Below are 72,089 nucleotides of genomic sequence, written 5' to 3' on the forward strand. Positions count from 1 at the left end.
AACCGACTATCTAAATGTTTCGATCACTTGTCTAAAATTTTCAACTAGATGTCTAACTTGTCAAATATCATTTTACAAAAAGTTATCAAAACTAGGCTATAGCATAAAATGACTTTAAAAAATAAATAATTTTACCTTTATTTTTAATTGTATTATGTGTATTTAGGTAATGTGTCAATTTAGGAAATCTTACATGAAAAATATATCAATATCTTTGATTGCATTCTAGTGTTGCACTGTTAGGTATTTGTCTCTTTCCGACAGCTAATATAGATAAATTAGAAATAGAACTTTAGTTAAATTAAGATTCTTCAATTTTCCCAAGTGTAATTAATGGTGTATAATTGTAATGAGTTTGTATTAATAATGTTAGAATAGGATTTACCTATGTTGAAGTTGTTTTTTGTCAACTTAATTATGTAGAGCAATTAAACAATTAATCAGGAAGAAAAGAAAGGAAATAGATTTTTACGTGGTTCAACAGTTAAAATCTATCTACGTCTACGAGTCACTTTTATTATGGTTTGTGTTAAAGCTTCAAGAAAGAGCAATTCCACATAGTGTTTCTCAATACAAAATTGTGTGTAAGTACAAATGACCAGATCCATGCTACTTATAGACATGGTTACAAGAATATATGTCCATAAGTTTAGAGAAGTTACAACATGTACTCGAATTTAAATTCAAATGAATACTCGAATGATAATAATAATACAACTAATAGGCATTATTTAAATAAAGATCCCATAAAAATAAAGATTTAATACACAGTTTTAACCAATCTCAAAGAAGTAGGGATTTCCAAACAGCTTCTCCGTATATGTATTTAACGCGTCTTCGAGCTTGATCACTGCCTTAACGCGTTTTTGAAATCACTCAAAGCCTCGAGCTCACCATTCCAGGTATCACCACCTCCTTGCTTAATCAGTATGTCGAACTCATCCTTGGAGAAGACTGACACTTTTGAGCCTGCAACTCATGCCAGAGCGCGGATGACGTAACTATGAATCTTCGTGACAATTTGTACAAGTGTAACGCCCTGGTAACCCCAGGACAGTTACTGTGAACGGTGAACCAGAAATTTAACTCGCTACCCGAGTCCTTTGGTTAAAAATGTGCTTCTAAGTGTTATTAACAGGCTAAGGAGGAAAATCAATAAAAAGGAAAGGATATAATTTATTAAGTATATAAAACAGTTCATGAGCTCATCAAAACATTTACAAGTTATTTATAACTCAAAATGGTCACTACTGTTTCAAATTTACAAACCCGCCGACCTAAGCGGCAAAAATAGGGTAAACCCCCTAGTTCCTCTAAGAACTCCTTGGCCGTGGTGGTCAAGCGGCCACATATGTACACATCACCACTTAAGCTCTCCACTCAAGGCTAGGTGAGCTTCTCTTTCCCTTTACCTGCACCACATAGCACCCATGAGCCAAGGCCCAGGAAGAAAACATAATATAGCATGATATAATATCAACAATGATCATAATAATCATTCAGGACTTTCAGTCCAAAACAAGTAAGTGACAGTCACAAAAGTCACGAATGTGGGTATAGCTCCCTTAAGCCATGTGACAATAGGGTCACCGGGCTTAACATAAGTGAACCTTTCACTATCTTAAACAGGTTAGGTGCATGATGACTAGTCATCAACATAACCAACCTTATGATCGTAGAGTCATAACCATGGAACTTCGTTCCCTAGCCATGTGACAAACGGTCACCTAGGCCTTAGGCCCTAGCTCTGAGTAACTAGCTTAGACTAGTCAAGCACTTATAAGTTTCATCGACCTTAGGGTCGGTCCAGCGTTAATACCTTAGAGTCATTCAACGCTGATATCAATTAGATCTAATCTTCATTCGGCCCTACGTTCAAGACGCTATGTTGTTTCTGACTCTTAGGTCAGTGTCGTATACAAGTAAACAATATTCGCTAGCATTTAATATGCAATTAATGTCCACATTTATCAACCAACATGCCTCAACAATAATCATGCATGTCATATACACAGGGTGCAGTTTTCTTACCTCTGGTTCGAGCGAGAAATATAATAAGAACGACTCTTGAGAACAATCAACCTTTTGGCCCCTTAGCAGTTACCTAATCATAACCAATTATAATCCATTAATAAAGTAAATCAATAAATGGTTCACAATCTAAAACCACTCTCCCGGGATCAATCCCGCACTCTCGGGAATCTTAATATACTCAAACGGGGCAAAGGAACCAAACCCCGAGCCTTAAAGGTCATTCCGAGCCCTAAAATAGGCTTGCTGGAAAATGGACCAGCGATGTAGCCCTATTAAATGGCGTTGAGGCGCTATTTCCAAGTCAGAGAGGCCCAACTCTATGCCCTGCCTAGCGTTGCTGCGCTGGGAATGGCGCTGCTGCGCCAACTTCAGACCAACAACACCTCTGTTTTCCCTCCTTGCGATTCCCCTTGAAACCAACCTTCCAAACCAATCCAAAACCTTACCAAAACACCCAATTCAACCCCTAAACTTCATCTACATCATACCCTCATCAAAACCCAATCAATCTTACACAAAAACACCCATTGATTCCAACTATCCACATCAAAACTATAAGCTGAAAACTATAAAGAAAACAGAGTATAGCTTAAAATTCATGGACAATTTCTTACCTCAAGCTGGTTTGAATCCTCCTCAATAGATGAACTAAGTCTATAACCCCCAAGCTTTGATTTCCTAGCTTGATTCTTCAATTTGGGACCAAAAACTTCAAAGGAAGATAGAGAGAAGGTGATGTACGTGAAGAAGAAGTGAGGGCTCTGTTTTGTTCAATATGTTTCTACAGCCAACCAAAAACATATATAACCCAAGCCAAATGACCTTAATGCCCCTAGGTCATTTAAAGCTTCTAAAGTCTCCCCAAGGGTAAAATCGCCATTTCCAACCTATTTCGTTAATCATAATTAATGCTCTCCAATTCTCGCTATTCTCGATATTCTCAAATACCAATAATTCAAATCCCGTTACCCTTATACTCCTGACAACGTTCTAATCATTTAATCATCCCGAGACTCACTCCGAGCCTCGAACTTAATCCCATTATGACTAAACCGTTAATTAATATTCAAAGATCGTCTCATGCCGAATAGCTCGAACAAATCCACATTATAATGTGGCATCAACAATATATCACCAACATGCATACAAATATACAATTACACCCTCAACGGGTCAAATTACCAAAATACCCCTGTCATGAAATGTGGACCCACATGCATGCATTTAACATCATATTATAATATAATTCACATAATTAAACATGCATATAACAGTTTAATGGCATAATAAATCAATTATGGCCCTCCTGGCCTACTAATCCAACCATTAAACCACATTAGGGATTTTGGGGCATTACAACAAGTATAGTGCTAACACTTGTTAATCCTAAACTTACACTTTATGAACCTACATTTTCGAGGCTGTTTATTTATTCTCGAAATTTGGGTGTGACATTTTTCCCCCTCAAAAGTGTTGGTTCGAATCCTATGAGATGGAAACTTTTGAACTTCTCTTTTGAGAAACGTGCCCACCTACCACACTCGAATGCGGACATGTGTCATTATAGGATTGCATATTGAGAGTACTCAAGAACTCTCTTTCTGCACACGTCTTTTCTCATTCTACTTTTTTCTGCCAATCTTCAAGATTAAATGCGGTCCATCAGATCTCTTTTAATTTCCTTTTCATGGTTCAAATTTATTTGAAGTTCACCACCTTATGAGCCTATATAAACCCTCTCTTCCATCTCAATTCATCACTTTTGCCCTGATTTTCAAAAAGCATGCATGTTTTGTGAGAAGAAACGAAAGAAAATTTCAAGAATCCCTCAATATCCCACTTATTCCCCTTTCAAAAATGAGTTTCTGAGGATCTCTTTGCATCGATACCACCAGTCGACTCTTCGATTCTCCCATCAACTTCCAACATGTAAGTTTTTTATCTTTTCTTATTGTGGTTTATAGAAAAACCTTTTCTTTTTTCCGGCTGGTGCTTGATTTGGTTCTTGAAAATTTATAGAATAGATTGTATTTTGATCCAACATACTAGTATACAAATGGTAAAAAAATGAGTGTTTTAGGCAACTTTGCATAATAAATGGTATTTTTTTTCCTTTTGGGATTTGAAAAGGTTACGTGAGGGTATCATATAGAGCAAGGAATAGGATTTTGAAATAGAGTTTGTATGCATACTTTTCAACAAGAATCCCTATTTGGGTAACTACCCACTTTCCCTTGAAAATCAAGATTTTTAAGAATTAACTTCCCACTTCGTGCGTGGGGACACTCTCGACGCCCCGAAATTCTATTAGCTCGGTTAGGTCATTTGAGTTTTCTTGTTTATTTCGAGCCTTCAGTTTCAAATTCTTCAATTTTTCTAATTTTTTCTAACCTTACTCAATCCCTTTGTCTCAAGCCTTCGAGCTCATGTCTTAAAAAAATTTCTTATCTCCATTCTTTCTAAGTCATGGGCTCTTACCTTTTTCTTTCTTGTTAGATGCCACAGTTTTCAGAGAATTGGTGGGGGCCCGAACTTGTAATCCCTTACCAACAACCATCTCCTCGAGTTGAATCTCTGTTCACCCGAAATCAGCAGTTGATCCGGGAGCACGAGAAGTGTCTCAATCATGAAGAAATTCGAGCACACTTCTGACATCAGATTGACGAGGTCGAAGAAGGAAAAATAAAGAGACTACAGTTTTCTATGTATCCTGACCCAGACCCCGAGGCTCGTCCGATCCCCTCGAATCCTAAGTAGGAATACCGTGGCATTTATGGAGGGTACCTCAGCCCAACCAACCAATCAAATATTCCCTGAGGCCCCTTCTGCCCCGGTCTCAGAGAGTTCTTACTTCGAGGTCGAAGACTACTGGAGTTCTGTCACCTCCATGAGATAGAGTTCGGACATTTTGTCTTGTCATGGATTAAAGTTGTTTGGAAAATTGGTGTGCCGGCCTACCAGATCCGACAAAAGGAGTTGCTTTGCTCCAGGTGAAGACGACTTGGAGAGAAAAGTTAAGCTCGCGACCTGGAGTCGTGAGCATATGCGAGTTGGGGAACTACTGCCCTTGAAGGAATACTTTAGGAAGTTCACCAACTATGTCGGTATCGCCCCCTTCCAACTTCAGTCCAACTCTTACGTAAGTCTCGCGTCATTGAAGACGCTTTACCATGAGAAGAAATAGTTATTTTCATGCTATATATATTAGTAGTTTAGTTATTAGTTTAAGACTTACTGGTTTTAAATTTTAATAGTTGTGGTGTAAGCTTAATATTTCACTTGTAAATACATCATGTTAAGGACTTAATGTGATAATTTTAAGGTCTTAATGTAGGATACTAAATATCGTTAGTTTTTTGTATGATATTTTTTATACTTTTTTACTTGTTAATCTTTTTAATATTAAAATTTAAGTTAAGAGATAAAAAAAACATGATTAAAAAAACCAATTATAATTGGATTAGATTGGATTGGATTTTGAAGCCAAACTGGATTGGATTGGATGCTTATTTTCAACATCCAACCTTTAATTAGATTATATTGGTTAGAGGCAAAAATGTTGGTTCAGATCGAATGAGCACCCCTAGCCACGCTCACCATGACCGAACTAGTATAGCTTCTTAAAATGGTTTCGAATGGATTGTCTTCATTTAAAATCAAATAAAGAAGGCTAGCAAATATATTATGTAATTGATTTTTTAATTGAAAACTATATAACGTACCAAATCTTTATATTTTAATGAAACAAATATAAATAAAATCATTTTAATACTTGTCTTATATTACTATAATAAAACGTGGATTTTTAAGAATTTTATTTAACAATACCTTGTAAAGGCTTCTACACATGGATCACTTAGGGTGTTTGGTATGAGGTTTGAGTTTGTGAGAGTAAAGTTAGAAGGAATTTAGATTAAGAGAAGTGTTGAAAGGGGTTAAGATTACCCTTAAATCAAGCTAAAAAATGAAACTCACTTGAAAACACAAATACACAAGCCATTAAAAATAAATTTATCAAACATGAGTTAGATTTGACATTTTCATTTCCATCAAACCAAACCCGCATACCAAACACCCCCTAAAGGAATTGGTCGGGTTTTCTTAAAGTTGATACTAGTGAAAGTTTTAATATACGTTTGAGATTTTTTTTTAATTTATTATTATTATTAATCTTTTGAAGGTCTATGGAACTTGATCATTTTGTTGCAAAATTATTGATGATATGGTATGGGAGTCGTTTTAAACCTTTTGAATTTTGTCAAAGCTATCTATTTGTGTGGTGTATCAAAAAATATTTATATATATTTAGATAGATAGATGGATATTAATCACTTTTTATTACTAATAAAAAGGGACACCACTAATCTGCGCCTAGCTATTGACTTGGTGAGCTCATCTGCTGGGCTAACGAAAATCCAAGACTGTATATGCTACTTCCCATTCTACATAGGCCTGACAATTCGTGTTAACGTGTCATAATCGTGTCGACACGATTATGATACGGCACGATTAGAGTAAACCCGTACACGACACGATTATTATTCATGTTAGAAATCCAAATCCGTACACGACACGACACGATAACACGTTTAATAAATTTGTCATTTGACACAAATATAAAACTGACACAATTAATACACAATTAAATATGTAATGACACGACACGAAATTGACACGATTAACATAATATAAATAAATTAAAATGTTTATATCATCTTAAACGTGTTTTAAGCGTGTCATTTTCAAGTTAAGCATGTTGACCCGAAAATGACACGTTTAATAAATATGTTGACACGAAAATTAAATGTGTCACTCAAACCCATTTATTTTGTGTCGTTTTCGAGTCGTGTCATGGTATCGTATAAAAAATTGTCACCCTAATTCTACGCAACATAAATGGCCTACCCCCGGCTGGTAAAAGTCAAAGTATACACGAATGCAGCTATTGATAAGGCTAGAACCAGAACTGGTCTAGGTGTGATCATAGGGGATGAAACAGGACACGTGATGGCGTCGGCGTTTCAGCACGTTGAAGCTGCGCTGCTCTGGATCCCTTAACTGCCGAGACATAAAGGCTATTCTTCATGGACCTTTGCTAAGGTCATCTTTGAGTCCGGCTGTCTCAACGCAACCGACCACGTCAGTAACAAAATTGATTAGGCTTCTGCTTGTGGTATTCTAGACTATGTCCATGACCACAATAATTAAAAAATACATATTTAAAGATAGAAAATTAATTTGGAAATAATGATTGTAATATATAATTATTTTTATAATTCTAACTATATACAAAAAATATATATTTATTATTGTGGTGGTATTAATAGTACTACAAAAAGGAAATAACTAAATGACACAGGATCAATGACATTAGATCATGAAAATAACACCAATAAGTAAATTGTATTATTCCTCAAGATTAAAGTAAAAAAGAATAGTAATAAATTATGAAGGATGTACAAAACAAATACATATACGAATAGTAATTAAACATATCAAGCATCGAATTAATCAGGCTAGCTAACTTAATTAAACAGCACAATTACAATACATGCATATAGTAACAAAACCTTTACTTGCATTCTAAAGATCGGAGCTTCTTTTCATTGACATCAATAATAACAGTGCAATTCATGTTGGCCGACTTCTTCTTCTTCATGATCCACATCAGTTCAACTTTTCCGTTCATCCTCGCCGCGCCACTGAAAGTCAACATCCCGGCGGCCAACTCTCTACTAAGATCATCAGAAGCACTGTTTGGCAACTGTGATGAATTCAGACTCACAATCACGTTGATCTTTTTAGTGGACTTTATTCCAGCCTTGCTCTTTGGAATAGTAACTTGTCCTACGGTGGCGCCGCCGTAGGTGAAGACGGCGGTGGTGTTGTCGAAATTGTAGGGCCCAAAGTTAGAATTCTTGACCCTCACTTGGGTTGCAAAGGTTATGTCAAAAGAAGGTGATGAGACATTGAATTTTTGGAACTCAATACTATTGCTTAGCCTTAGCTTAGGAGACTTAGCACGCATAATAACAGCTCCAAAAACAGTAATAACGATTATCTGAAACACAGCAAAGATAGCAATATATATTGCCAATTTGATCCTCTTCTTGCGTTTCAGCTCTTTGGATTGTGAAGTGCCCGATTCTTCGTCACTTCTTGTGTACCCGTTTGCCTGCTGCTGGTTTATCTTCTCGGCCATATTCTCTCTTTTTCTAATTTTCTTTGTTGAAAAGTTTACAATATTCTCAAGCTTTTTCTTGATGTCTTTTCTTGATAATTTATTTCTCTAAGATGAGATATAAGCTTGGTTTGTGGAAATTGAAGAAGAGAATGCAAGTATATATAATACTAATGTCTTGAGTGGTAATACTATTTATTTGATTTAACGTACGATGAGTTGGAAGGAATGGAATGGGAAATTACACAACACGCGTATATGTTTTATTTTTTCACTTTTATTTGGACTTCTAGATGGTCAGCCCTTGACAGTCTCTATTTAATTATTTTATTTTGATTTGATTGGTATAAAATAAATAGATAGATAGATATTTATATGCATATACAGAACCATCGAATTCACACGTTAATTAGATTGGATCGAGCCTATATTTTATTACAATTGAAAAAATGTATTACATTAATTAACATGTAAGACATAATGATCATGACCTTGTGGAAGTATATTGACAATCTAGAAGGGAAGAAAGAGTGTGGCGTAGAAAAATGGTCATTATTATGGTATATATAAAACGGAGCATATAAAGTCCAATTTAGAAAAGCTACAAATAAATTAGAGGCGATGTTTTTGTATTATACTCTCAAATTTCAATATATACATGACTAAATTCTATTTTTGTTTGCTACATATATATTAGTGTAATCCACTAGAAATAGATAATTAATTTATGCTCGTATTGATTTGACACCTCATAATTATTTACGTAACTTGCCCCCCCATGTATCATGAATTTCATCTATTTATTTATTTATTAAACAAATGTACCTGATTAAAAAAAAGTGTATAATTCAAAATCAAAATAACATGATCTTAAACTATTCAGATAGACTTAAAAAAGATAATAAGAATACGTTTGGTTCTCTCCAAGTATTCTAAAGCATTGTCTTAATTAGCATATATCACAGTTCAATTTCTTTTACTGTATAACCAATCATGTGCACATGTATCGCGGGGAAATAATTTAATACAAATGTCAAATTAAAATAACAAATATGTATTATTTTTTGTGGCAACAATTAGGTAGTTTTTTAATTAGACTAAAATATTACAAATTAATGATGTATAACTGGAGTAGTTTCACAATTTTTTATTTTGCTACTCATAATATTTATATATAAATATTCAAAAGTTACATGCTATAGTAATTAATAATGTTGCATGCGTAAATAATTTGTGGTGTAGATGAGCTCAGAAATTCACTTTTAACTTATTTTATCTTTCTTATTATGTAATTCGCATTTTGTTTTGAACTAAAAATAATTACAATCATACAAACTACGTACATTTAGTAATAAAATTACTTTTCTCTTTTCATTACATTTAAAAAAATTTAACTAATGATGAATATTTCCAACAAAAAAATACAATTAATTATATAAATATATTACTATATGTAAGTCAACTAATTTTATTATTTTTCGTCTAAAAATAAAACAATCGCAAGATATTCCTCAAATTTTTACATAAATTAGTAGGTTAAAGTAACTTTTTGACAAAAAGGAGGTTAATATGGACTTACATGAAAACGGTACGCGATATCAATTAATAATATTCCGTGAATATTTATTTAAGAAAAAATTAAAAATTAAAGATCCAATTTTTTAATTAATTTGATAAAGTCTAATACAGATTAAAAAATAAACATGATGATAAATCTCTCTTAAAACGTGAAAGTGTAACAAACAAATAAATCAAATGTACAAAAAACGACGAACATTAACCAAAAAACGACATCATTGACAGTGAAGATCACGAACAGACATAGTGGCTATGTCAACTCAGCAACACTCGTCAGGGTCAGGTTCCCGGACCGAATATCGCCGCTCAGCTTCGGCGTACTCTGCGGCACTGCTCGCTCATTCGAGCTCACTTCGATGGTGACGTTCATTCTCTTAGTACTCCTTGCCCTTGCGCGCCCCTTAACGATTTCTCCGTCTCCAACCCTAACACCGCCGAAGGTGACGTTGGCGGTGGCGTTATCGAATCCAAAGTGGCCGAAGTCTTGTTCCGAACAGCGATTTCGGCGATGAGAGTCATGTCAAAGTGGGGATTGGTTGTGTTGTCGTTGAAGTAGTTGAGGCTGTGGACATGTACGGATCTCAGCCTCAGGTCAGGTTGGAGTTTTCACTCGCATAACGGTTAGTGAGAATATGAGAATGACTGCCACTTGAAAAACTATAAAGGCCAAGAAGTATACGTAGCATTTTGCGTTTTGAGATGTCTTAAATCTCTCCGATTCCAACATGGCTTGATGAGTTTGATCGTATGCGTAGTATTAATTCTTGTCTTAATATATATGAGACCTTTTAATTTATTGATCACTTTCTTATAATTTGATAAAGAGAGAGATGTTATTAATGATGATAAGTGATGTTTTTGGTGATATTTCTTTAGGAGTTGTTTCGGTACGTATGTATAACAGTATGTGTATATAGAGATTGATGGGGAACATCTTTGGGGTGTAAAAGTTATAAAGTTAAAATAAAATAATGTGTTCGTGTGGAAAAATATATTTTTGGGGTCGCTGTGATATTTGTCAATGTAGGCGTTTTGGACGATATTGGCGTGGGGTTATATAATAATAATAATAATAATAATAATAATAATAATGATGTAGACTCAAGTTAAAGAGATGATTCGAATGGTGAAATTAAGACCCTTGAAAATTATGGGTGTTTTGATCACTTTCTAATTTGTTTGAAAATTTATTCCCAAGACTAGCTAGGTCGTGGAACGAGAAAAGTTGTAACTTTGAGTTTTCATCGGTTATTGAACTTTGGATTGATTGTCAAAATCTCCAATAAGTAACTAGTTACAGTAGGGTGAAAATATATTATTCGCCAAAAAAAACTTTATATATATTAATTAAACAATTTGTGACTAAATTTCCATTAATTTTGATTAGAAAATACTGTATATAACTTCTTTTGTAGTGATTATTCACATTTCTTTTATATAGATATTTTGGTCCTATATATAAAAGTCATAATTAGCTAGGGGTACGATGGCATGCATTTGGGTAAATTTGACGTTAATTAAGAAAGTTATACCATATAGTTAAACTACTTAGAATGCTGCACAAAAAGTATAAAGAAATAATTAGCTAGTGGATGTTTTGCTTTTGCCTAGTTTGCATTTATGACTCATAATGAGATTATTTCGCCTTGTATTTTTACTAATGTACTTAACCATTTTTATGAATCAACAATGCTCTTTAAGTAAAAAAAAAAACTTTAATCTTCAGTGGAGGAACCTGCTTAGTACTTTGGGATAAATAAAATATCAAGGGTGGTGCATGTGTTGGATCTTTATCATATATATTGCATTCACACATATTAAAATAAAATAGATTAGTGGTTTGAAATATTGATAATTTTATGTTTTTCACGTTTTATTAAAGAAATTCGGGATGATATTTTTGAGTTTAATTTTAAATAGGTGCATATCCAGGGTCCCAATAAATTAACAAACATATATACATTTTGACTTATTGACTTTTTCTACGTCGATTTCCACCCCGAAATTCGAATATAGTATATATAGACACAAAAGACGTACGTGGCATAGTATTACAAAATTAGTTTATTATAGTTGCCAAAGTTGTATTAATTCATTTGTGTTACATAAAGACAAATTAATTTATTATAGTTGTTGTACCTCAAAATAAACACGCACTTAATCATTCAGTTTTGGGGTATAATTGACAGATAAGTGCATGAAAAGAACGAGCAAGTAGAACATCTAGCTGACTCTGGTGTGAGTAGTTCGAGTCAAACTTGGCAGTACGACAACCAGATCATCACAAGGTCGCCTCTTAAGCTAATAACCTAGTTCGAGATGCGTGATGGCTAGATCGCCTTCTAGATGCTCTGAACTTGGCACGTAGGAAGTTCTGTTAGCTCTTTGACACTCAGCTCGAGGGAAGTGTTCAGCTCGTGGAAGCCTGAATATGACGCACAATGAAGGATCCCAAAAGACTCGGAGATTCCTTATACCACTGCAAGAAAAAGGCTCTACAACAACGATAATAGATCAAGAAGTCATCGTTGTAGGTATATAGGGACGACATGTCGTCGCAACAATGGCGTCATTGTAGGTCCGTATGTGTAGCAATCTACGACGATGACAAAATGTAGTCATCGCAGTAGTGTTTTACTACAGCGACGACATGTCAGTCGCAGTAGGAAATCTTTTTTTTCGGTTAGACTGGGATATTGCGACGACATGTCGTCGCTGTTGGTAGTGCAAGATTTGAAAATTTGAATTTAAAAAAACTTCTACAGCGACAACATGTGGTCGCTATAGGTCCATCGACCACTCCATTTACAGCGACGCCATGTCGTCGCTAAAGAGTGTGTGGGTTTATATGCCTTCAGCGACGACATGGCATTGTTGTAGTGTCACGAAAACTAAGATTTTCATGTTCAGCGTTCACCCTACGACGACGACATGTCATCGCTGTAGGTATACAATTTAAAATATATATATTTAATTATAATTTATTTAATAAAATATTAAATATTAATTAAATAAATAAATAAAACCAACTTATTTAATTAAATAATAAAACCAATTTATTAATTAAATAATAAAACAAATTTAACAATATTCATAGTCTTCCAAATGTAAGATAATAAAACATAACACTACAACAAAAACTCATTTCCATAACACAAAAATTTAACACTTTTAAAAAAGTATTATAATATATATAAGTGTATATGTATATAGGCGGGACTTATTGCAATTTGGCGCCTAATTTTCCCCAGCCCCCCAAAATTTTTCACACGGTCCCAATTGACCAAAAAAAAGAAGAAGAAAAAAACCCATTTTCACACGGTCCCAATCGGTCCCCGATTCCTCTCTCTCTCTCTCTTGTTTCTCTGTGTTTACCCCCTCTCTCTCTCTCTTCGTTTCTCGACCAATCGGCCCAAGAGGAGGACGATTAAGCTTACCCAGGTACGTTTTCCTCTCTTCGTGTAAATGTGTATGAATACCCATTTTCAAGTTCGACATTTTCAAGTTCAATATCGTTAGAGGTTGCTTCTACTCTCTCAACAATATATACGACCCTTTTTCTTTTCCAAGCTGAGATGTTTGAGTAGATTTTCATGCACTTAAATACTTATCTGGGATTTTGATTTTGATTTTTGGGTTTTTTATTATTATTATTATTAACTTTTTATATTAACATGCATAATTTGGGAATTGATTTATGAAATTCGGGTTAGAAATCTTCATATTAATTTTCCCCGAAATCAAATCCATCTCACGACCCTCACCAGCCTTCTTTGTCCCCTCGTTCGTCATTTGTCAGCGTCCATCTCGACGCTGCTCTACTCAGAATTTTTTTCTTCTCCCCTTTGCAAATCAGGTTGGCTATGGATTTTTCTTTCTCTTAGTTTATTTTCATTTTTCTGTAATTTGTCCCATTTTTGTGTCAAAATTGGCTTTAGGGAAAGCTTAGTTTCTTTCTCTCCCTCAAATCAATTCATGATCAAAGATATCCATAAAATTTGGGTTTATTGCTCTCTTCATTTTGGGAAGGCTCAAAATTTTTATTATTGCCAGCTCCATTTTGGGAGCTCGCGTTTATAGTTAAGTTTTCCTTATATGAGTTTATGTACTGATACCTCAATAAATATGTGAGCTACTTTCATACCTCATCGTTGATCTTTCTTGTATGGCCGAGAAGAGATTTCAATATGAAGTCGTAAGAGTTTCGAAAAATTGTGGGATGGTCAAATTTGAGAAATGATGGTGTTGCTTGGATAGTAGCTTATGGGATTTTAGATTTTCCATTTTGCTTTGTGCTCTTTAATTTTTTATTTTTTTAAATATACTTGATGTTATTTTCTGGGACTTTATTTGAGGTGTTTGGGAAAGTAAATTTTGATTTGTGATGATTCGGAATTTTGTGGTCAACTTTTGAGATAAATTTTGTCATTTTTCTTTTGCTTTACTTTGGCATGTGGAGTAGTTATGTATGCAGTCATATTACAGCTCTTAGGAGCTTAATTTGGTATTTAGAGGATCGTGACTCATTCTCGTTTGGGCAGCTATCAGAAAAATATAATTTTTTTACATCTGCATTGGTAGGGATGTAATAGGGGAACATAAATGCTCATTATTTCAAATTATACTTAATGAAAGTTTTGCTTGGACAGGATCTGTTGTCATGCCACCTCAAGTACACAATCAAGGGAAATCACTTATAATGCCATTGTCATCTAATCAGGGCCAAACTCGACAACAACTACTATCTCAGAATGTTCAGAATTTTGCTGTAGTTATATCAACCACAGAGACCTTCTCTAGAGACATCATCAAGTATGTTGTTGCCTTGTATAGTTTTGCATTGTTTTAAAGGTTTCTATAATTAGCAATTTTGCATTTCTCATATGATACTATGTGAACATCCTTTTGTAGCATCTGTCGATTCAGCTGCAACTGGACATGCGAGTGGAGTTTATTGGCAAGAAGAGGTTTACCAGAAGGTAATATGACTTGTTCATCAAACTAATTCCACCTATCAAGCTAGGATTTTGTAGCTGTTATGGAAGTAATTAAGATAATTGTGGATGACCAAGAATGTGAAACACACATGTAGTAATAAACTATAAATATCTGATTGGGAGGATAAAAAAACAATGAAGACATTATGTGAATGACAGAAATTATGGTTGTTATTATATTTCATAAAAGCATATACTATGTAGCTGACTGATCCATTTGTCGGCATATCAAAACAATGAAGGAATTGTACTTACCTGAACTTCATGAATTGTATCAAAAAATTGCTGGCAAATTACAGCAGGTACATTCTCATTTTTACTTACAAGGATCTGTTAAAAAATATATGAAATTTAATTAAAATAAACAAATAAATGAAAACCCATAGTATAAAAGAAGAATTGGGAAAGAAATTGGCACCCCAGGAATATCAGCCTCCCCTTTGCTTGCAGAGTTTATTGGTCCTGATGGCACTCAAGGAAACACTTCAATATCTGTTTTTGGCAAGTCAAGTATTACAGAACAGCCACTCGATCGTTTAATGAAAGCAGTTAGTCATTGCTTTTTCCTTTCACTTGATAATGTATTCATTTTTTGTGGTTCCTCATTTGTTGTTGGTAATGATTTATAATAATCTCTGGTTTCTAGGTAAAATCTATGTCACCTAAGGCATTGAGTGCTTCTGTCAGGGACATTGGCTCTGTTGTCAACATGGTTGATAGGTTTGCAGGATCAGCTCCTGGTAATGGATCTAGAGCTGCAGTTGGTGAGGATTTAGTTGCTATGACAAACTGTCATTTACAGGTAAGAAATTTCACGAGCCACGATGGAACTAACGGGACAAGGAAAATGAAGCGCTACACTAGTGCCATGCCCTTAAATGTCATATCATCAACCAGTAGTATTAATGATTCAGAAATATCAGAACTAGAGTCAACTGCAACATCTGGTATCAAGAGGTGTAAGTTAGAGGTATTTGTCTTTCGCTGAAATGGATGTTTGTATGAATAGGACCTATTTTGAACATGGTTCTAGCTTCAAAGATCCATGTTTGACATTCAGCTCAATCTTAGATCTGATTTAGTCACTTGACTGATAGTGGAAGTGATTTTGGTGACTTTCTAATAGCATATAATGAGACACATAAAGATATGCTTATTATGAGTGTGCTGTGCTGAGAGTTCATTTTATCATATCCATTCAGAAACGTATACCTGTGAAGTGACTATGGTGGTCTTGTTGTAGGCAATTCATGCTCTTAAAGATGAAATTAGGGAAATAAATCAGTGTCTTATTGACACTGTTATTGATATTAGTGAGGAATCAAGTGTTGTAGCAGTTGCTGCTGAAGGAGATGAAGGGACCATTGTCAAGTGCTCTTTCAGCGCCGTGGCACTCAGTCCAAACATGAAATTGCAATATGCTTCAGCACAGATGGTGGGTTCTCAAGAATTATGAAGGGATTTTATCCCCCATATGTAGTATTTTATGCGTTGACTGTTCTTTTAATGTTTTGCAGTCTCCAATACAACCATTAAGGTTGCTTGTCCCCACAAATTATCCCAACTGTTCCCCAATACTATTGGACGTATTTCCAGTGGAAGTCAGGTAAGGGAAAAATCACACCAAATCCTCTCAAATAACACGGAAAAGTTTTCAGTTGATGTTGTGATAGTTGATGTGTATCTCTTGGAGAACTTTTTGTTCAGAAAAATGTAGTTTGAAAAGCTATTTGTGACATAAGAACTTTCATATTCCAATTTGGCTGAATATAAATGAAAATGAAACTTCTCAAAGCTCAATTCTTTGAATATAAATGAAAATAGTATGCCTCTTTTTTCGTTTTTCTTTTTGGCTATGTAAGGTTTAGTTATGATTGTTAAATTGATTTATGAAGGTAGGCTGTCAATCTCATTGTAACTTTGTCTTGAACAGGAAAAACATACCGTCTACGGGTGCATAATGTCGGTATCTCAACTAATTTTGACAGGAATTCGCCACAGTAGTTAGTTGTGTGAGCGAAAAGCAATAATTTGATTCAAAGTTTCGATTTTGAATTTTTCTTGGAAACGTTTCATCTGGGTATCAATATAATTTCGGTTTTAGTCACCATAATTGCTTAATATGGTTTTTTTTTCTAGGTTATTGATCTCTTATGTAATTGAAGTTAATTTTATTACCTCTGAACTTATATTTATGTGAATTTCCATTTATTAATGCAGTATTTGATTCATATCTTGTTAATGAATTTTCATAATTTAATCCGATAAAAATCAATTTCTTAGCTGGAGTTTATACTGCTTTTATTCATATTGTTTCTGATAGTTTTTAGTTAATTCTCTTACATGGTTAAATTGTGTCTACTGACTGCATAGTCAATGCATTACTTCATAAGACCACTCAAGATAGTTTTATATGTAGTTAAGGAGTCTAATTAGTTAGCATCAGGATTAGGACTCCTAGTGAGACTAATTAGGCTCTTGGGCTTTCATTAAAATTTTCAACCTTTATTTTTAATACTTGTGCTCTGTAACTGTAAATTTTCTATATATAGGGAGCTTTGGAAGACGAACTATCCGCAGCAGAGAGCCAGCAAAAACCTTAGACACATTATTAAGATGGTAAGCTAAAGCTTTACTACATAATCATGAGGTGGTTATCCTAACTTTTCTATTGAATATGATGGTTGATTTAGTCACCATATTTCAGAACAGGAAGATGAGAATCTACAATAATATCTATTACTGATGTATTATTGGTAGAGAATTGTAAAATATAATAGGACAGAAATAATACATCAGTAATAGATATTATTGTATTATTGGTAGAGAATTTTGCAGAGATTTGAGCTTTAACAAGTTAAATGGACAGATTCCAGACTCTCTTTTCAACATTAGCTCACTCTCTTATCTGTAATACATCTTTAGTTTTCTCTCTTGGGTTAACATGCTTGTACCATTTGGTTAACTCTTTCTGTCTAAAAAAAACTGTCATTTTTTTTTGCAGTAACTTGGTTGGCAACAACTTTACAATGAATGGCTCAAACAACAGGTAATTTTCCTCAGTATTTTAGAATAGCTTCCTTCATTTTTGCTCTTATTTGTACTGCACTTAATAAATATGTTTCAAGTGTCTACTGCTTAAAACTTTTTTCTTGGATTTGTTGTTCAATATTATATAACCTCCTTCTTTTGTCTAAATTTATTTCTTTGTTCCTTTCAGTCTTCTTCTTGTAACAAAAGCCACTTTTAACAACAGATGAACATAAGACTAATGGAAAAGTATTATAATAGATATGAATATATATATACTCAACTTTTTCTTGCTTGCTTTTATTTAATATCTAAAACTTATAAACCCATATAAATTAGAGTGACAGAGAGATATGGAGAAAGAAAAAAAGAGAAATCAGTATTCTTTCTTCTGTTGTTTTATTTTAGAGAGCTTGATTTGGTTAATTTTACAATCAAATCTCAATATCTTTGTTTTTTATATATTAGCTTTATTTGATAAGAATAAATATGTATGTTTTAATCAACAGAAAATTGGTATTCATTTTCTTATTATTTTTTTGTTTCATAGTTGGATGAATGATTGAGATATAGTTACTTCATTTGCTTCAAGAATCAGAAACTTATATGTATGGTATTTACAACACTGAATCTTTTTTTGTTTGTCCCTTTAAAAATCATAAGATTTGTGCATTGATATGGGATAAAACGCTAGAAAGATTAATAAATAATTAATGTTTTCTAATTTAAAAATCATAATTCTTTTTATAATCTGCTTTGTGGGTCAGTCATAATTATTTTTCAGAAAATTTTGGTGAGAGTTTACGAATTCGTTCCATTCTGTGTTAGTTTGGGTGTTAGATTCACTGGTTGTTTACTTAGTTAAGAGATAGTTTTGGAAGGAATTAAATATGTGTATTTCAGATTCTAGAATGCCAAAATAATGGTTGGTTGTTTGGATTGTTGTTATAAAGCTGCAATTTTACACATTATTACAATTTTAATATGTTATTTTGATAAATTGCTTAATGTTGTAATGTGAAAATTAATATTTGGTTTTACCACATACACTGTTATTGATACAGTTGATGCCCTTGTTCTTACTCTCTATTTTCTTGGGTTTTGTTATGCTGCATTTATTTTCTGTATGCCTGCTTAATTTAACTTCTGTTTATTTTCCCTATGCAGATGAAAACGGGATATGTTTCTCTAGTTTTATGTTTAAACATTAGTGTTGATCCTTCTATTTCTTTGAAACTCTTTTATGTGGTTTAATTTAAGGTCAATCCACATAAAACTAATTGGTATTAATTATATATATGGATCAATAATCAAATATCTTAGAAATTGATTCTCATTTGTGTCTATATATTATCTTGTGATTTGTCTTTGTCTTTGTCATAGAAGTGGACACTACTTAGAGACCAAACAAATATATTATATATTTTTTTCATATATGTGTTAGTGTGAAGGTGCCACCTTGATTATGTAAATCTTTTAGGATATCAACGATAGTCTTTCAAAGTACTTTGTTTAATGGTAGAGACAATGGCTTTGACATAGCAATTTTTTATTTATTTTTTAAATATTGCTCTCTTTTTGCTCAATAGATTTGATCCTTTGTCATCTAAGTTCTAACCAAAATTAACTTAAATTAAAAGAATGAGGACTGGTTTTCTTTAGGCTTAGATTTGTGCATTGTGAATTTAAGTAGACCGATTGTATTTCTATGTTTAGGCTATTAGTTTTGGGGTTAGAAGTCTGGAATCTGAATTTAACTAGATGGAGCTTTCGATTATCTCTCTATATTTAGGCTAACAATTTTAGGTGCAACATCTTTAAGCTGTTTAGAATAAGAATTGCATGGTTGGGCTACATTTTGGTGCAACATCTTTGTTAGTAAAAAACAGTTATGAAATTTTGAACATTTGGAGGGCTTATTACATGTGATTATTAAAGATAATTTACTGACGCAGTTATGTAACGGGTGGTTTGTCAATAAACTGAAGTTTATGTTCATTGGTTGGCTCAAACAACTCTAGGTCCTATAGATAATATATGCTTTACTTGCATCAAACATGTCGTTCTTTAGGTGAATCTATTCATGTTATTTTCTTGGATGTAATCATGTAACTGGTGAGAGTGTTCCCCTTTCTGAAACTGAGTTGGATGATTTTACTCCGACTGGAACAGGGGAGCCTCCACTCTCAAAAGCAAAGTCTTGGGTATGCGTAATTCATATGCCCATAGTTTCTTTTTGATGACCTACGGGAGAGACTTGCATTTTGTAACTTTACAAGTTGCATGCAAAAGTTTTGAATTAGTTGTTCAATAACAAGACACGTTAGTTTATTATCATTATTTTAGAAATGATTTTGCATTTATTTTTTTCTGAGTGCCTTCAGAATTCAAATCCCTTGACTTCTATCACTTATTTTCAAGTTAAAACCACAACCCTTTATCTGGAAAACCTGCTCAACGTGAAACAAGCACAATGCCACAGTGGGGTGGTTCTTGCTAGTAGCGTTTTCTTTTCCAATCTATAGTAGCTAGCCTTTTGTTGTTGTTCTCAACTGTAACACATTTAGCCTCAATCACAATTTAGTTGCTTGAAAAAATTATTGCTGCTTTGTTATAGAGTGTTAGTTATAGAGTTTGATATTATTATTACTTGACTTGGTTAGGCCATGCCCTTTTAATATAAATATCTTGGTATATTTGTTGTTTTCAAATATCTGACTATATAGTTTCCTGAGTATATTTTTGGATTTGACATTTGATCTTGTTTGTGATTATGTTTTATGGGTTTGAGATTATTTTAGTTTCAGTTTTTTTATCCTATTTATGGATTTAAACTTTCGGTGTGCTGTGCTATAAAATCTTGAGCTTCTTGCAGTATTATTTGAGGTTAGGGGATGTAAATTTGGAAAAGCGTGTAAATATAACCTCACTAGAGGAAAGACTTATGCAACACCATTAGCACCAGTTCTAGAGTTTAACTTTGTTGATCTTCCAATTTGAGTGGTATAACATCATTTTTCTGTCTATATTTTAACCTTTCAACATATAAAAGCTGCAATAGTTGCTTGTGGTCATCTTATGTGGTTTATATTGCAGGGTGAGAAAGAATGTCCATATTACATGCGATATCCATACATCTGCCATTTTTGTCAAGGTCTGCTGCTATTTTCCGGGTAAGTTATTATTGTACCAGAAATTCTACTCATTTCCATGCTTATTTAAAGGGTAGCGATGATACTAAGTTTTGAAGATTGGGAGTCTATTCAAAGATTTTAGTTTGCATTTGACATTAGTTGCTTCTGCTTGCAAACTCTGGTTTTATTAATGTACTTTATCCTTTATATGACTTCAATCTATTACTTTTTTGTTTGAATGATCCTTTTTTTGAAGAAAAAATTATTTGGTGGTTGCTTTTTGATGGATGCGAAACTATGTGATAAGTTTGTCTAAAATAAGTAGGAGAACTATTAAGAAATAGCTTAAGAATCATGTTTCGGTGATGAAAATAGTTTGTCATATTTATTTTTATCATTTAAGTGATGTTTTTTTATTTTAAATATGTACTGGATACTTTTCTCCTAATGACTGTAAAACTGATTTATATTTCATGTGACACAGTGGGTTCTTCAATAGTACAATTTTTTTACAACATTTAAGAATTATGTTCATGTTATCTTTATGGTGGATGGCTCTTGAGTGCTCTCCACCACATATATAATTATATTTCAAGCTTACACACACACACACATATATTTAAATATATACATATATTGATTGAAAATAGTTTATTAAAAAATAAGATACTGTTTTTTAATTGAATTTGGCAGCAATTTCTGCTTTCTTCTTCTTTTTTTCCTGAATGTTTGTTGGAGTTATCAATTTAAGTGTTAATTAGATGTGTATTTTTTTTGTTTAACTTATCCTTTTTACATATTTACGACATTACCCATTTAGACAGCGGGGATTAATTTTTGGGGGAGAAAAATATGTTGTATGTGTCATGAGTTTCTGTAATTTCCATAGGCTCTCACAAATAGCATCTAATTTTCTGATTTGTAATGCACAGGAGTGTTTTGATCCTATTGTAGCAAGATCTGGTCGTGATTTGATTCCTGTTATGGTGTATGGGTAAGCAAAGTTAGCCTATTAGTTTGTGATTTATGTGATAATGTATTGGCAAGCAAAGAATCTTAATTTATGATGTCTTTTGCTTTGGAAATTTGCAGAAGAAACATTTATGGTCAAGAGTTTGGAGGAATGTACTGTGTAGTTTTAACTGTGAGGTACTACGCCTTTTCTAATATTATATTGGGCAATATGTTATGTTAATGTTCTTTCTTTAATTGGTTATTGATACGAGTATAATACCTTTCTTCTGCAAATGCACCCATCCACACAGGTCTATTGTTGTATTAGCTGGTCTTCTTAGGATATTTGGTCGTGAGGTAGCCAAGCTTCCCATAATGGCGACAACTAGAGAACACCAAGGGAAAGTAGGAACAAATGAAACTTTGATTTTTTTTCTTCTTCTTAGTATTTTAGTTTTATTTTCGTTAATGTTAAGAAGCAGAAGAAGAATAACTACTAAGTTGGTATATTTTGGTTTGTTATAATAGGGCTATTTCCAAGTATTATTTTCATGTATAGAGAAGTTGTTGGTTTCCCTGAATGTGGAAAACATTATGCTTCCTGCTGCTGAGGAAGCAGAGTCAATCTGGACAAACAAGTTTGGATTCACAAAGATGAATGATGATTGAGTAAGTGTATATATATTTCATGACACCATTAAAAGATTTTGTTTGGTTTTTAGGTCTTACAAATAAAAAATGAGTAATGTGGTTTGATTGTAAAATTTTTCAGCTGTCAAAGTATATGAGAGAGGTGCAGTTTACAATTTTCAAGGGAACATCCATGCTGGAAAAGGCAGTGCAGCAACAACAACACATAATAATACCACCAGAATAGCTTAGCATACATTGAAAGATGGGGTTCCTCACTTGGTTGTGTACACTGCATTCTTTTACTTCTCAATATCTTGTTTTATCCTTGCTATAATCCTCACATCACATTCCTTTACTACCCTGTGCTAGACTTACCGAAACCATCATTCAAGGCTTATATGTTGAATATTTAAGACTACTTGAGTACTTTAAGAACATTTTGTTGTTGATGACAGTGTTGAATGTTTTAAACTAATTTGTGGATTGTTAATATAATGTTGAATGTTTTTACTATTTGTTATTTGAAAATCAAGTTCATTTGATGGTGCTAGTATATATTAGAAAGCTAATTTTAATTATATAAAAAAAATTAAAATGTAATAGAATAAATTAGTGTTATATAAATGAATATATAATGAGAATTTAAACTTATCTAAAGTTTAAAATAATACAAAAAATGTGTTATAATATCTATTACAATAACACTTTTGTTGACTGTGAATTTAGCCAACGACGTAAGAACGTCAACTACGACAAACCTTCAAGAGAATTATAACGACAACAAACAGTTTTTATCAAGGGAAGTAAATAACACGAGATTTTATAGTGGTTCAGCCCCGATGATCGGTAATAGCCTAATCCACTTAGAGATTTTATTATGTATTCACACTCAAGATCAGATGAACCGTGTCAACTGAGTTTCTTCAGTGTGAAATATTCCAGAATACAAAAAGGGGTTCTCTCAGAGAAAACACTTTCTCTCTCTAGAACACAAGTTCACTCTTGATTTTTCCAAAAAAAGTCCCCTGACGATCCTCCCAACTCTCTATTTATAGACCTGGGATTCTCAACTGATATCTCCGTTATGATAGGGATATTTTATTATATTTATTACATTTAAACATTCAAATTTCGAAATGTAACAAACCCCCCATTTGTGGGAAGAATGAGAGATTCCCGCGTATGTTGTTGGAGTTGTGTTGACTTAGTCTCCTCTAGCTAGTTGGTCCACCTCCTACTCACTACCCATGCAAGTGCTGGTTGAACATGCATGGTGGTAGGATATGCATGGTGGTAGGACATGTTTTTGTGGGTTGAACGTGCATGGTGGTAGGACATGTTTTTGTGGGTTGAACGTGCATGGTGGTAGGACATGCACTTCTCTCCTCTAACATGGCACTCTCCTCTAGCATGCCATGTTCCTCCTTGAACCAATCTCCTTGGCTTCTCCTTGGACCAAGGTGGTCCGAGGCAACCTCCTTGGCACCTCACCTTGGACAACATTGGGGCAACCTCCTTGGTGCCTTACCTTGGACAACATTGAGGCAACCTCCTCCATAACATCTCACCTTGGACAAGGTCAAGGCATTTTCCTTTAGCATCTCCCAAACATGTCCGATCGAACATTGTATAGGCTCTCCTTATCAAAATCTAAGTCTCCTTCCTCTTGCATGAGACTCCTCCTCCTTAGCTACTTACCTTGGACACGTTCGAGCCAACACTTAGAAAACCTTGGGAGGCTTACCTCCTACACACCCTTGGGGTCTCCTAGGACCACATCCTCCTTGGGGTCTCCTAGGACCACATCCTCCTTGGGGTCTCTTAAGACCACCTTCTTGAGTTCTCCTAGGACCACATCCTCCTTGGGGTCTCCTAGGACCACATCCTCCTTGGGGTCTCCTAGGACCATTCCCCTTAACTCTCCTAGAATGCATTCCCCTTAGTCTCCTAGGATGCATCTTCCTATTTTTTGGGTATAACAACTTTTTATAAGTAAAGAATTTTGTTATGCAAACTTCATTATATAACACAATTAATGTGTTATACTAAAGTGTAGTATAACACAAAAAATGTGTTATACTAAAGTGTAGTATAACACAAATTTATAAGTATTGAAATGTATTATATAATCGACTATAAATAATATAATTAAACACTTATCTATTTATTAAAATAACACAGAAAGTGTGTTATCGTTGACAGTATAATAACACATCTGTATAACAATGATAAAGTGTTATGTAAAGTACCCTGACCTACGATAACATAGTCGGTCTTAACACATCCAAAAGTGTTATGGTATGTTTTAATAACACATTTTTGGTGTTATTAAAAGCTTTTTTTCTTCTAGTGTAAGTAGTATTGTCTCCAAAATAAAAATAAAACAACACAAAATATTAATAATTTAAAAATAGTATCTTAATAAAACTAAATGTCATCAAAATCAATTCCAAAGTCATTATCGTCGGGCTGTTGTGGTGGCTGTGGTGGTGGCTGTTGTGGTTGTTGTGGTTGAAAGCTTGCCATCACGGACTATATCATGTTCATGTCCAAGTTGACAAGCTGAAATTGTGGAGGTTGGATGCTCGGATTTGTTGTTTGCAAATATTGTTGCATTTGCTGGAAGTTGTTATTCTGGGTCATAAAGGCTTGAGTGAATTGTTGAATCATGGACTGGAAAGCCTCAGGTGGTATCGTCGGAGGGCCAACTATGGTGGATGGAAATGTTGATGCCACTGAATGTGAAGAGGATCCGGTGGCGCTTGACGCAAATGACTATAGTGCCCTTCAACTTGCGTCCAATTCCTTGGTTGTGGCCACGACGTTGACCAAGTACCTTTGAGACAACTTGTGTCTCATTGACATTGGCACTTCTTGCTTCATATTCAGATTGAGACTGAGATTGGGATTGTGTTTGGACTTCTTGCTGCAAGGCATCCTGCAATTTAGAAACAAGACAATTAATACATAATATAATTGAATAATATGCATAGATACAAAACTTAGAAAGTTACTTACATATGCATCCTTAGTCACTACAAGAAAAAATGCTTTTAATAACACAAAAAATGTGTTATCAAAACATACCATAACACTTTTTGATGTGTTAAGACCGACTATGTTATCGTAGGTCAGGGTACTTTACATAACACGTTATCATTGTTATACAGATGTGTGATTATACTGTCAACGATAACACACTTTCTGTGTTATTTTAATAAATAGATAAGTGTTTAATTATATTATTTATAGTCGATTATATAACACATTTCAATTCTTATAAATTTGTGTTATACTACACTTTAGTATAACACATTTTTTGTGTTATACTACATTTTAGTATAACACATTTTTTGTGTTATACTACACTTTAGTATAACACATTATTTGTGTTATATAATAAAGTTTGCATAACAAAATTCTTTACATAAAAAGTGTTATTGTAATAAATATTATAACACATTTTTCGTATTATTTTAATATTTAGATAAGTTTAAATTCTCATTATATATTCATTTATATAACACTAATTTATTCTATTATATTTTAACTTTTTTTTATATAATTAAAATTAGCTTTCTAATATATGCTAGCATCATCAAATGAACTTGATTTTCAAATAACAAAAAGTAAAAACATTCAACATTGGATTAACAATCCACAAATTAGTTTAAAACATTCAACACTGTCATCAACAACAAAATGTTCTTTAAGTATTCAAGTAGTCTTAAATATTCAACATATTGAAAAGTTACTACTTTCAGCACAAAATATTGAAGAGTTTAATTTTTTACATAATAACACGTCAAAATTTGAGTAGTTGCACACTCCTACAGTGCTATTTGATAGGAAAAAAACATGCAATTAAAGTTGCTTCATTGTACCAGCCATAATGATCTGATCTTCACTTCCAATTCTAGCAAAACCAACACACTCTGTGTCTTCATTGCAGATTACAATGCAACATAATACAACAACATTCAATGTTAAATTGATAAACTAAGTCTGATTTTGTTCTTTGAAATTCAAAGTTAAGACATGAGTGAGTCATAGAGTAATCGAATAACGCTCGGCCCCTTGACTCCATTCACCATCGATACACATCCTCTAAGCATCACGAATCTTACCGCCTCTAAAGCTATTTTCCTGCACATAAAACAAAAAGGAATGAGCCTAATGCCCAGCAAGGAAAATCTAACACATAGTCATAAACATAAATTTCATAATAAACGTAAAGACATATCGTAACACTTAATACATACACTTATTATAATGGCCATTATTACTTGGGGTCCCATAGACTAAACAAGCTTATGCCCATGAGATTAGTGGGGTCCTACTAGCTAAGTAGGCATATGCCCATAATCTTTTTGGGGTCTTGTTAGTCAAATAGGGCATAAGCCCAAGCCTACAAATATACACATACATAACATATTCATAACATATCATATTTCTAACATAACACATAAGCAATGCACATATAGTATCTACCCTATTTTCCTTACCAAAGTTACCGGGATATGTGGACTGAGTTGGGACTTTTTGGAACACTCCTAAAACCATATGAGAAAGAGTGAGTCTTTTGAAGAAGAAGAAATGAAAAGGATGGAAAGACTAAACCATTGAAAAAACATACTTACCGAAACTTATGTGCTTAAGAACTTGGATTCCCTAACCAAAATAAGAATGAGGTTAGGGGACTGAGTAGAAGGTTATGAAAGAGGAAATAACATAAAGCAAATGAACTAAAGTTTTGGTTTACCTCAAAGACTTGAAAGACCAATCTATACCACAACCGAAATACTATAGAACCTCACTTCCCAAAGTGTTTGATAAGCTTATGATGCTTAAGCTTATGATTTCCCAAACCAGGTGTTTACACTCTCACTAGCAGCTTCTGAACTTAAAGCAAAAGGTGAATAATGGCTGGGTACTAGGTCCTATTTATAGAGTTTGGGAATGAAAGTATCTTGATTTTTCTTGAATAAAAATAATGGCTTTTTAGGTGAAAATCATTTGAATAATCGTTCAGCAGAGGCTGAAGACTCGTTCAAAAGATGCTGGACTTTTGAAGAAGTTTGAATGGCTGAAAGGAAAAGAATTCAAAAATGTTTGAATTTATACTGGAGGAGGCGATATATAGGCGATATATCGCCTGGACCATTGTTCCCGAGGCGACCGTGCATCGATTCGTGTTTTCCGTATCTACGTGCTGCGATATATCGCCCCTATAGCTGCGATATATCGGCACACGTTGAATATATAAATACGAAATTACACATTTTTAGCTAAGTTTGAATGGAGTAAACAGCCTTGACTAAGCCCTCAACGTATTCAAAGCTGCTGACTGACCCTATAACATTCAAACTTTACTCCTTATTAAATTTAATCCTAAAAAATACTTAATCCTTAATCACCATTCATAACATGTGCTTAAAATCCTATTGGTTGATATCTAAACCTTATAGTATAATAAATATAATCCTTAATTATCAGTCATATAATCAAACCTTAGGTTATACTTAATATTCTTAAACTATAGGTTAAACTTAGAAAATCTATAAGTACTACTATGAGTGTCCAAATAATTCCCGGTCTGAACCAAAAATCCACAGTAACAAAGATAATACTAAACATACTATAATACTACTAAATATTAGCTAAGTAAAGTTCTTGGACTCTACAATTCTCCCCTACTAAAAAGAATTTCGTCCTCGAAATTTACTTACCAAATAACTCCGGATACCGGCCTTGCATGTCCTCCTCCAACTCCCACATTGCCTCGCGTTCAGAACTATTACTCCATAGGACTTTGACTATAGGAAAGCTCTTGGACCGTAACTACTTCATCCCTCTATCTAGGATGCTAATCGGTCATTCCTCATAACTCAAGTCCTTCTGGAGCGCTATCGTATCGTACTTGAGGACGTGAGATGGGTCTCACACATATTTGCGTAGCATCGAGATGTGGAAGAAGTTATGGCTATCGGCTAGTGCTGGCGGTAGGGCTAGTCTATATGCAACTGGTCCCACTTTGTCCAATATCTCAAAAGGACCTATAAATCGGGGACTAAGTTTGCCTTTCTTCCCGAACCGCTTGACACCTTTCATAGGAGATATCTTCAGGAAGACTTGATCTCCAACTTGGAACTCCACATCGCGTCGCTTGGTATCCGCATAGCTTTTCTGTCGGCTTTGAGCAGTAAGCATACGCTGTCTAATAAGCGCAACTGCTTCTTGAGCTTGTCTAACAGCTTCAGGCCCTAGAAGCTGCCTTTCTCCTACCTCGTCCCAGTGTAACGGTGATCGGCACCTTCTTCCATATAGAAACTCATAAGGTGCCATTCTGATTGTTGACTGGTAGTTGTTGTTGTACGAGAACTCGATCAGCGGTAAGTAGTTGTTCCACGATCCTCCGACACACGCGTAGCATATCCTCTAAGATCTGAATCGTACGCTCAGACTGCCCATCTGTCTGAGGATGGAAAGCTGTACTAAGACTTAACTTAGTACCCATGGCTTGCTGTAAGCTTCTCCAAAATCGTGACGTAAACACCGATCCTCTATCTGACACTATCGTCTTGGGGATTCCATGCAATCGTACAATCTCTTGGACGTAGATGTCTGCATATTGGTCTGCCGTGTATGAAGTCTTAACAGGCAGGAAATGAGCTGACTTGGTTAGTCTATCTATTACTATCCAAGCGGAATCATGCTGCTTATTCGTCTTTGGCAGACCCGTCACGAAGTCCATGGCTATATCGTCCCACTTCCATTCCGGTATGCTAAGCGGTTGCAATAATCCTGCAGGCCGCTGATGCTCCGCTTTCACTTGCTGGCATACGAGACACTTAGATACATACTCTGCTATCTCCTTCTTCATCCCTGGCCACCAATAGACTGCCTTGATGTCATGAGTCATCTTGGTAGACCCTGGATGAACTGAGTACGGGGTATTGTGCGCTTCTTTTAGGATCGCCTTCTTAATACTTTGATCGTCTGGCACGCATACCCGATCCTTATATCTCAATAAACCTTGACTGGATATTGAGAAATCTGTAGTCTTGCTTTCTCTGACTGCATCCATGTGTGCTGCTAGTGTGTCGTCATGTCCCTGACCAATTCGTATATCTTCTAACAAATTTGATTGGATAGACAAGTTAGCCAGCTTGCCTACAACCATTTCTATTCCAGCACTAATAAGCTCCTGCTGTAGTGGCTTTTCTATTCCGGATAAGGCTGCTAAGTTCCCATAACTTTTCCGGCTAAGTGCATCGGCAACTACATTCGCTTTCCCTGGGTGGTATAGGATTTCGCAGTCGTAATCCTTGACTAACTCTAACCACCTGCGCTGCCTCATGTTGAGCTCCTTCTGCGTAAAGAAGTATTTTAAACTCTTGTGGTCCGTATAAATCTCGCACCGTTCTCCGTAAAGATAATGGCGCCAGATTTTTAACGCAAAGACCACCGCTGCCAACTCCATATCGTGAGTTGGATAGCGTTGCTCATACTCCTTCAACTGACGTGAGGCATAGGCTATCACCTTGTCGTTTTGCATCAGCACGCATCCCAATCCTAGCTTTGATGCATCGCAGTAGACAACGAACTTATCGTTGGGCGTCGGGACACTAAGTACTGGTGTTGAGCAAAGCTTATCCTTAAGCAACTGGAAGCTTTCCTCACACTTATCATTCCAGTTAAACTTTTGTTGCTTCCGGGTCAGGTTGGTAAGTGGAGTGGCTATCTTAGAAAAGCCCTCTACAAACTTTCTATAATAACCTGCTAGCCCTAAGAAGCTTCTTACTTCTGACGCTTTCTTTGGCCTAGGCCAATCCTTCACGGCCTCTACCTTCGATGGATCTACTGCAACTCCGTCTTTTGATATGATGTGCACGAGGAACGCCACTTGCGAAAGCCAAAATTTGCATTTCTTGAACTTGGCGTAGAGTTGATGCTCCTTCAATCGCGTCAAAATCAGCCTTAAGTGTTCCTCGTGCTCTACTTCATCCTTGGCGTAAATTAAAATGTCGTCGATGAACACAACGACGAATTTATCCAAGTAGTCTTTGAAGACCCTATTCATTAAGTCCATAAACGCGGCTGGCGCGTTAGTAAGACCAAAAGACATAACCAAGAACTCGTAATGTCCATAACGAGTCCTAAAGGTTGTCTTAGGAATATCTTCTCCCTTTACCTTGAGCTGATGATACCCGGACCGTAAATCGATCTTAGAAAATACAGTCGCGCCTCGCAGTTGATCAAACAAATCATCAATCCGAGGTAGCGGGTACTTGTTCTTAATCGTTACTTTGTTCAGCTCACGGTAGTCTATGCGCATTCGCATACTTCCGTCCTTCTTTTTCACGAATAGTACCGGAGCTCCCCATGGTGAATGGCTTGGCCTAATGAAACCCAAGTCTAGGAGTTCTTGTAGCTGCGTCTTTAACTCCTTGAGTTCCGTAGGTGCCATCCGGTATGGTGCCTTAGAGATAGGCTCGGTGCCTGGTACTAATTCTATCGTGAAGTCTATTTCTCGATTGGGCGGCAATCCTGGCAAGTCATCGGGAAAAACTTCTGGAAATTCTTGTATAACCCGAACATCTCCAACTTTAAGTGATGTATCCTTCTCCACATTCGTGATGCTGGCTAAGAACGCTTGGCATCCTTTTTCAACCATTCTCTGAGCTTTGAGAGATGACACTAACGGGGTGCGTAGTCCTGAAGCTTGTCCCATGAAGCACAGTTTCTGGCCGTCAGGAATCTCGAACATCACCTTCTTGCGTCTGTGGTCGATCGTAGCGCCATGCCGTGCTAGCCAATCCATGCCTAGTATGACGTCGAAGTCTTTGATTACCAGTTCTATCAGGTCTCCTTCTAGTTCCTTGTCCTCAATCTTGATTGGTACGCCTCGTACAATTCGTGATGATAGAACTACTTTGCCCGAAGGCAACTCGGTTACAAACCTAGTTCTAAATCTTTCACTAGGTTTGTCTAGTTTATCTATCATTCCTAACGAAATATACGAATGAGTGGCACCCGAATCAAATAATACATGACATAAATTATTGAGGATGGAAACCTAACCTGTGACCACCTTGTTACTAGCATCCGCATCTCCTTGGGTTAAAGCAAAAACCCGAGCAGGAACCATCTTCTCGTCCTTCTTTCCTTCTGGCTTTTGCTGAAGACATTCTTTCTTGCGATGCCCCTCTTGACCACAATTGAAACACTCCTTGGTGTTGGCGCGACATTCTCCGGGGTGCTTCTTCTGACATTTGGCACATGGCGGGTATTCCACGTAGCCTGACTTATTTCCCCCATTATTTGGTCGTGCCCTTTTATTGTTGTCAGATTGCTTGTTGTCAGGATGCCTTCTCTTCTGTCTGTTACCGTTGTTGTTGGACTGATTGTTGCCGCTATTGCTAGACTGATTGTTGTTCCGACTGGCCTGAGGTTGGCTCTGCTGTCTGGGTTCAGGCTTACTGGCTTCTTCTTTGCTTACGTTGGCCTGCAACCTTTCTACTTCGATTGCGGTCTCAAGAATGTCGGCATATGAAGTGTTTCCCGGGTTCGCTAGTTTAACCCCCATCTCGATCTTCGGTCGGAGTCCTCTCACGAATTTGTTCACCCTCAGATAATCAGTTGGAACTAACTCTGATGCGAACTTTGCTAAGCGGTCGAACTGACGAGCATATTCTGCCACTGTTAAATTCCCTTGCTTCAGATTGGTGAACTCCTCAACTCTCGTAGCAAGTACCGCTGAATTATAGTACTTCTTGTGGAAGAGCTCCACAAATCGGGTCCACGTCATGGTGGCAGCATCGTGGGATTTCTGGACCAAATCCCACCATATCCTGGCATCCTTCTTGAGCAAGGACGAGACGCAGGATATGCGATCCGCATTACTGAGATTCATGTGGGCTAGAATCGGCTCCACATTCCTTAGCCATTCTTCTGCTTCAAAGGGGTCCGTAGACCCTTCGAAGTTCGGAGCGTGCTGCTTGCGGAACCTTTCATACACTGGCTCCAAGTGCTGTACTGGATACGGCGCGTAATTCATCATAGGCCATCCCCCATACGGACCAACTTGCTGGGGTGCTGGGGCCATTTGCTGTGGCTGTTGTTGTGGCTGTGGCGGAGGCTGAGGCTGAGATTGAGCCTGTTGGCGTTGTTGCTGCAGAAGTTCCTCGACTTGCTGTCACAGTCTGGCAATCTCCGCAGTGTTGTCAGCTGGCGGTGCCGGTGCGTTGCGGCGAGCAGTAGCACGCACTCCCCTTCGACGAACTGTAGGGACCGTATTGGTTGCTGGAACATCGTTGGTGGTGTTTCCGTTGGTGCGTGCAGATCTTCGGAGAGACATCGTAGTAGAGTTCTAACAGTTGAAAGAAACATGTTAGAACTTTTCCTAATAGGCTCTAAGGCAAAACTTATTCTAAAACAAACATATCTCAGACCTATTTATTATGACTTTTTATGAAAAATTATATAGGTCTTTATTTATTATTAGAGTGGGTTTCTATACTTAGAAAAACAAGTCATCTTTATTTTCTAAGTGTGTTTCTAATCATCCTATATGACTTAATTCTCAGGCTCGAAACTTATCTTTGTTCCAAAGTTAACCATATTGAGGGAGGGCTGGGATCAGTAAAATCGTTCCCACTACTATGGCCCCCTAACTCTCAATAAGGAAACCAGGTTCATTGATTTGTATCCACCCTCACCGAACTCAGTCATTATTCATTTTATTTAGTATTTATTATGATTGCAAAAATAAAATCAAACTCACACATGATATTCAAATAGCATGTTATTCATTTGGAAAATATTTTTCACTTATTACAATCATAACATAAAAAGTAAATAAAACATTTGAAAACTACTAATCTAAAAATCGGGATCTTCTACATCCGATCCGTCATCTAGCATATCATCATCTATTTGTTCATAATCATCATTGTCATGTGCATCGAAACGTCCTCTAGGAAGGTTGGTGAGAATCCTATGTTTTTGCTCATTTGTGAATTGAAACTCAAATTTTGCGGTGAACCTAACTAAGAGGAAATAGTATCTCATCGCTAATGGTAATTCATCCTCCTCATGCATCTCTTCCCATATTTCTTCTAAAGCTGCTATTACAGGATGGAAATATTTAAATAACCTAATCACTAGTACATATTGTTCTGTTGATCTTAGCATTATTTGCTTAGCCTCTTGAAGGCCACCTATCTCTTGGTGAAACAAAAGCAACCTTCGTGTGATCCTTTCTAGGGCTCCTACGGTGTTTCTTGGCTCCCTTATTCTTTTTAAGGCCTTAATGGCTCGAATATCTTGGTAGGTTAAAGCTCTGTTCATTCTTAACTGAAACATAAACACTAAAGTTGTTAGCTATACACATAGGCAAAGTAACTTGTAACTTAAACACTTACTTGGCGGTCAGATCCGGAGCTTTAAGCGTGTGTATCGAGGAGAACTTCATGCCAAGGAACCGTTTCTCTGATACCAACTGTAATGACCCACTAATCTAGACTTTTTGGACCATTAACGAAACTATACATAAACTTACATTTTTACGAAAATACCATAATTTTATTAAGTAACTTGTAAAAGAAATTAAGAGTTACTTACAAAATAAAATACTAAGAAGGATATGGGATCCCATTGTCTTTAAAAACAAAACATAATTTAAATGAAAAGAATTACATAAGAAATGCGGAAAATACATATAAAACCATAAAAAGGTAAAATGAGACTACATCCTCGAATCGAATAACGCTCGGCCCCTTGACTCCATTCACCATCGATACACATCCTCTAAGCGTCACGAATCTTACCGCCTCTAAAGCTATTTTCCTGCACATAAAACAAAAAGGAATGAGCCTAATGCCCAGCAAGGAAAATCTAACACATAGTCATAAACATAAATTTCATAATGAACGTAAAGACATATCATAACACTTAATACATACACTTATTATAATGGCCATTATTACTTGGGGTCCCATAGACTAAACAAGCTTATGCCCATGAGATTAGTGGGGTCCTACTAGCTAAGTAGGCATATGCCCATAATCTTTTTGGGGTCTTGTTAGTCAAATAGGGCATAAGCCTAAGCCTACAAACATACACATACATAACATATTCATAACATATCATATTTCATAACATAACACATAAGCAATGCACATATAGATTCTACCCTATTTTCCTTACCAAAGTGACCGGGATATGTGGACTGAGTTGGGACTTTTTGGAACACTCCTAAAACCATATGAGAAAGAGTGAGTCTTTATGAAGAAGAAGAAATGAAAAGGATGGAAAGACTAAACCATTGAAAAAACATACTTACCGAAACTTATGTGCTTAAGAACTTGGATTCCCTAACCAAAATAAGAATGAGGTTAGGGGACTGAGTAGAAGGTTATGAAAGAGGAAATAACATAAAGCAAATGAACTAAAGTTTTGGTTTACCTCAAAGACTTGAAAGACCAATCTATACCACAACCGAAATACTATAGAACCTCACTTCCCAAAGTGTTTGATAAGCTTATGATGCTTAAGCTTATGATTTCCCAAACCAGGTGTTTACACTCTCACTAGCAACTTCTGAACTTAGAGCAAAAGGTGAATAATGGCTGGGTACTAGGTCCTATTTATAGAGTTTGGGAATGAAAGTATCTTGATTTTTCTTGAATAAAAATAATGGCTTTTCAGGTGAAAATGATTTGAATAATCGTTCAGCAGAGGCTGAAGACTCGTTCAAAAGATGCTGGACTTTTGAAGAAGTTTGAATGGCTGAAAGGAAAAGAATTCAAAAATGTTTGAAATTATGCTGGAGGAGGCGATATAACGCCTGGACCATTGTTCCCGAGGCGACCGTGCATCGATTCGTGTTTTCCGTATCTACGTGCTGCGATATATCGCCCCCTATAGCTGCAATATATCGGCACACGCTGAATATTTAAACACGAAATTACATATTTTTAGCTAAGTTTGAATGGAGTAAACAGCCTTGACTAAGCCCTCAACGTATTCAAAGCTGCTGACTGACCCTATAACATTCAAACTTTACTCCTTATTAAATTAATCCTCAAAAATACTTAATCCTTAATCACCATTCATAACATGTGCTTAAAATCCTATTGGTTGATATCTAAACCTTATAGTATAATAAATATAATCCTTAATTATCAGTCATATAATCAAACCTTAGGTTATACTTAATATTCTTAAACTATAGGTTAAACTTAGAAAATCTATAAGTACTACTATGAGTGTCCAAATAATTCCCGGTCTGAACCAAAAATCCACAGTAACAAAGATAATACTAAACATACTATAATACTACTAAATATTAGCTAAGTAAAGTTCTTGGACTCTACAAAACATATCCTTGCTGCTCCCCACCCTAACTCACTCTTTCCTATTTATTTTATTTAAAATAATTCAAAATCGAAACAGAATCAGAAAAGAGCCAGAATCAAAATTCACTAGGGCAAAGGCAAAAAACTAATCCAAGAACTTAACCATCTTGAAGTTCAGATACAAAAACACTAGACATACAAGTGAGCACTTTAAATCGCCAATCCTATTTGCTTATAATGTCTATATAGCTAGTACTAATGTAAGTAACCTCAATTGACTCATAAAACAAAGAAGATTGTCTAGGTTCTACAATAGGTTTCTTATGCTTGCAGATTCTTTCCCATAATGTTGTTGAATTGGCATGACTCTTCAACATTGGAACAATAATTGTTTAGACTAAAATAAACAGAGTTGAACCCTTCACTAATTGATTTATATTGCTTACCATTTTCTTCCAGCACCCAATGCATTGGTTAAAGCACCACCAGCTAAGTGTTCTAGATGCCTTACCTGAAATAATGGAAAAAGAGATACCTAAACTTCACAACTACAAAAAGCATGACTGAAAAAGAAAATGTATACTAACCTTGGGCTCAGATCGTTACTTTGTTGGATCCATACTTTGTACTTCTAGAGATTTGAGCCATAAATACATGTTTGCAACTTGATCTTTAATCATTTCCTGAGGCAGAAAATAATAATAAAAGAAATAGTATTAAGGAACAGAATGAAACATCTCTGAATAATAAAAAAAAGATAAGTAAAAACTGCAAGCAATATTCATTTAGTTACTATATTAGGATTAATATGTACTCTCAGAAAATTATGTTTGTCAATAAGATGGATGCATGTATTTATGTGTTTATTCAACTAAGCCTCAATCAATGAAACTTAAACGAGTACTCTACCTGGACAAACCCATATAGCCCAGGAATGGACATAGCATTTGCACCAAGTACTTTTAATCCAAAGTCAACATGTGGCTGCAAAAAACATTAGAGACAATAATGAAAGAAGGAAATAAAAGGTCAAGCAAGAAACTAGAATACACTGAAGCCATATATTATATCAACTTAATGGCTAAGAAACAAAATAAAAAACTAAAAAAAAACTGAGTTGAGTACATACCATGTTGAGTAATTGGAGATAAGCACTTGGGCATTATCAAATGAGAACGACAAGTTTCAATAATTTCATAAATTGCCTGCATATGGAAGCAAATTTTTAATTATCAAATGGCCAAATTAGATAATAGAACATGTATAAATCAAATCTAAATAAAAAAAAATCTAGTTTAACTAAGATCTTTTGGTTAAATTTCTTATAAAGATAGTGAAAATTAACAAACTAAGTATATACACAAGTTCAAAACAGCAAGCAAGATTAGGAGAAACAACAAGAACAGAGAGAATGTGAACCAATGAAACAACACAATCTAATGTAAAACACATACAGCAGGGGAAAAATTAAAGAAGTTAATGTTAGTATGAAATTTTGTAAAGATCCAAGCTTTTTTTGATTGGTCGGCTTCAGTTAGCATTTCCATCATATTATGTCATTATGATGTATAAATTTATAGCCTGCTAGTACTAGGATAGATCACCAAATACCTTATAACCAGCAGAAAGAGCATAAACAGCTCCAGGCAACAGCACAACCATGTTCTCATTTAAAATGGAAGACTCCTGCATGTAAACAAACCAGTTAATATAACAATGAAGTTAATATAAAGCAGTCAATCTTAAGGTTTGTAACAACAAAATCTATCAAGATAAAAATCCAAATGTGTACCTCATTTAAAGAGGAAGAACTAGATGAAATTGCATCCTCTGAATCTGGTAGCAGTAACACAAAAGAGAGTTCTTGCAAACTCCTTTAGATGCAAAAATATAGAAACGTATGAGCTCACAAAAGAAAGGTGGAGATGGAGAGAATTTGAAAAGAAACAAACTATTTAATACCTCACAAGAACCTCAGAGTAGTCACTATCACAAGATTTCGTTCTATAGTTGCCAAAATCATAAATGATGTCAAAGTGGTTACAAGATACTCTACAAAGATTACTTACAAGAGTCTCTATCAATTATGTTTTCATATTAAAAAATATGATTTAAATTGTTTATTTTGTGTTTTATTTGATACTTTTCAAAATTAAATTGATATTTCTGACATTTCATCAATGTTTCCACAATATTTCTGCTATATTTTGACAGATAAAGTCTTACACTCAGAAAAATATCAGAACCTTGGAAAATTCAGATATTTCGATAGATTTCAAACTTTGAGCAACTATGCCTGAACTCAAAAGAAAAAAAAAACATGACCCAGATGATAGCCAATACTATTATACTATTGGACATATAACAACAACACACCTGCATGAATTAAAAAAGAAAATAATATATTAAATATATACTAATACCAATCTAAGCACTTATACTTGTAAGCAACAATAGACCTTTTTACAACAGAAGTAATGAATTAAAGAGGAAATGGATATTCGGGTTGGCCAGGTCGAGACCAACAGCTTAAAAAACTAGTTTGGTACAACTAACTTCTAGATTGAATTACTATTGGTTTGGATCAGATGATCATATCCTACTTGCATAGAGTAAACAAAGAAGGTTCTAACTTCAAAGATTTGGAAGTCTACTAATATAAAAGAGAGCATGCTATATCCAAAATGAACAAAAGAAGCATAAACACGATTATATTGAAACATACTATACAGGCTACAAGCATAAACACGAACCAAGACATAACTACTCATAATGATCAACCCAAACCTTCAATTATATTGAAACATGCTATACAGGGCATTAATCAGTATTATTCATCGATAATTAAAATGACAATAATAACAGATTAATTCTTATGAATGCTTTGAGCAACCTGTAGTGATCTAATCTCATCTAGTTGGAGAGCATTGATAATAAAAACATGTTGATAATTAAAGAATATCTTAAACTAAAGAATAAAAAACTTAAAAGTAAATAATAACACTAATCAATATACTTATAAGAATGTGAAATAGAATCTCACCTATAATGGTAGAACCTTTAAGGTTACCCACACTCTAAAATTGCAACACCGTTTCTTTTAGTAATTTAATCCAGCCCTGAAACCACATCAATTTTTCATACAACAATGATAAATAAACTGAGAACTTTTGATATTGAAAAAGACAAATAAAATTTTACAGCTTTACAAGACTTACTGATCATTTCATGAAACTCTGTTTTAATACTTATCTATATATATACACATGTAAGACATGAAGTCTACTATGGAAAAAATAAAGATAAAGGTAATATTTAATTTGCTTTGAACACCCAGACAAGTATTTTTAAGCCAACACAACAGAGAGTAGAAATATTCATTGGAAAGAGAAAGGGAATATACATGAGCATATGTGCTAATATAATATATTAGCATGTGTGACATGGGAATATGTAGGCCAAGACTTTTGGTGATGAGAACATACAACAAACATACCATCATGTTAACAAGCATTTATATTTAGACACATGAAAATATAAGAAATCTGTATAGGGGCCGGCTGCATGGAAAATATTTCATTTCTTGCCCCCTGCACAACACAGAACGTCAATTCTGAAACAAACTAAACTGACGCATCAAGAAAAAAAGAGCAAATTCATACTAAATCTTAATAATTATGTTTCAAGGTTCTTTAACCCAATGTCACTCACTGGCTAACTCAAGCTATACTATACATTAGTATAACCATTAAGATTGACAAGGATCTGTATTTTATCCTCGTTAATCATCCTGGCAATCATATCAGATGACATGGATGGGACATCTATAAAATGCTCCACTTCTGATTGGATACGCAACCTCCATTTAGATCCATCATTTGCACTTAAAGCATAGCAAAAGACCTGCCAACAGATTTGTTTAAGTTCATGGTAGTTGAAGGAAATGGGTAAATTCAATAATCTTTGGAACAATCAACAAACCTCAAGATTCTCTCTATCGTGCATGCCAAAGACAGAACCCATCAGATGAGACAGGGGATGGTTACCAAAGTCGCTGCTAACATACCTGAATTCAAAACCAGTAACAGCGAATGAAAACAGGCATATGCAGTATGTACATACAAAGGAAGAGAGAATATATATCTCAAACTTACCCGACCCTTAGCCTTTTTCTGACACCTTCGCTCTTTATGGGCAAGGCTACCGGATAATTGAAGGAAGGAAGAGAAAAATGAGATGCAATGACAAAGCAGTGTGCAGCATATTTATGACTACAAGACCAAAAAGACAGTAAATAAAGTGAACAGACTACTACAAGACCAAAAAGACAGTAAATAAAGAGAGCAGACTAATGCAATATATAGGCAATAGAATACTTACCTTATCTCCAGTGCAAGCATTGGATCAGTTGGATAGGCTATTGCATGGAAAGGTTGCACACTAGGAATAAGAGACATCTAATAGCAAAGATTTAGTGATTTAGAGTGGAACCTGACTGGTAAAGTGGTAATTAGCATCAATTTAAACAACACTTTACCTTTATCTGTCTTCTCAGAATTCCTTCAAATTCAATAAACTTATTTTCATGACCATCCCAGTCACAAACACACTGGAGAGTAGCACAAATGCAAATATCATATTAGATAAACCAACAGCAAAATTCATGTATCTAAATTCATTCCAAACCTCTATTAAAAAAAATCATACCAGAATTCACAATAAGCCATCAAAACTCCACCAAAAACTTGTTCAGATCTAAATAAGAAATAATCAAACAATGCTTCATTTCCTTACACCCTATTACACAAAGAAACACCCCATTACTAAAAGATACAGGGTAAATTTATTAACAAGAGGGACCTGAAATTCAAATTTGGGTACTGTAGTATTAAAAGACACCATCACAATTATACTTTTAAAGTCAAAAGACCACATGACCTTTTCGATAATATTGAAAATAAACCAAGCAAGAAAGTGAAAAAAATTATTTAAAAAAATTTGCAATCATTTTCGCACTTGTTTGTTAATTTCCATTAAGAAATACTGGCTCAAGAGTCAGCAACAGGCTACTATTCCAACCATAACCTTAGCCCTTAAATGACAGGAGTACAGGACTAACAAACCAGATCAATGCAATCATTTATGGTTCACCATCTAAATTCATTTCCAGACAACAATTTTTCAAAGAAGAAACCAGGATAACACTCAAGAACAATGAAGAAAATTTAATGTTAGGCAATTCATGTTGCAAACTAAATGAAACAAGCAATGAGCACAAATGTCAAAAATACAAGAATCAAGATGAAAGTATAAACAACACTAACATGAGGTTTATGCATAAGAATTTACTACAAGAAACTTAGAAAAGAACTCAAACAAAGCTAAGCTATCTTTTACAATGTTACCTCAACTCTAACTCTTATTGTAGAGTCCAAAGAACTTTACTTAGCTAGTTAGATAGTAGTATTATAGAAATAGTAGTATTATTATTATGACTGTGGATTTTTGGTTCAGACCGGGATTTATTTGAACACTCATAGTAACACTTGTAGATTTTCTAAGTTTAACCTATAGTTTAAGAATATTAATTTTAACCTAAGGTTTGATTAATATGACTGATATTGAGGGTGATATTTATTATATTATAAGGTTTATATAAGACCCAATAAGATAATAGCACATGTCATGTGTATGTTTAATAATGATTAAGTATTTTGAGGAATAAATTTATTAGGGTTAAAATTTGAATATCCTAGGGTCAGTCAGCAGCTTTGAAAACGTTAGAGGGCTTAGTCAAGGTTGTTTACTCAATTCAAATTAAGCTAAAAATGTGTAATTTCGTGTTTAAATATTCAGCGTATGCCGATATATCGCAACTATAGAGGGCGATATATCGCAGCACGAAGATACGAAAAACACAAAACGTTACACGGTTGCCTCGGGCATACTGGCCCAGGCGATATATCGCCTACAGGGGGGTGATATATCGCCTCCTTTAGGGTATTTTGAAACATTTTGAAAATGTTCTCCATTCAAATCTTCAACCTCTTGATAAGTCAAGCATCTTTCTGAACGAGTCTTCAGCCTCTGCTGAACGATAATTCAAATGTTTTTCACTTAAAAAGCCATTATTTTTATTCAAGATAAATGAAGATCTTTTCATTCCTAAAATCTATAAATAGGACCTAGTGACTAGCCATTTATTCATTTTTCAAGCTAAGTTCAGAGGCTGCAAGTTGCTAGGTTATTGTGAGAGTTAAACACTTGGGTTGGGGATCATAAGCTTGATCACTATAAGCTTACCAAACACTTGGGAAAGTAAGGTTTATTCATATTTCGGTTCAAGGTTTAGATTGATCATATAAGTCTTCAAGGTATTTCCAAACTCTAGTTCAATTGGTATTATTTTCATTAAGTTCTCATAGTCTTCTACTCAGCATTCTAACCTTATTCTTTATTCTTGGTTAGGAAATCTAAGAACGCGCACATAAGTTTTTGGTAAGTATATTATCAATGGTATAGTTCTTCCATTCTTTTCATCCCTTTTCTTCAATATACTCACCCTGTTATAAATGGTTTTTAGGAGTGTTCCAAAGTCCCAACTCTGTCCTCATATCCCGGTAATTTTGGTAAGGAAAATAGGATAGGATTTATATGTTATATGATTTTATATGTTATCTTATGATTTTATGTTATGTAATATGTTATGTTAAGTATGTTTGTAGACTTGGGCATATGACCTATACAACTAACAAGCCCCAAATAGATTATGGGCATATGACTTGCTTAGCTAGCAAGTCCCACTAATCTAATGGGCATATGACTTGTTTAGTTTATGGGACCCCAAGTAATAATGGCCATTATAGTATGTATGTGACATAAGTGTTATGATATGTTTTATGTTTCTTTATGAAATTTATGTATATGGTCTATGTGTTAGATTTTCCTTGTTGGGCATTAGGCTCACTCCTTTTTGTTTATATGTGCAGGAAAATAGCTTTAGTGCGGGAAAGGTTCTTGGTAGTTTTGGGCATGTGTATTTAGGCGGAATGGATTCAAAGAGCCGAGAGTTTCGATTCGAGGATGAAGTCTTTACTTATATTTTTATGTGTATTTTTCTGCACTTATTTATGTAATCTCCTTTTAATTACCATTATGTTATGTTTTGTTTTTAAAACAATGGGATCCCATATCCTAACTTAAATTTTATGTAAGTTTAACCTTTATTTTTACAAGTTTTTAATAAAGTTATGATCTTTTCACTTGAAAGTTCTATTAAGGATTAGGGTCTATGTGTAGTTTTCATTAATGGTCCAAAGTCTAGAGTAGTTGGGTCATTACACTTATTTACAGTAGAATGGCTATCATAAATAAATTTCATAACAAAATTACCTTAAATTTCTCGTGGTATTTGAAATGCCTAATTATGAATCGATCAAGTTCCTTCCTTATAAGATCTAGTCCACCTACATCTTCCAATTTTACATTAGGAATGGTAGAAAACCCTTCTCTTCTAGTAGAAGGTTGGATAGTTTTTATAGCTTTCTGCAAAATACCACACAAAATTAAATTATTCATGTTAAAAAAAATCAGACACTAAATGGTAACCTGTTTTAATTGGCTATGATTGCTTTTAAATATATTAACAAAATATGAAGTATTTCATCACTATGACATTTGTATAATAATAATAATAATAAATAAAAGAGCAAATTGTGCCTACAAAGGGAAGTTAATTACAAATTTTGTCCTCTAGTATGCTTTGGGTGCTTACAACACCCAACTCATTCGTAGAGATAATAACATTTAGTAAAATAGTTTCAAATAAATGGTGCATGGCTATTGGATGCAAATAAAACCTTCTTTTGGTAGTGAATATGAAAATGAAGAAGCACACAAATGAATTATGTATAATTTTATAGGACTGAAGTCAAAGGAACAAATTTTGAAAGCAATAGTGCCTAGAGTTTTTACCAAAGAAAGAGTAAGCAATAAAGAAACAAACAAACAAAGTACAAATACAACCAAGCTGAGTGAAAAAGAAAATGTGAGATCAAATGTGAAACACTTCAAGCTAGTTCTTAGAATATTTTAACCAATGGTCATGGCTATCACAAAATGTATCAAATTGCTTGGGTAGAAAGAGGGTGGGCAAAAAAATCATCGTTGACTGAAAGCTCGTCTGAAGATGAAAGGTGTATAACTCTATGTGTGTGTTCATATAAATGGAAAAAAATGCAAGTATGAACTTTTAGATAGTGATAGAAAGAAAAACACACTGGCATCCACACAAATTACTCATGTCCCTTTTACATTTTTTCCCGATACATTTATAATTTAAATAATTTGTCTGACCATTGAAAGAAGTGACAAATTAGCTAAAACTTTAATTCCTTAACATAAATTTCTTCACGTTTCATCACAAAACTTTAATCTATCCTTGGTAATTACTCAAACATGAATGCAAACCTACACAAAGCAAAGCATTCCCAATAATATCCTTCTAGGTTAGTAATCTTAAGAGTACATTCAACATTTCACATATTCATTCTCCAAATTTTGAATCTCAACATAGTATCTAATAATCTCAAAGAACAATTGTCATTTAATCTCAATGAAAAATCAGTTCAATTTAATAAACACATGTCGTTGACCAATATGTATGATATCCCAGCCTCAATACTTCTCATGTGAACCGTCCTTGAAGACATTGAAACCCCTCCTCTGCAAGGACTACAAAGAAAACCCAAAAACTAATAGAAAATAAATTAAAAAACACCTATATATATATTTATATATATATTACCTGATATAGAGAGAATGAGGTCCGGCCAAGGGTTTATTGGGAGGTGACGACAATAGCAACAGGAGTTGCAAGGGAAAAAATCAAGGTTGGGCTGCGACGGCTTCGAGAGGCTGAATGCAACGACTTCTTGAGCTTACATTCCTACCCAATTCGTCCAAAACAGGGTAAGCTTCTCTCTCGAGGTCCGCCACACTGGAATCCAATTTTCCTTCTGAGAGCTCCATACTGAAACAAAACAAAACAAGACAAACCAACATTGTCAAGAAAAAAAATGTCAAAAGGACCAAACACAGAATCAAAGAAAGTTGGAAACTAAAACCATATATGATGATATCATTATGTGTGCTATACTTGTTCTCTGTTCATCTTTTCTCTTGACTTGGTAGCTTGTCTAGCATCTTCTAGAAGTGCAACATCCTGTTCTGACCTAACTTGAGAAAAATCAAGTGTCTCACGCAGGGAAGAAGAAGGCTTGGCCACACACAGGGAAGAGAAGAAGGTGTCATCGTTCGCCTCTGGTGTCATGTGAGGGCTTGGGCCTACATGGTCGAAGCTTCGACAGCCTCTGAAGATCCCTAGCCGGTGCATGTAGGGGAAGGTAGCGGTCGGTCTCCACAAAGACAAAGGTGAGAGAGAACGAGTGAAGGAGAGAGGTCTGGTGGGAGAAATAGATCTGAGGGAGAGGAGAGAGAATGATGAGGAAAAAGGAGAAGGAATTGAAGGAAATGAATTGGCCCCAAATGAAATGAAAAAAAATGAAAAAAAAAGCTAAGTGGCGGGATGGTTATATTATTACCGCCCTTTTTTCATAAAGTGGCCCCAATATAAGTACTCTAGCATAATACTTTTTTATTAGTATTATATTCATCTGTTATGGAAATGGGTATTTGGTGTAGTGAGTATTCGTGTTCACCTATCCTCGTGTCGGATGATTGTGCATGTCATGGAAGGTATCGATAATGCTGGGCAGTTCCTTAGTCTGAAGATTCATCTTTAGAAAACAAAATTTAACAAAATCTCAGTTAAATATTGAAATTTTTATTAATATAACTTAAAATATTTCAAATTATTTACATATTTTTATTTACCTTCTTAAATCGAGCAGAAGCATGAGAAGTCAATCCATGGAGATTTGGATAATATTGTTTTGCTCTGTTGGTAGCATTTGCCTTTGATTGTGCCATGAACTGTGGAGTGGTGAAAAGGTCAACCAACTTCTGCCAACTCTCATTGTCAATGTCCTCCGGTGAATTCTTTCTGGCTGTCTCAATATCATCATACCCTCCATGTTCATCGAAGTTTCTTTTCTTGAGACCTTTTCTATCCTTGTAGCGATCCTGAAACTCTCACTCAATCCCAGTCTCTATCAGTCGCCACTCAGGGAGAGCTTTGGGATGAATGAAAAATTCCTTAAAAAAAATGGTAAGATTTTTTAAATTATATAAAAATATATATTACACGTGAATAAGTAGATAAATTTCCCTCAAGTTTTTGCATCAATCAAATCTTGTGCTCATCCGAAACACTCTGCCACGAAACATAATATAATGGGACATGGTGACCAATAAGGTTGCCAATAAGTCTCGTGAACAACGTTCCAATATCACCAACTGCTTTGTAGGTTCCCTCCTTCAGATCAAATTGTAGAGCCAACGGACCTTTATTGTCGTCACTACGAGAAAAAATGCTTTTAATAACACCGAAAATGTGTTATCAAAACATACGATAACACTTTCTGATATGTTAAGACCGACTATGTTATCGTAGGTCAGGGTACTTTACATAACACTTTATCAGTGTTATACATATGTGTTATTGTACTGTCAACGATAACACAATTTCTGTGTTATTTTAATATATAGATAAGCGTTTAATTATGTTATTTATAGTCGATTATATAACATTTTTTTTGTGTTATACTACACTTTAGTATAACACTTTTTTGTGTTATACTATACTTTAGTATAACACATTTTTTGTGTTATACTACACTTTAGTATAACACATGTGTTATATTAGCTTAGAGAAACATAATCTTTTTTTACTTACACAAAACTAGGAAAACAAATATGAAAGTTGAAGCCAAATAAGGTAACATAAATAGATTTTTATTAATTATTCAAATGTAATTACAATATTTAGTCTACTAGTCTAAGCTTATAATTACAACACCTTTATCACTAAATACAAAACAAGAAATGTATACAAAAATTAGTGAAATACATTCTTCCATTCTAAAGGCCTTAACTACAAATGTTGTCAAGAATTGCTCCAAAAAAATCATCTCAATATACCTGCACATTGTAAAAAAAAAGTCCTTTTATTATTAAGAACATAAGACTTAAGCTAGTTTCCACCTGTAAGCATATAAAGTTTAAATTAAATTTGTAATAACTCCAAAACTTGACGAAACAGCAGGGTATAGCAAGATGTACTACCATGCAAAGCAACTGAGATAATATTGCAGCAGTGACTAATTTAAAGAGACTGAGAATTGGACTATCTCCACCATCTTGAGAATGTAATACTTGCCCATCAGCACTGGGAAGTAAACCCAGCCAAGGGGTTGTTTACATGAAGTGCCAGGTATCTACTCTAAAGAAAAGTCTACAAAGTTTGTAATAAAGATTAGATCAAGCTACAAAAACAGTGCCAGTCCTAGAGGTTTTGCTAGGAGTAGAGTCCTTATTGGTCTATGATTAATAGAGTGATCTGCTACTCATTTTTCAGAACCAGGCTAGTTTTTATTAATTTCTAGTTCCAGCTATTAACCCAAAAGATTATATACACATATAAATATATGTAGAATATATTAAGCAAAAGTTGTAAATATGAGCAGAAATTTTTTTTGAGACATATATGTCATTAGCAAGACAGAACATAGTGTCTTAAGAAGCCTGTTCCCTTAAGAATACCTTTACTATTGCAAAGCAAGACAACATATGTCTGGAAAAATTGAGTTACAAGAAACAACATATGAGATTCCATTTGCATACAAGGTTACTATTCTAGAAGTCTGCTTGATGAGTGCAGAGTCATCTTAAAGAATTGAAAATGCAAAAGAAATCACTCTGCTACAGCCATAAGATCAACAATTATCCTCTGTAAACATGACATTTTTTTAAAGAGAACAACAGCTTTTATTTAAACTCGTGAAATAAAAAGAACAATCCTAGCAGAAAAGGAAAAATAATCATTGAAATAACTGTAAACAATCTTTTTTTTCTAATTATTTTCATTTAAATTAGTAAACGGAGCCTTGGTGTCACACATACACTGGGACAAGAGCAAGTGTATGTCACACATACACTGCAATCTACTAATATCATGGAACATTAGACTGAATACATACCACGGAATAACCTTTTCAGAATAGCATTGCAGAAGTTGAATTGCTAATTCAGCAGACTTTTTATTCCCATGGACCTAAACACAAGTTGCGAGTTCAGTGAACAATTAGAATAACCACATAAATGAATGAGATAGAATCAATAACCATAAACTTCCAGACCCTTCCGAAAATTTTAAATGAAAATACTCTCTTAGATGGAAAGTTACGTACTAAAAAATCATCAAGGTTAGCAAATATAGCCCCTTCCAACCCTTGAACAATCATCAGCATATGATTCTGTCCACTTGCACCTAATTCAGATACCACTTCCAGTTTGAGTAGAAAAGGCAGGGTAAATTTATCACTAGACAGTGATGAAACAATTTTTTCAACAACAATACTTGTATAGCTCAGTGCCTTCTCCAACTCATTACATTTACTGATGAAAGAGCCAATATGAACTAATGCCTTCACGGCAAGCTTCCAAAACAGCATCTGTTTGAAATCCACCAGGATAATTGACACAAGTGATGTCAAAATATTCTCGAATATACTTTTTGATATCGGTAAATGACCTTCGGGAAATGTAGCCAAAATCTGCAAGCTCTTTACTGCAAAACAATGCTATTAAAAATTTACATATTGTTACTCAAACAGAATATACATATAAGAACTTAAAAGGAGAAAAAAAATACTAGGAATTACAAAAGTTTACTTTGTAACTCTCATGACATTGGTTCTAAAATTACTTATAGAAAAGTAGTACTGAAGTGCAAATTATATTTTCTCCAAAGCAAAAACAAACAAACAAAAAATGGGCTACTAAAGAAGGGCCAAGAAACGACATTATCATATCAAAACAGTGACTTGTTTAACCAGACAAAATATGTACTTTAAATAAAACCAATTACCTCTAAAGTAAATATCCACTAAAGATTCTGCTGCAATTTCATTTTCCTGAAACCCAAGACCATTTATTGATTCTGATGTAACACCTTCAGTAGGCTCTTTTACTGAAGTACTTATTTCACTTTTAATTGAACTCCAAATAGCTCCAGCATGTTTGGCCATCCTGTCTGCTCCATACTTCAATGAGCAATAGCTCAGATACTTCAAAGAATCAACCTTCAAACATAAAGAGTCAGCATGAAAATTATTACAAATATACTTTCTACAACAAAAAAATTAATTATGTTGCCTATGTAATCATATAAATTCTTTGTGATGGCACCAACCTTTGATGATGGCAGAGAAGAAGAGAGTTTTTCAAGAAGCAAGGGAATGACATATGGCTCAAGAAGAGGTGTTTATTAGAAAGCTACCTGCAGAACAAAAAAAATAATACAATTTTGTTATTTGCATAAATGTGCTCTTACAACCCTTGTAATTTATGGCAAGTATAAAAGTGCTCCTCCCAGCTTGTCTCAAGGCTCAAATCATCAAAAAATAAAAAAATAAAAATTATGATAAATTTGGTTCAAGCACCAAAGAGAAATTACTGAATTGATTAAAAACACTCATAAGTCATCTTCACCAAAGATAATTTTCCATTTTATGTGATAGACTAGACCATGAAATTTACAAGTGCTTTATGCCAATTACGGCATGGTTACCATGGGCATTACAAGTGCTCCATTGTTAGAATGATAAAGTTTGGTAACTGGAAGATCATAACAAAGAGCATAGATAAATTCAACACCTACAAATACTATAACAATGGAGCATCACATTCAATTACGGCATACCATTAGAGCCCTTGCAAGATCATCTCTTTTGACATCAGTGTTCTCTCCTTTTGGCTGGATAATGTTAAGAAGAAAAACATGTGAAAAGAAGTACAAAAACAAAAAGGATAGCACATCATAATCAATGATAGCATTCATCGCATGATCTGAATACTAACAAAAGAAACAAAAGCAAACCAAAAGGGAAAAGCTTGCTTAGAATTTTTTTTCAATAAATAAATAATAAATTCGCATGTATAGTGAGGGTAAGGTTTGCATACATGAGTAAAATGAATGGGAAAGTAACTGCTCAAAGTTTCAAAAAGCTCTCCAGAAAAATTTTCTAGCGGCCCATTAGGATCTAGAAATAGTTGAATCAGTGCATGAATGATGTCAAATGCTAGCAACAAGCAATGAGGATCCTTCTCTCCATCAACAGCTTCACAGATTCCATATAGAAGGAGTTCATCTTTAATAACGCCAAAATAAATTAAGATAGAAAATGGGAAAAAAATAACAAAAAAAGGATGAATATGTTAAGAGAAAAAGAATTATAAGGGAATTCTTTGTTCTATTGACATCTATTTTACCAGAGTTATACAGAGAAAAAGAACACAAAGAATAAACTCTAAAATCATTATGTTGAAGGAATGTAAGCATCTAGCTGAAATATGAAATGAATGAAAACAACTTGTAATTTTACAACTTTAAACTATTGGTATAAACAATGACATTCAAATTACAAATCAGTTGAGAACAAGTGATAAAATGAAAAATAGAACAATAAAAATCTAGCAACTAATTTTGAGAGTGAGTTTGGAAAGAATACCAAGGAAGCAACCTCATTGGGATAGCATTCTAAGACGCATTCCAGAAGCTGAAAACAAAGCTGCAACAATGCTTTGATGTTAAATTTTGTAAAAGGGCAGTGGCTATACATAGGCCAATTCATTTCCCGAAATCATATACTTTGAAAATCCCCTGTATCAAAGAAATCTCTTCTTCAAAAAAAGGAACGAAAAATGAGATGCAGAAAGAAAAAAAATGGTAAGCGCAGAAGGAACCTTGTATGCAAATGACTCTTTATGTTTAAAGTCACATTCATTGAAAGTATTAAATTTAAATCCTATACAGATAGATTACAACTCACATTCTTTTAAAGCTTTTGAGATTCTCTCCTGTATATGTTCTGAATGTGAAACTGGTAGGAATTACAAGGAAAAAAAACCTGTCAAGAACTGAAAAACACATTGTTGTGTAAAGGACTTCTGAACAAAATGGAATTCTTCCTTTCTTTCTATTTCAGACTAAGGCTGTCTTACATTTGATTGAAGCCAATGTTCTTCCAAAACCTGTTGAAGCTGATAACACTGGAAAGGTGGATAGAAAAAGATAATAATTATTCAAACTGAAGAGCTCAAAGCATGTTCCTGCTGGAAATAATAAGACAAGATGATAAGGACTCTCAAACCAGAAAGAGAAGGAGTAAGAACTCCATCGCTAATTGCCATGCAGGCACCGAACAAAGCCAAGAACAACATCAGATAATGGCTGCTTTTGTGTTTGGCAATGGCTCTTCTTGCCCTGGATTCCACCTTGGTCTTAAAAGGACTTTCTTCCTCATACTGCATAACTTCCTTTGCACTTGTGTCACTTGGGAGCAAACCCACTTTGGCATGCCTGCATAAGATTGAGTACAAAGCAAAAGTACCACCTACAAGAATTTGTCCAAAGGTTAATCAATCCTAGCAGAACAGCTCTCAATAGTTACTTAAATGCAACACAATTAATTACCTTCTCCATCATCATCAGCTCTCTATACTAAAAGGGCATATTTCAGCAAAGAAATGATGGTCATAGTCCAGAAAATAAAGGAAAAAAGGCCATAAGTTGTCTCATCTGTACAAACTCTTTTTGATGAACTGTCCCAAACACATATAGAGGAGCTGAACTTAATTGACCATAGATGACTCCAAGGCATTGAAATGAAAAAAGAAGGGTATGCATCCATGTCTCAGTCTGCATATAATCACGTTAAGAAATCAGCTTAAAAAACTGATCATAACTTGCCTATTTACAACACCGTATCACAACTCGAATCATCCAAAGATAGCTGACTATTATCGAACACTTAAAATTCTTATTGAATGTAAGACTCTTAGCTATGCAGCTTGATTGGTTTTCAGACAAATTTCAGTATTGAACATCAGATAAAAGCATATATCCACTGTAACTAATTCTTAATTCAAGAACAAAGTAATTACAATTTTACAAAAAATTAAATGGTGGGTTACTAATAATCTTACTTTGTGTTTGAATTCGTGCAACAAGTTTGAGATTGATAGAACATTCATGCTCAGTCAGATCTCTATTCTGTGAAGTTCTTTAGTGTTGAAAATACAGTTTCTCACTATCAACCATATTAACATCTGTTTCAAAAATATGGGTACAAATTTTTTCTTTACTGTAATATAAACATATTCATATAACATGCTACTACATCTAACTTTGCAAACAATCATATAAAATAAACACTCTTCCTCAAGTGGTAAAAAATTCACTTTTATGATAGCCAATAGTGTTTATTCAAATTAAATCAACTTTTATGATTGCAGTGAAACTTTCCAAGGTTATCTTGAAGTCTTACAATTTTGGACAAGTTTTAAATGTATCCCAATTAATTCAACTTATTCAATCATTTGTATATATATATATATACATATTCTCTCTCTAATATGTATCTCAATTTGTCTCGGTTGTATATAAAGCAAAACAACAAACACGTGAAGCATTTAGTTTTTGTCTTTAAATCTTTACACTAATAAACTATCTCAAAAACTCCTTTCCCCAGATGATTTTTATGTAAATTAGCCCCATCACAAAAAAATAAATTTTAAAAAAATGGCAAACCTTAGTTGCCCAATATCTTGAAACAATAGAGACACAAAAGTGATTGACAGTAGGGCAGAGCAACGCAGAAAAAGAATTGATACATACCTTGAAACAAAGTGATTGGTAGTGACATAGAGACAAGTGGGAAGCCTGTGACAGCATAGACTACAGGAGAAGCAAGAGACGATTAAAGGAAAGAAGCAGATCTTTAATGCCAAAATAGATATACTCTTCCTGAAATGTGTTGATATAAATTAAAGAAAGAAAAACCCTAACATTTGAAAATAAAACACAAGAGAGAATTTTTTAGAAATTACTTACCCATACAACAATGAAAATGATTCCAAGAAAGAAATAGTGGAATTGCTAGAGTCAAGAGAGACTCCTAGAAATGAAAAGGGGAACGGTAAGACTTTGACAGTATTCTTCTCATCTTCTTCTATATTAAATAATAGAAAACGTTAAGAAGACAATAAGAAATATGAACCCGAACACAATATTAGTTTCTTATCTTCAATTGATATTACATATTACTTTTCTGTTAATCTATCAACAAACAAAATACCACCATGTTCTGCATGGCTCTCAATTCTGCACGTGATAAAATATAGTTAATAAGAATATATAGCGCATAGGAATATTAACTATTTGTCAGTTATGTCAGAAAACTTAAAAAATTAGGCATACCCTTTAGAAAACCACTCATTAAACTGTTCGTGACTATCAAATAAGGTTGGCATAATGAAATGTAGTAAGGCCCACAACTCTGCCATATTATTTTGGATTGGAGTGCCAGTAAGCAGAAGCCTATTTTAGCAATTAAAACTAAGCAGTATCTTCCATCTTATACTGTCCAATCACAAGCAAGACAACAAAAAAGTATGAGTACAGAGAATTAAAAATAGAAAACAACCATTCAGAAAGTAAAGGGATTCAGGAAGATAAATGTACTATTTAGCTTTTAAACCAAATAAAGATAAGACACAAGCACCTCAGCAACATGACCACTAATGTACAGTTCACAGGAATAACTTCATTCATTAAACCTTCTTCCAAATCAATAAAATGTCTATTGTTAATCTTTAACCAAGCACATCAATTTACAATAAAATCAAGCTAAAGACTATCAGATAAGGAGAAAATAATCGGCACCATTGAAATAAAAAATTTCCTTTTTTCTAAAGGCTGCGCATCTATCTTCCTTGGCTGCAATTATGACAATTAAATGTTAGCACAAACTACAAAGTACACTAACACGAATGATTTGAATCAAACCTATTTGAACTTTTAATTGCTTGGGCTTCATCCAACACCATATATTGCCATTTCACCCGCCGAAAGTACTTCTCATCAGTCCAGCTTATAGTTGACATTGGAAAAATTCTTCAATTACTTTTTAGAATAATTGAAGGCAAATCAAGAATATATTTTAACTGTAATCAATGTACTCCCATTAAAAAAATTGAAAGTTACCATCTCCTTATCCACTCTCTTCCAGAAAAGCAGTATGTCCCTAGCTATCTTCCTTGTGCGAATCGGAGCACCCTTCATCAATTTAAGTGATCTACTCACTTTCAATTTCACCTGGTAAAGAAAATAATGATAGATAAATAAAGCATAGCTTCAGGATATTACACTATAGCACAAAGGCCTCACTAAGATCGCAAGAACAAAATTAAGAGTTACTTTCCAAAATGCTACTAGAAATCGAAATATGAGATGCTTTAGAGAGAGAATGTTTGCTTGCCTCTCTTTGACAATTTTCTGAAACCCTATTGGCATCAATTAGTTGCTTCCTATGAAAAGCTGTAAAATTCCTATGATGCTTTGGCATGTCTCTTCTTACAATATTGACCCATACTTTTCCAATTTTCTCCATTTCCTCCCTCTCAATCACAGAAGGATCTTTCTTCACCTTTTTCTTTTTAGGCAAGCTTCTTTCAATTATCTGCAACACAAATAACAACACTTTGATTAAGAACCCATACTTAGAAAAGGAGCAATTGCACACCAGCCCCCTCCCATCCCATATAAACTAGCGTAATTTAACATTCAAAAGTGAAGGAGATAAAAACCTCATATGTATCGCCTTTCTCTAGAACTTTAACATAGTAGACCTGTAAAACACCACCCTCAGACAAAATAGACCGTTTTATATTTCTAGTTTTACGGAGTTCTTAAGGAAATTATGCTATAATGCATAAAAGAAAACCTACACACATCTACTTAATTTATCTTGACAAGTATAAACATTACCAAGCCTATTCAAGAAGTAGCAACCTCAAGATATCAACCATTGAAATTGCAACTCCTGGAAAAACAGAAAAGGTATTTACCTCAATGTATAGAACACTAGACTTATCCTGTGGTTTTCTCCTTGATCGAAGATCTTTAAGACTGTGTTCCACTGTTTTAGCAGAATCATATCGAATTCCTTCTGCTCTCGTGTTGTTCCAGTGCTTCCAATGAAAAGGAGTCCCTCGGGTATTTAAAATGCAAGTAAGTACTGGGCAATACACTCTTCTCCAACCACTGAATCTTTCACAAACCCTACATCCAAAATTAATAAACTTTAATCAGGTAAAGTGAAGAAGCAATACCATATCCTAACTCTAAAAGAAATATCCATAGTTGAACAAGTAATTATGTAAAATGTAAATAAAAGAAAAAAAAATTATAACTTTCTATCTCTGTAAACAAGTCAGGTTTCCACTACATATCTAAATTTAACATAACATATACTCTTTTCAGAATCTACATGTAATTTTTAACTATTCTATTTTCAGCTACAGTAATAATTCAACCATCTTGACTACTATAATATTATACCCAGAAAATTACATTACATGGACTCATACCAATTTTAATGAAAGTTATATTATTTAGAGCACGTACCAAGTTTCCTATATTTTTGTTGGTGACGCTTCTGCAACATGAGATGAGTTTACAGGGTCTTCCCCAAAGGCAATAAAGCCAGAATTGAATGATAGCATGTTCATTTCATATTCCCTTGGCCAACAAAATCAACAGCCAAATATCTGCAACTAGAGCATATGGTTTTTGTCGAGTAGCAAAAAGCCTGACGTTAACCAATTCTAGTTTTTGTACTTGTTACAGTTTCAGCATACAATAAATACATCATCAAATGTTCACATTTAATTTAACAGATTAAAGAAAAACAATAACAAAAACAAAACAAAAAAGAACTAATCAAAGAGGGCTGACCTGCAAGAGCAAGCTTTAGTCCTGTCTCTATATATGGGATACTTGGAACCAGTACACCTGGAGTGTCCAGTACATATATGCTCGGCTGATGAGCAGTCTGTACCCAAAAAACAAAATAGTTTTGAATAAAATTCAAGGAACTAGAATCTAAAACTTGTCATTAGGAGATATAAATATCTTAAAATGCATATAACCAAAACATGAATCCTAAGAGTAAAGAATGTTTATGCACCCTCAATTTTTCTTGACAGTAGAAAGGAAATCAAACACAAAAACTACTTCACCTTGAAACCAGCAATATCTTGAGTAACACCAGGCAGAGGACCTACTGTTGCTCTCTTATTCTTCCTTTTCGCTTAGTAAACAAAACTCAACAAAATCATTTTTGGGTTCAACTTAAATATCAGTCCAGACAAAATCTTAATCACATCTTACCAGGAAAGTAAGACGACACAATTTGATGAATGGAATTAATCAAACCAGATTTTCCAACATTAGGAACCCCAACAACCATAACAAGCAGAGTTGGCTCTTTCAAAATCGCTTCCTTCAATTTAAACTCCACCAGCTCAAGAAGCTTCGGTACATACACGCATATACATTACACACCATTAAAATCAACAGAACACGAAAGCAAAACACTATTAAGGAGTAAGAACAAACTGAAGATAACTTACTTACCTTCCTAACAGAAGTCTTACTGTGTGCATTTATGGGAATACAATCTTGTTGGAACGATTCAAAATGACGAATCCATTTCTACATAAACGAAGTCCAATAAACAGAAATAACAATAATGGATAATAAATGAATAAATAAAAAATGAAAATGATTACCGGCATGATATTGGGATTGGCAAGGTCCTGCTTATTGAGAGCAATAACGCGTCGTTTGGCGGAGAGGTGGGATTGAAGGTCCTGGTTGGCAGACGACAGGGGAATGCGAGCGTCGCGGACCTCAACGACAAGGTCAGCTTGCTTGAGTCGATCGTGAATGGCGCGGGAGGCTGCGGCCATGTGACCAGGGAACCAATTGATAACTCCATCACCGGCGTTGAACCCCATTTCTCCTAAACCTTTCTTCACGAATTTCTTTACACCCATCTTTTTGTTTTAGCTAGAAAACACTATGAAGTGGCCAAGTCTATATTCGAACGGGTTTGGCGAATGAATAAATTAGGAGTTAGTCGAAGCTGGAGGAAGGGTGGTGGCAGCTGCCGAGTCGAGGTGGTAGTGACTGTGAAAGAATGAAGGTGGAAAGAGAAGAGAAGAGAGATAGGTCTACGGGAAAGACCGAGCGAGTACGAGAGAGATAGACCGAGTGACCAGGAAGAGAAAGAAAGAAAGATTGAAGAAATGAGTATAGGGGATATGGGTACACGGGAAAGGTAGAAAAAACTTAGGGATTTGGCGCTGAAATTTTTACCTTGCCGCCTGAAATTTGTCTCATATATAATAACTCTTTTTAAATACTATTATAATGATGTGTTATGGTAACGGTTGTTTGTTGTAGTGCGTTGACGAGCTGCTACAAATTTTTGGATCGAGACCGACCATTTATGTTTGCAGCAGCCGCTGCATATGTTAATTAAACAATACAATTAAATTGAATAAAATAATAACAATTTATCATTTATTGATAAAAGATAGAGTAATTATAGTATATTACCTGTCTCATAGGAAGTAGGAACTCGCGTGGGATTTGGAGGAAGAGGAGGATCCGCTCCATCACCGCCATGAGAATGAGCAACAGTAGCAGACATATCTTTGCAGTTTAAATAATTATTAACTTAAACTCAGTTATAGTCGGAGGTTAATTACATAACTTAAATAATTTCGGTAATGCAGTTGAAACTATTGAAAAACAAACATTGTTGAGAAAAGTCATATATTGATTGAAAAGTCTTCAAATTAAAACATACACATTAAAAATACAAATATGAATATGCATAAGAAAATATTATTCCTCATCAATGTCGATTCCTCATCATCATCTGTACTTTCTAAATCATCTTCACTAATTTCATCGTCATCATCATCGTCGTCGTCATTGATGAAATCATCATCCATATCCGGAACAGATCGAGATGTTTCCCCTATTATGCTGGTGTGACCAGGTCGATCCAAATGCATAATCTCCAACTCTCCTAATTCCACAGTGAGTACAAAATTTGATGAATTGCTATCGTGTACGAGATTAACCTCGTTATCATCATCGATACTTGGATGATCCCAGATCTTTTGATGGTTGACTTCTTCAACTACCTTCTAATTTTTGTTTCTTGATGGATCTTCCAAGTAGAAAACTTGTTTTGCTTGAGTTTCGAGAATAAACTAATCATTCTTGTACCATTCAGAATTAATCATGATATTAGTTATGTTATTCTCAGTCACATTTCGACCCTTGCTTGCATCGGTGTTGAACCATTTTCATCGAAACAATACTACTGAGTAACCATAGGAATAACATAACTCTACAATCTCCTCAAGTCGGCCATAGAAAGTGAAACAATCGGTTCCTGGCACCAAAACTCCACTATTTTGAGTGGTACGTCTTTCGTCATGACTATGGACCAAAAAATTCACACTATTAACAATGCAAGCCGTGCAGGAGTATGCATTCTGATTGGACCCGTTTGCTAAAGCAAATAATTCATCAGTACACTCAGTTGACTGTACTTGCCGCAAATGACCCATCTATAGAATATGACACAAAAAAAGAAAATACAATGAGATGAGTATTAATCGATACGAATTTCGTAAGAATTCTACAATTTCGATAATTTACCTTCAATTTAAACTAGATAGGGAAATCTTTTTGAAGATTTATGTTTGAATTTTCTCGAAGGCATTCACTGTATAACACAAGGATTAAGGTAAGATGACAATTTTCCATGAATTAAATTTAATGAATTCATATATGTGTTGAGCTACTTACTCCATATATGGTTGGATTTCAGGGCAATTGTTGAGTACAAACCACTCCGATTCTTTCCGATGAAGATAGTCAATGGATATGATTTTCTTTATGCTACTTGGACGACATTGTGATTCAAAAACTGACAACTATCTTTTAGGAATAACAATATCCGCATTTCTTTCGAGGCGATTAAATTTAGTCTGTATGCCCTGAAGATATTGCGAACAAAAAGCCAAAGCTTCATCGGCAACATAACCCTCCGCTATAGAACCTTCAAGGCACGCCTTATTCCTGACATAATTTTTCAACTTCTTCATATATCGCTCAAACGGACACATCCATCTCATATAAACTGGTCCTCCAAGGATAGCTTCTTGCAGTAAATGAAAAATTAAATGAATCATTAACTCCAACTTGCACAAAATTTGTATCACTTGATCTTCTGTGTTCTCCATGTCCTTAACAACCAATGTACAAGCACAAATTTTCTTAAAGAAATTGCAAAGCTCAATGATTGTCTTCGAAATAGACTTATCCAAGTAGCCTCGAACTCCTACTGGCAACAGACGTTGCATGAGAATGTGACAATCATGAGATTTTAACCCAAAAATGTTGCCATCATTGTCAGTTACTTTCTTAGAGAAATTTGAACTGAAGTCATCAGGAAGTCTAACTCCTTTTACGAACTGACAAAAAAATCGTCTATCATCTGGTGTGAAAGAGTACATAGGATGTGGTTTGATCAACTTCGTACTGTCTTCCTTGAGGTGCAACTCTTCTCAGATAACTCAATTCTTCAAGTCTACTCGTGCATTGGTGGTGTCTTTAGATTTCTCATTCATAAGAAAAATACTGAGTAAACTATCACAAACATTTTTCTCTAGATGCATCACATCTAAATTGTGCTGCAGTTCAAGTTCGGACGAGTACTCAAGTTCAAAGAAAATAGTATTTTTACTCCAATTAAGTTCTTTTGGATCTTGCTTTCTTTCACACCCCCGAAACTGGCATGTTTACCCAGCAAACAATCTGGAACATGCGTTAATTGTTCGAGTATGTCTTGACTATTGAATTTTCTTGGAGGACGTCCTTTTTTCATAATTCCCATCAAACAAGTGACTCTTCCTCCACTTATGCGTAGAAGATAAGAATCTTCTATGACCAACATAAGCCGTCTTCCCAATTACCCGACATGAAGGAGTGTCTTCGTTGCATGAAGGACATGCCATATATCCTTGGCCACTCCAACCAAAGAAATTACTACAGGCTGGAAAATCATTGATATTCCATAATAGTGCTGCACGCATTCTGAATACATTGTTCATTGTAGCGTCTCTGGTTTGAACTCCTTCATCCCACAACTCCTTCCATTCGTCTACCACTGGCCTCAAAAAGACATCCATGTCCTTCCCAGGAGATTTCAGACCGGGAATCAATAAGGTCAGCATGAATGATGACTCTTTCATGCACACCAAGGAGGCATATTGTACGTGCAGACTATTTCCGGCCACATGCTGTAAGATAGACTCATGTTACCAAATGGATTAAAACCATCAGCAGCCAAACCCAATCGAACATTTCTGGGTTCTTTGGAAAAATCAGGATATCTAGAATCAAATTGTTTCCAAGCACCCCCATCAACAGGATGGTGCATCACACCATCTTCTTTCGACCGTCCCGTACTATGCCAGGTCATATAATTTGCTGTATGCCTTGAACCATAAAGACGCTTCAGCCTAGGAGTCAAAGGGAAGTACCGCAACACTTTGTGGGTGACTTTTTTCTCCTTTGTGTCTTTGTCAACCCATCGGCTCTCACCACATACAGGACAACTCTGTTTTTGGGAATTCTCCTTCCAGAACAAACAACAGTCGTACTTGCAAGCATGGATTGATTGATAACCTAACCCTAACTTCATTATTATTTTTCCTAGACTCATAGAATGAAGTCGATATCTTATTCTCCTTCGGGAATGCAAATTTCATAAACTTCAAAAGTTCATCAAAGGAACTATTTGTCCATTTATTCATAACCTTAATGTGCATCATCTTCGCCAAGAAGTTCAAGGAAGACAACCATGTACAACCAGGGTATAACTCAACTTCAACCTCTCGATTAAGGTCATCAAATTGATTCTCCACACTATTGCAACCACCATCTGAAATTCCTTCATTAATGCCTTCTTCGTTAGTGTCTTGTTCACCAATAACATCATTGATGATGTCAATCATCTCATTAGTCACTGGAGCCCCGTCGTCCACTACTGTAGGCATATCAATTTCACCGTGGTAGGTCCACTTCACGTATCTTTGCAAAAACTCATATTTGTGTATGTGAGCCTTCACCACATCCAGTTTCTAATTCAGCATATTGACACACTGAACGCATGGGCACCTGACTTCTCCCGAAGCATTCACATGATTCTTGGCTATTTGTATAAATGCTTGAAGACCATTCCAAAACTCATCAGAGTTACAACGCCTATGGGTTATCCAACTCTTGTCAATCGTCATAACTGATTCAAGTGGAAAACAAATTATCACAATGTGATAATCATAAAAACTACCTTTATTTGGTAATAATTTTTGTATCACCAAAGCACTAATTTTTTTTTTTAAGTAATTTAGGATATCTTATTGAATCTTATGATGAATAAATTATTAATTTTTATGAATATCTTATCAAACTTTCTGAACATATATTATTGTTAATTATGAATGCATTATAAAAGATTCATTATAGAAATAAATAATATTTAATTATATTTATTATTAAATTATTTAATAATTATCAAATTCTTTTTATAATTTTTTATTTTTTTAAAATTACCAATAAATTTTTATTTTTTTAAATTTATTATTTTAATTTTAAATTAGAGTAAAGTTAACTTAATTACTTATTCTATCTATATATATTATTGTATTTTATAAATATATTATATTTATTAATTTACCATTAAAGATTACTATTTTAATTTCTACTTATTTTATAAAAAATATATATAAAGTTTTATAATTGTATAATTTTTATTATAATTTACACTTTATTATTTTTATAATTAATTGTTTTAAAATTAAATTGTAATGTTTAATATTTCTAAAACTACTAAAATTTCGACACCATAACAGCTATAATCTAACATATCCCAAAATTTAAAACCTACATAAAAACTACAAAATCAGTCCCAGAACATACATATAATTGATTTCAAAGATTTATATCTCATATCAACAACATAAATCATATTATAAACATTTAATTATATTTATCTAACATAATAATCTAATTATTATTTAAATTCTAATATTCACATCTACATTAAATCATATAAACATATTCACATTTTTTATACATACATTCATATACACATTAAAAAATAAACATACATATATTAATAAATAAAATTATATCATCTAATATCTAAACCTATCATGTGCATTTTTTTATAGCATCTAATATTTTGTATCATCTAATATTTAATTAAATAAAATTAATAAATATATCTACAATCTATCCCTAAAAAATACAAATATAATTAAATTAACAAATATACAAATCTAACCTACAAAACAAGATTCAACACAATATAAAATAACCAATTACACAATTAAAAACTTAATTTAACACTTATCAATAATAAAAAACTTAAAAACAATAACCAAAAGTCAAGCTAGAGCGTTATCCAATGCCAATAATCTAATCCCAAGGCCCAGGCTAGGCACAAGTAATCTACAAAAAAAATAACCCACAAAATTTCAAAAACTCATTTATACCAAACAAAAAATACACACATATACTAACAAAAAAATACACTTTAAACCATAAAATACAAATAAAATGAGTTTAGATTACCAAAACAAGGAAGAAATGGCAAGAAATCGACCTGAAATAAATTGGATCGCCGGTGGGGGACTTAAATCGCCAGAGCTCTCATTTTTTTTTTAAGAAAACAGAGCACAAATGAGGAAGAAAGTCTCTGCATGGGGGTTATATCGCTGTCATCGCTGATATCAAACGCGCAGTTTTACTCAAACGATGAGACCCTCCAGCGAAGACATGGCATTGCTGTAGGATAGTGAATAGTATACGAATCCCCTCGTGTGCTACGTATATACTCTACAGCGACGACATGTCGTTGCTATAGGCAGTGAAATTTGACTTAAATTTTTTGGCGGTTCACGTTCCCACATTTTATTTTTGGACCCTATAGCGACGACATGTCGTCGCTGTAGAGTACAAAATAATCGATCATTGGATTATATTGGACTCTACCGTGACGACATGTCATTGCTATAAATAGGCAACCAACTCTGGACGGTTGAGTTCCCTGAGTGTAACGCCCTAAACTCTAGGGACCGTTACTGTGTGCATTTTAAACAGTGCTAAACTCGCTAATCGATTCATTTGGCCATAATCGTGTAACCAAGTATATGATTAGCAATTTAGGGTTAAAAATTTTGGTTAAGATATAACGTTTCACAAAAACGTTTACTGTATACATTGGGATCCCAAAAATATAATTTAAAGGTTAATTATAACAAAATATTTACAACCAGACGACCTAAGCGGCAAAATGGGGTTTACCCCTAGTTCCTCTTTCAACCCACGGTCGTGGCGGTCGAGCATTCGCTTATGTATACATCGTCACCTAAGCTCTCCAACTCAAGGATGGTCCAGCTTTCTTTTGCATTTACCTGCACCACATAGCACCCATGAGCCGTAGCCCAGCAAGAAAACTTAATATGCTCATGAACAAGTAATAGCATGTTACTAAGTCATAATAGGCATGCCTAGAAGTAATAACTCTACTCATGCATGCAAGTAGGTACAATAAATATTTGTGAAGTTCTACGCTCTGAGAAGATGACTAATAAGTCTCTCTGAGGTAGATGACTAATAAGTCATTCTTTGAACAGTTGACTAATAAGTCACTCTCTAAATAGATGACTGATAAGTCTATCTTGGTCAGATGACTGATAAGTCCATCTCGGTCAGATGACTGATAAGTCTATCTCGGTTAGATGACTAATAAGTCTATCTCGGTCAGATGACTGATAAGTCCATCTCGATCATATGACTGATAAGTCCATCTCGATCATATGACTGATAAGTCTATCTCGGTCAGATGACTAATAAGTCCATCTCGGTCAGATGACTGATAAGTTTATCTCGGATGTCCCATACCCTCCTAGCCATGTGACCTGTAGGTCATCTTAGCCTTTTTGGCTCTGGCTCTAAATAACTAGCCCTTAGACTAGACAAGTGCTTTTAGTTTTCATCGAACTTGAGGTCAGTCCGGCATTAATGCTCATGATGAGTCATTCAATGCAAATGTTGATTAGATCTAATATTTATCGGATTGCATTAAACACGCTAAAATCTTCATTGACTCATAAGTCAATGCCATATGACCAGTGCTCGGTACTACTGCCGAACTTGACTAGTAAGTCATAACTTCACAGTTAATACTGACACCATTGCCGATTCTAACTAATAAGTCAGTGCCATTCACAAGTGAGCAATATTTACTGAGCATTCGGTATGCGATCAATGTCCACATTTAAACACTCAACATGCTTCAATAATAACCGTGCATGTCACGTATGGGGTACAGTTTTCTTACCTCTGGTTCGAGCGAGAAATAACAATTGAACGACCCTTGAGTACGATTGATCCTTTTGATTCCTTAGCGGTCACCTAGTCATAACCAATTTCAATCTCCATTAATGAAAATCACCAATAAAAGTTTCTTGACCTAAACCTCACTCCCGGGACCCCGAATTATACCCAAACAGTGAGTAGATTCGATCTCGAGCCTTAGGAATTGAAACCCCGAGCCAAAAACCCTCAAAAGTGCCCAAAATATGCATCAGAGAAAATAGGGTAGCACTATAGCGCTGCCCCCTAGCGCCCCAGCGCTAAAACCAGGGGAAATTTTCCCTGGCTAGCGTTGTAGTGCCACTCTTTGGGCGTTGTAGCGCTAAGACCAGGCATAATTGCCCTGGTTCTTCCCTCCTTCGACTCCTCCGTTCCCAACCTGAAAAATAAGCTTCCAAACTCCATTTAAACCCCCAATTGAACCCAAAAGACATCTGCACATGTCCTAGGCATCATAACCCAAGTAACCTTTGCCAAAAACCCCATTGAATTCTCAACTTTCCAACTCAAGAACCAAACTGAAAATCAAATGGAAACAGAGAAAGAACAAGAGATTCTATGGTTAAAAACTTATCCCAAGCTCAGAATTTCACCCTCTTCAATGGTGGAACACAACCCTAACTTATCAAGACTTGACTCCCTTGCTTGGTTCCTCAAAAGGAGCTTCAAAATTCAAAGGAGAAAAATGGTGATCGGATGAGGAAAAGAAGATGTTCTGTTTTGGTTAACTTCCACAACCTTCTAATGGCTAAATATAACCTTAGGGTGAAAAGACCTAAATGCCCTCATGCCTAATTAAAACCCTTAACAACCACCAAGGGAAAAATCATCCTTTCGCACCTATCTCATTAATCATAATTAACACCCTCCAGTTCCCGTTATTCTCAATATTCTCAAATGCTAATAAATCACATCCCATTACCCTTTAATTCCCAGTAATGTTCTAATCCTCAAATTACCCCAAGACTTACCCCAAGCCCCGAAATTAACCCCGTTATGACTAGACCGGTAACTTGCATTCACTGATCGTCTCATGCCGAATGGCTCAAATAAATCCACATTATAATGTGGTCTTATTCAAAATTCACCAACATGCATGAAAATATACAATTACGCCCTCAACAGACCAAATTACCAAAATGCCCTTATAATAAAATGTGGACCCATATGCATGCATTTATCATCATATAATAATATAATTCACATAAACATGCATATAATGATTTAATGGCATTCCTAATCAAGGTCCTAAACCTTATTAGGGATTTTGGGCATTACACTGAGCATCCTACAGCGACGACAGGTCGTCGCTATAGACAAACATATTTCCCCCTTTTTTTCTTACGAATACCCTACAGCGAGGACATGTCGTCGCCGTATAGTCAGTTCTTGCCTCGTGTTCCCTCCAAAATCCTAGAACCCTACAGCGACGACTAGTCGTCCTGTAGGGTATCTGGAATTTGGAGGGCCAAATCGTATGTTGTTGACGACCCTACAGCGACGACATGTCGTCGCTGTAGCTTATTTTTTTTTAAATTAAGAGAAAATGATTTTTCGTGGATTTTTCCTACATACATCGACGAATTTAGAGTCGTCACAATAGATGTCGTTGCTGTAGAGTCTTTTTCTTGTAGTGTACGCTCATTAATGTCCAAGTTTTATTACACATTTATTACCCGAGATAACGGATGTGAATTCTATACGCAATCATATCCCTATGTACATGAGAGATTGTTCTGATTGATTATTTACCATATTTATGCACGCGGTTACCCAAAGTTATCCAGTAAAACCCTCTATATATATCACAAAAATGGAAAGGAATAGGGCCTGCTTCTTGATATACAGAAACTCTGCGGAAATTGTAGGAAAATATTTCATCTAGAGCCTAAGAGAGATTAATAATTTTGTCTCGTGGACTAGATGAATTTTAAACACTAAATCACGTTAAAGTGTGAGTGTTTAAGATATTGTTCATTTGATCAATTACGGTTTAGAAAGAGAGCACTAACATCTCTATTGTCGGATTTCTTAATCCACTGTTGGCGAAAAATCGCGTCAACAGATTGGTGCATTTGTTGAGAGATTTTTAGTGCTTAATCCCCTACAAAGTTTCACTCAACATTCACCATGGTGGTCACCCGGTCTATGCATGACAATGGAATGGAACAACCTGGTGATTAGAAGGCGCATCATACGGCTCTTTATGCTGGAAAAGGTCCAGATGCTCAGCACTGTCCTGGAAAGCAACATTTGGGCCAAGATGATACCGGGAGCTCAGCATCACGCCCACCAAATCCCAATTCGGGGTACCTCACAGCCATCAAGATGGAAAATGCCCAATTAAGGAGTCATCTCGCTAAGGCTAACAAGCAGATCGAGGAGGTCCTTTCTCGGTTACCCCCTCTTACAACCGATGTTGATATCAAAAAGAGGTAAAGTGGGTCTCATAGGTCCCATAGGAATAACCGACCCAATTCTAGTCGCTCTGTCACGAATGCAACCCCGAGCTCCATACATTCAGAGTAGAATCAGCGGAATACTCAACCTGCTAATCCTCATAGGAACCATCGGTCCCATGCTAGTCGATCGATCAAAACTGCGACCCAGAGCTCCGTGCCTTGTGAGCAGATTCCAAGGAATGTTCAGAACAACCCAACATGGCGAGCTGGGACCAATTCAAGGAGGCAAAACATCCTAACAAGCCCATCTGTGCCATGATTAGAGCCTTCTACACAAAGGACCCAGGAGATCAGAGTATAACAGAGATGGGCTAACCTAGTGTGCCTAATAGAACGAGGATAGCTTCACCGATAAGACACTCGTCGTTACCGGTTTGACATCTGACAATGCCTCACCCACAAAGGAATGTTCCAACTCGAGGGGATAGCATGCGAAATCTTCCTCCCTTAGAAGACATCCATGTCCCATGACCTCGCGCTAATAATCTAGGTCCTCAATCTCAGCCACAAGTTGTAAGTTTTTCTAACAGAAGTTACTGGACGGAGAGCAAGCATGGAGGCAGGTCTGAGAGTGACCTGAGGAATCATTTGAGTTCCGCACAAAGTCTTTGTTTTGACCCAATCCTGACTTGCATGTGTTAGGATTAATGCCCTAAAAGCATGTAAAGGCATTTTCTTGGTTTTGAATAAAAGTACAATTTTATAATATTTGAATGTTATAATTACTGTTTGAATTAATTATATAATAATATCAAGAAAATTTCCTATTCATTCATGAGAATATGATCTTGTATTAGTACGAGAGAATTAAGATTATATATAATGAATAAAATAGCCAGTAACATATTAAAGTATGGAATCTTTAATGAATGAGTACAGTTTGCTAAGCATACAAGATGCGAGTAATCTAGATTCAGATTACTAGTGTGGATAGACATCCTAGTAAAGATGTTGTATATAATAGAGATTATATATGACAGGATCGATGATAATTAATTATCTTTATAAACTTACCGTTTGACATAAACATTTAATTCTTATAATTATAGATGTTCAATTTTAGATCAGTATAAATCATGAGTATTCATGAACTCTTGTTTGTGTTTATTGGATCTTTTGATTCGCTTGATAAGGTCTCTTAGAATAATGAGGCTAATGACTTTTGTTTTGGAGATTCAATATCATGGATGGCTGGGAACATGAATTACAATATTGGAATCCATGCTTTCCTAACAGATCGAATATTGGTTCCCTTAAGGGTTAATTCTGGAACTGAATAGTTATTTAGCTCAAATCTATAATTATATTATAGATTAATTATTTCCTAGTGAATTAATGGTACTTAAGGATCAAGAAGTAATTAGAAGGGTAAAACGATAATTTTGACTAGCTTAACGAACCAATAATGGAGGACAGAACTACATATATTGATTATATCAATGGACTACAAGAGAAAACTCTGTAAATATAAATCTATAAATACTAAGAGTGCAATTCCATATTTATAGTGGAGTAATAATGGAAATAGTAAATACGATTATTAAATTAAAGAGTTTGATTAATAATCTGGTTTATTGGAGCTTCATATTATAGGCCCATGGTCCCCAGATCACCTCTGTCCTACACTATCAAGGGTAAGGATGTCAAAAGAAATATTTGTAGAGAGAATGACTAAATTGCAAATGAATTAATTTTCCAGAGCAAGGAAAAAATTATGTTATAGTTATGGGTAATTGATTAATTGTGAATTAATTCATTATTTAACTATATAGTTTTTATTTTAAAAAACTATAGGTTAAAATTAATATTAATCTTGTTTGGATTAATATAAAGAGAGAGAATAATAAATATCTTATTTAGAATATGATATTTATTTATTTAATTTAAAACTGATATTTTAAGATAAAGTTAATTTTGAATTAACTAATATTTATGTTGGGATTAATATATTGTCTTAAAAGTTGATTAAACAAACAAATAAGAAAATTAGGTAAACCCTAATAGGGTTGGGCGACACGCATTGTACAACACATTGTGTGGCGCCTAACTTAGGGATTTTTATCCCTCGGATTTGAATTTTAAATTTCAAATAAATTTGTTTAATTAGTTATTTAATTATTATTTTTAAATATGATTTAAATAAATAATTAAATATAAATATCATATTAGTTTTAATTTTAATTTTAATCTTATTTTTAATAAAATAAAGACTATTTAATTAGATTAAATATTTTTATATAAGTCTGATAGAACGTGACCTTCAAAATGAACTTTTCATTACTTTTTATGAGATTTAAAATATAGACTCTCCCTAAAGCGATAATTTTCTCTAAACCTTAAAACTATTCTAAACCTCTTCTCTCAGTCAAACATTTATAAATCTCATGTGTTGAGTACATCTAGAGAGTCACATAAATCAACATTTTGAATCCTATGTGCCCACACACGTCCTTGTGTGTTTGAGGATTGGTCTGGAAGATCAAGGTGTGGGCTTTCAGATTACTAGATAGGAAGATCGGTTATTTTATACAAAAAGATTCAAGGACACTTAATAGGCTACAAAAGGTAATCCCTGATATGTTTTGTATGTGATTTAATATGATCCTGGCTAGTATTAATATTTATTAAAATGGGTCCATATATTCCACAGCGCAAATTTGATTTGATCATTTAATACCAACATTGCGAACATCTGAATTCACAAAGGAGGTATCCAACTTGCCATGATGATGTGAGTTATACTCAGCATAGGGGAGATCCATCTATCGTACACGACAATGAGAATATCCCATCTAACCGAGCTCAAGCTTGGTGGGAAAACAACTCATCTAGCGCGTACAATAAGATGGGGGCTGGCGATCAGCTCCCAAATAACTTAAAGGCCAAGTATCTAACCCTCGAGCGATTGGTCTTGATGGAACAACAGATGAAGAGGCTCCTATCTAGAAAAGAAGTTGCTGATTATGATTCCGATGAGGTGCTCGAGCCTTTTGCTCCAAACATCGCAACAGTTCCATATCTTGTTGGCTTTAAGATGTCGACCATGCCCGCATATGATAGAAACACTGACCTATTAAATCAACTCGGGGCATTCAATACGCTAATGATGGCCCATAATGTCGAGTTTGATCTAAGATGTATCTTGTTCCCCACAACTACGACTGAACCTGGCGGATTGTGATTCAACAAATACAAAAGACATTCAATCACCTCGTTGAAGAAATTGTCTTCCAAATTTAAGAGACAGTTTCGAGCTTTGAAGGAAACTCACATTGAGGTTGATTCGTTAGCTAAAATACCTAAGCAAGTTCACCAACACAGCAGCACAAGCTAAGGATGTTGTTGATAGCTCCAAGCCCATGGCAATGAGGACGGGGATCCCGGTAGGAGGTGATTTATGGAAAGAACTCTAGCAAAAAGGAGTAAAAAGTGTACATGAATTCCTTGCCCGGGCTCAGGAATGGATAAATCTGGAGAAGGCGCGATCTGTTGTCACAGGACTTGCCACACCCCTATTCAGCCCGCTGGAACGATGGCAGATGTTGCAGCTATGACTAAACCTATTGCCACCAGGCGAGAAATAATAAGAGGAAGGGGGTTAGTGGGGACGACCAAAACGGAACCAAAAAGAACAAGCCCAGAGAAAAGTTCAAGCCCATTTACACCAACTATACTGAATTGACTAATACGCGAGAACATATTTTCCTGGCAAACTCTAATCATCTTCTATGGAATAAGCCAGAGTCATTGAGGTACTAGAGGGCAAAGAAAGATCCCCCTAAGTTCTGCCAATATCACAATAACATCAACCATAACACTGATGATTGCCGATAATTAAAGAATGAGATCGAAACTCTCATTCGAGCTGGACCGTTAGCCCAGTACGCCTGAAATTGGGTAGTTCCCAATCAGCAAACTGGGCAAAATACTCATCTAGTTTCAAAAAATCTGATCGGCCAACCCCAAGCTTAGACAAACCAGAGGAACCAAGTCTATCCCCCTCCAATAGTAGGAGGGGATATAACCACTATCACTAGAGGACCTCATTTGGCGGGCACAAGCAATGGGGTCAAAAAAAGGTACATACAGGAACTAAAAACCCACAAAGGTACTGTATTTATCCTGGAGCAATGGTTATCAAAACAACAGCGATTGGAGAAACAACCAATCATTTTCACGGAAGAGGAAATTAGCCACGTTCAGTTCCCGCATAATGATCTGCTAGTGGTAACCGTTCAGCTCGCTAATCGAAGGGTATGGAGGATATTGGTTGATAATGGGAGCTCAGTAAATGTGCTATTCAGGTTCACACTAGAAAAGATGAGATTGTCGGTAATCGATCTTAAGGCGACCTCAATGACACTATATGAATTCTCAAGAGAAGGAACGACAACCATAGGGATGATCGGACTTGTAGTTATGCTAGGGGATGATACGTGAACTACTTCTAAAATAATCGAGTTCATCATAATCGATTGTCCAGGCGCCTATAGCGCAATTTTGGGACGACCCTTGCTGATGACTTTTGAGGCTATCACCTCGATCTGAAACCTATCGATGAAGTTCCCTTTAACCTCCGGTATATGTACTGTGAGAAGAGACTAGCTCACTGCCAGAGAATGCTATATCATTTCCATGAAGGGAAAATCACAACCCGGGCAGCAAGCAATGGTCGTTATTGAAGGAGGAGATCAGCCCCGGGCAATGGAAATTGCCCATTAGGTGGAAGAACCTCAAGAAGGAAGTAACGAGGTCGCCCAGGAAGACGACATTGATCCAAGATTAGGCAACACAAGTCTAAGTTCCAAGCATTGGAAGAGCTCGAGGAAATCAACATCAACCCAGAAGTACCTTCAAAGGTATTAAAGGTTGGGAAAAATCTTGGAACCAAAAGGAAGAAGGAGTTGGTCGAGTTTTTGAGAAACAACCTGGACGTCTTCACCTAGTCGCATGAAGATATGGTGGGAATTAGTCCAATTTTACTAATGTATACTCTGAATTTGGACAAGAATGTGCCTCCAAAGTCACAAAAATGAAGGCTTCTGGGGAGAGAATGATCAGAAGCTATAGAAGAAGAATTAGCCCGGTTACTTAAGTGTGGGTTTATTAGGGAAGAAAAGTATCCGACCTGGGTTTCTAACCCTATCTTGGTCCCAAAACCCAATGGGAA

At 35.0% G+C, this 72,089-nt stretch overlaps 3 protein-coding genes, 3 long non-coding RNA genes and 1 pseudogene across 24 annotated transcripts; 4 read left to right on the top strand and 3 right to left on the bottom strand.

Moving 5' to 3' along the window:
- Positions 1–7,606: 7,606 nt before the first annotated feature.
- On the bottom strand, positions 7,607–8,236 carry LOC133814017 (late embryogenesis abundant protein At1g64065-like). Its single transcript, XM_062247039.1, has one exon. It carries the CDS (start codon positions 8,234–8,236, stop codon positions 7,607–7,609), a length of 630 nt encoding a protein of 209 aa, XP_062103023.1.
- A 4,673-nt stretch (positions 8,237–12,909) lies between these two features.
- On the top strand, positions 12,910–14,778 carry LOC133815895 (uncharacterized). Its single transcript, XR_009884890.1, has 3 exons — positions 12,910–13,234; positions 14,443–14,605; positions 14,705–14,778. It is a non-coding gene; the product is annotated as an uncharacterized LOC133815895 (long non-coding RNA).
- Positions 14,779–15,012: 234 nt separating this feature from the next.
- Positions 15,013–17,487, top strand: LOC133815896 (mediator of RNA polymerase II transcription subunit 15a-like). 3 transcript variants are annotated; one of them, XM_062248666.1, is made up of 5 exons: positions 15,013–15,092; positions 15,437–15,760; positions 16,034–16,225; positions 16,308–16,396; positions 17,343–17,487. In XM_062248666.1, the coding sequence occupies exons 1-5, from the start codon at positions 15,027–15,029 to the stop codon at positions 17,416–17,418; spliced, it is 747 nt and encodes a 248-aa protein (XP_062104650.1). In that variant the 5' UTR covers positions 15,013–15,026; the 3' UTR covers positions 17,419–17,487. The 3 variants fall into 3 exon arrangements, with proteins under 3 accessions (XP_062104650.1, XP_062104652.1, XP_062104651.1); XM_062248668.1 differs by lacking the exon at positions 17,343–17,487 and adding an exon at positions 16,690–16,919; XM_062248667.1 differs by lacking the exon at positions 17,343–17,487 and adding an exon at positions 16,724–16,919.
- Positions 17,488–20,913: 3,426 nt separating this feature from the next.
- On the top strand, positions 20,914–22,105 carry LOC133815898 (uncharacterized). The gene is made up of 3 exons (XR_009884891.1): positions 20,914–20,993; positions 21,887–21,948; positions 22,047–22,105. It is a non-coding gene; the product is annotated as an uncharacterized LOC133815898 (long non-coding RNA).
- Positions 22,106–22,217: 112 nt separating this feature from the next.
- On the top strand, positions 22,218–22,930 carry LOC133815899 (uncharacterized). Its single transcript, XR_009884892.1, has 3 exons — positions 22,218–22,313; positions 22,437–22,577; positions 22,681–22,930. It is a non-coding gene; the product is annotated as an uncharacterized LOC133815899 (long non-coding RNA).
- Positions 22,931–46,800: 23,870 nt separating this feature from the next.
- Positions 46,801–53,184, bottom strand: LOC133817450 (MMS19 nucleotide excision repair protein homolog). 17 transcript variants are annotated; one of them, XR_009885540.1, is made up of 14 exons: positions 52,977–53,183; positions 52,761–52,889; positions 51,558–51,782; positions 51,235–51,477; positions 51,086–51,133; positions 50,914–50,964; positions 50,593–50,744; positions 50,045–50,232; positions 49,785–49,838; positions 49,275–49,361; positions 48,951–49,164; positions 48,061–48,663; positions 47,147–47,315; positions 46,801–47,002 (listed from the first exon to the last, which is right to left on the bottom strand). XR_009885540.1 is itself a non-coding variant. In XM_062249975.1 (8 exons), exons 5-8 carry the CDS (start codon positions 49,108–49,110, stop codon positions 46,855–46,857), a joined length of 762 nt encoding a protein of 253 aa, XP_062105959.1. In that variant the 5' UTR covers positions 49,111–49,164; positions 49,275–49,361; positions 49,785–49,838; positions 50,045–50,232; positions 50,593–50,903; the 3' UTR covers positions 46,801–46,854. The 17 variants fall into 17 exon arrangements, 1 of the variants encoding a protein (XP_062105959.1); XR_009885546.1 differs by lacking the exon at positions 46,801–47,002 and having other exon boundaries at positions 47,011–47,315; positions 48,061–48,134; positions 48,271–48,663; positions 52,977–53,182; XR_009885550.1 differs by lacking the exon at positions 47,147–47,315 and having other exon boundaries at positions 48,061–48,134; positions 52,977–53,184.
- A 315-nt stretch (positions 53,185–53,499) lies between these two features.
- On the bottom strand, positions 53,500–56,983 carry LOC133814018 (short integuments 2, mitochondrial-like; annotated as a pseudogene).
- Positions 56,984–72,089: the final 15,106 nt, after the last annotated feature.

The sequence above is a fragment of the Humulus lupulus genome, chromosome 2, assembly GCF_963169125.1.
Source record: "Humulus lupulus chromosome 2, drHumLupu1.1, whole genome shotgun sequence".
NCBI classification, from domain to species: domain Eukaryota; kingdom Viridiplantae; phylum Streptophyta; class Magnoliopsida; order Rosales; family Cannabaceae; genus Humulus; species Humulus lupulus.

Coding starts and splice junctions, on each gene's coding strand:
- LOC133814017 (XM_062247039.1), bottom strand. CDS start 8,236: ATGGCCGAGAAGATAAACCAGCAGCAGGCAAACGGGTACACAAGAAGT.
- LOC133815896 (XM_062248666.1), top strand. CDS start 15,027: ATGAAGGAATTGTACTTACCTGAACTTCATGAATTGTATCAAAAAATT. Junction 15,761..16,033: donor TCAAGAGGTGTAAGTTAGAG/GTATTTGTCTTT, acceptor GTCTTGTTGTAG/GCAATTCATGCTCTTAAAGA. Junction 16,397..17,342: donor GTATTTCCAGTGGAAGTCAG/GTAAGGGAAAAA, acceptor TTCTATATATAG/GGAGCTTTGGAAGACGAACT.
- LOC133817450 (XM_062249975.1), bottom strand. CDS start 49,110: ATGGCCAAACATGCTGGAGCTATTTGGAGTTCAATTAAAAGTGAAATA. Junction 48,651..48,950: donor AGTGGATATTTACTTTAGAG/GTAATTGGTTTT, acceptor ATTGTTTTGCAG/TAAAGAGCTTGCAGATTTTG. Junction 47,003..48,060: donor TCTGAAAAGGTTATTCCGTG/GTATGTATTCAG, acceptor TACAATGTGCAG/GTATATTGAGATGATTTTTT.